This window comes from Conger conger, chromosome 14, assembly GCF_963514075.1.
Source record: "Conger conger chromosome 14, fConCon1.1, whole genome shotgun sequence".
NCBI classification, from domain to species: domain Eukaryota; kingdom Metazoa; phylum Chordata; class Actinopteri; order Anguilliformes; family Congridae; genus Conger; species Conger conger.
Window position 1 is genome coordinate 34,143,722 of NC_083773.1, and position 56,352 is coordinate 34,200,073.

The 56,352-nt window shown below is 44.0% G+C and overlaps 2 protein-coding genes and 1 pseudogene across 2 annotated transcripts; 2 read left to right on the forward strand and 1 right to left on the reverse strand.

Moving 5' to 3' along the window:
* Positions 1-24,674: 24,674 nt before the first annotated feature.
* mafbb (v-maf avian musculoaponeurotic fibrosarcoma oncogene homolog Bb) lies at positions 24,675-27,791 on the reverse strand. The gene has a single exon (XM_061219612.1). The coding sequence runs from the start codon at positions 27,529-27,531 to the stop codon at positions 26,548-26,550; it is 984 nt and encodes a 327-aa protein (XP_061075596.1). The 5' UTR covers positions 27,532-27,791; the 3' UTR covers positions 24,675-26,547.
* Positions 27,792-29,823: 2,032 nt separating this feature from the next.
* On the forward strand, positions 29,824-35,440 carry LOC133110769 (spermatogenesis-associated protein 2-like; annotated as a pseudogene).
* Positions 35,441-43,604: 8,164 nt separating this feature from the next.
* LOC133110545 (B-type lectin plumieribetin-like) lies at positions 43,605-45,347 on the forward strand. The gene is made up of 3 exons (XM_061220735.1): positions 43,605-43,641; positions 43,927-44,020; positions 44,950-45,347. Exons 2-3 carry the CDS (start codon positions 43,931-43,933, stop codon positions 45,193-45,195), a joined length of 336 nt encoding a protein of 111 aa, XP_061076719.1. The 5' UTR covers positions 43,605-43,641; positions 43,927-43,930; the 3' UTR covers positions 45,196-45,347.
* Positions 45,348-56,352: the final 11,005 nt, after the last annotated feature.

Below are 56,352 nucleotides of genomic sequence, written 5' to 3' on the forward strand. Positions count from 1 at the left end.
GCAGAAGCTACACTTGAGCATTGGAAATGCTCTCACTCTTTAGAAAATGCAGAACCCTGAATACTGGTAAAATTTGTTGTTTCTTTTGCAATAATGGATTTTACTGTGTTTACATACTCTGTACGTGTGTGTGTGTGTCTGTGTGCACGTGTCTGTATGTGTGTGTTGTGAGTTTGTGAAAGGGGGTCAAAAAGTGTAAGTCATAGGGACATGACCCATTAATACAGCTGTGTTCACAAATCAGCTCTCATGCAAAAACCATTAAACAAGAAGGGAAGTTTTTTCTGAAGTGCACAATTATTATTGCAGTGTTTTTTTTTGTTTTTTTTTTGCCTGCACCGCTGCCAATATGGGCTTGGCAGAGCTGTCCAAAGCCACATCTAACCAAGACTCCAATGCTCTCTCCATTCGCCTGCGGAGAGCTCAGCCAAGTCATAATCTAAAGAACTGCAATTCATTAGCCCTGAAAATGTGGAGAAAGCATTTAACTCTTTCCTGGATTACTTATTCAGGTTTTCACAATGCTACCTAATGTGTGCTGACTGCAGTTGGGAGTCAGTAAATTCTGCAAATGAATTGTACCTAATTGTACCAAAAAGCACCTAATTGAAATTTTATCAAGGTTTTTGCTTAAGTCCCACGACTTGTTTCACCTCCAGAAAAAAATCCTGTCTGTGGCCATATGCAAAAACTTCCCTTGCACATTTTCTGCATTCAGATACTGCCCACACCATGTCTTCTTTCAGGAAATGATCTTTGCACCCTCATACATGTTAACAAAGTGTCTACAGGAAATCGATGAGGCCTGCGCCTTATGAATATGCGTTGCTGTGGAGACACGTTTCATCCACTTGAGTGAGGCTCTTCTGGGAATTTAAGCTGTGATATCACAAACAGTGAGTACAGTGCTGCACTCTGATTGGCTCACCCCGGCACTGCCAGGTTGCCTAACTGCAAAAAAAGACCAAACTAATGAACCACCACAAATCAGAACCTTGTGTTAAATGTACACCGCTCCCTGCAATCTGTGTATGTGTATCTGTGCGTGTGTGAGCTTGTGTGATGTGTTTGTGTTCGCATGTGTGTATGTGTGCTTGGGCTTCTGAAACATGCATGTCTATGTGTATGCTGTGTGTGTCAGCAGCTGTGTGACTTATTCACAGTGTACTGTACTTCTGGCCAGTCAGTGCCAAGAGACCTGATCCCCGGCACCTCTGAGAAAAGGCCTGTATCTGATAGGTGATTTGATATGGGGCACTCAGAGTCCACCAGATACAGAGACTGCAGACTGCCGTATAATACAAACACAACCTTTCAATATCACACATTTTAGAAACTATTAAGAGGCCTTGTAAGCACAAGTGCCTTGTAATCTAGGGTGTATACTGGTTTAAATTTCAAAACAGCTGTACACACCAGTGTTGTTTCACTTCTATCAGACAACAGTAAAATATTTTTGTTAAGGATACCTGGTTCAGTCTACAAGTGTAGCATGGGGCTAATTAAATGATTTAGAGCAGAAGTTGCCATTAAATACCAAATCAGATCAGCCCTGATATTTTAGACTGAGAAGGGGCCTATGTAGGTTCAGCATTTTGCATACACAGAGAGGAGAACCTATGTATGGAATTGTAGCAGTCATAGAGAATGTATCCACTTGTATTTGCCTTGGAAGGCTAGATGTAGCTGTAGGCTTCATGTGAAAGGCCTCCTGCTCTTTTCTGGAAGGAAAATTATTTCTAAATCTGTTCACACACAGCCAAGGCCAGCACGCTGTTTAGAAGAAAAACATAGCTATATGCAAATAATACACTGTTATCCGAAACCACTATGCCAAAATGTGCATTTGGTAGTAGATTTCCCCCTAGTGGCTGGGGTAGAGAAGGTTATTGTCAGAAGGTTGCAACTTTCTGGGGAACCTCAATTCTACCCTTGACAAACTCGATCAAATAAGCTATTTACATTACCTGGGATTGGTGTGTCTTAACTGACTTTGTTGAGATTAGTGGTTTAGAGATAGAGAGAGGGAGCGATGGAGAGAGAGAGAGAGAGAGAGAGAGAGAGAGAGAGAGCACGTCTCTGCATGTATATGTGTGCATTTATTTCTCCCTATTACACTGGGGCTTGTCTGAGTTAGCTGGATAACTGCACTGAGCAAAACCCGGATGCCCCAAATCTGGAACATGGATTGAAGTAAAGAAGAGCTCATACGGGTTATGGCAGTTATCCAAACACAACCTTTCAATATCACACATTTTAGGAACTATTAAGAGGCCTTGTAAGCACAAGTGCCTTGTAATCTACTCAGTGCAGTTATCCAGCTAATTCAGGAATCCTGCTTCATGGAACAATATAAGTCACTCTGGGTAAGAGAGGTAGCGATCCTCTTTACCCAGCCTCCCTCATTGTCATTTCATTGGGAAGGTAAGGTCAAATACATTTGCACATACATATCTCAACATATACATATGTCTCTTTTCCTTTCCTTTCTTCTTCCTCTTCCTCTTCCACCTCTTTCTTCTTTCGCCATTGTTTGGATCCATTGTTTCAAAGCATAGGGACTGACCTGTGTTCATTTTTTATTCATTCTGAGGTTATGATTAGTGTGTTTTTCATTTTTGTCATTTTTATTCTTTTGTTTTTGCACCAAGAGAATTGCAAGTGTATTGTACCACCTGTGCTTCAAGAAGTTTGTGTAGAGACTTCAAGGTTTCAACAGATCTGCAATGTGTGTGAAAACAGGCGTCTTTCTTGGTGAAATTATTTTTGCTTGTTTTCTTATTAGTTCTGGTAAAGCAATGGGTCAAGTAGACTTAATATAAAAAATCATATTTACTTCAAGTTACTTACAATTTCACATTGAATAATTAACCATTATTAAAGTGTGAATATGACTCACCACTTCCACTAAAAAAAGATTATAATAATTCATTGAGCATTTGCTAAATGAGATTTGCCACAGACACTTAGTATATCTTTCACTTAGTATAGTCTTTAATTTCTTTATATTCTCTTCGTGAGCTTGCGTGGAATGAAGCAGAAGAGGTGATGGGTCAGATCCCATTTGTCAGGATCATATGACCACTCTTCTGGGATAGGAAGGCTGATTCAATGTGGAAACGGCTTCATTTATGTAGAAACTTACTGACAGGGAAATGACATCAGGGTCGACATGATTTCATTTCTTTCCAAATGAAAGTTTAAACGCAGAAACAGAAACAGAAACAGTGTACCCTCAGTGGCTGTTCCCTTCTCATTGTGTCACTTGGGTTCACTTGGTTCCTGGGTGTGTTGAACTGTCCCTGAACAAGACACGCTAGGACTGTCCTATGGGGTCCTCATCACACTTGACCCTGTGTTCGATCTGCACTTCGTTGTACGTCGCTCTGAATAAGTGCGTCTGCTAAATGCCTGTAATATAATGTAAAAGACACCTGACTCCCAAATGCTCCTGGCAAGTTGGTTGGCTGAATTAATGGGTGAATAAAAGCATCAATTTACAGCGCTTTGGATGAAGGCGCTATATAAATGCTGACCATTTTGAAATAACTTTTGAGCTGGTAGTCAGCAGTAATTTATCATGGCTCGAGGCTGGGACACTGACAGTCATGGCTTCACTCCTTTTCCCTTCCACTATGCACCCCAGGCACTGAAACTAACCTGACTGCACCTGCTGGGAGTTCCTCTCCTTAGCCTCTGGTGCTTTACCCTTCGCCCTCTGGTCTTCGGCATTAGCTATTACCTGCTAGCTATTACCCCTTAGCCTTTTGACCTTCTTCCTTAGCCTTTAGCCCTTAGCCCTTAGCCCTGAACATACACTATAACTATAAGTATTACTATTTCACATAGTCATATATAAACAATGCTGTTTGATATGTTACACAGCGTAGTGACTATAGTAACTTCAGTAATGATGTTACACTGGCTTGGTGAAAGATGGCATACCTATGCTTAATAACTGTCACTCTTGGTCAGCAATTCTGCACATAGTGATCCGTTATATAAAGATCTGTAATTCCCTTCATCCAAAAACAAACAGACCTGGGACCAGTGAGCGGAGCCTTTGAATAGCAGACGGGCCTCAGCCTTGAGTGGTTAAACACTCAGTCTGCACAAGTCCGAACGCAGCGCATGCCACTCAGGTCAGGAATCAGGAAGAACAGCCCTGCAGTGACTCTGCTTTCTCTTCAGCTTGTACAGCGTCTCTCAAATAAAATATTTTCACAATAGAATAATAAAGTTTAACCTTTAACCTTTAAGCTTTTTTTTTTGCCCTGTGGAATACATGTCCAGAGCTGCATTTTAAACACTGTCATGATGAGTCTGTACCAAGCTCCTGGTCTAATCCTGTTTAACCCAATTTTTCTGTAATGAATTTCCATAAAATGTATATGCAGATATATAGGGTCTTTATTAAATTCTGCAATAGCTATACAGAGATACAGGTGTCGAAATGGCATTTTGGATTTGTACAAGTTTCCTGTAAAACATTCCTGAAATATTGAATTCTGGGTCTTCTCGACTGAATTCACCCATTCAGTGTAATCTCTGGGTTGACAGTTAATTATTGATCTATCAGCACTTGTGCCAGTTTCTTAATTAAGAAGAGACACACAGAGACCCCCTAAAGTATTTAAATGATTACAGTAATTATCCATAAAGCAATAAGATTCTGCTTAACACCTGCTTAATCACCTCTAACCTGAGGACAGGGCTGCATGCTTTTATTGTGTTTGTAGATGGGCAAGGCCCTTTCTTGAAAGGAGATGCCAAATCCAACCTCTCTTTTTAAATGGCACAGTGATGAGATTACCTCTGTGCTCTGTTCACACCTATAGTATGCCTGTGATGAGGTCTACAGTATGACTGTGATTGGTTGTGTTTTTTTATTTCACGTGATATCTCAAACATTTCAATTCCTGCATGTCCGTGCGGCTCACCCTCAGAGGCTGGGAAAGTACGCTTTACCCTCACAGGCAAATTAAAATTAATGAGTTTCATCTTCTTCAATTTTACCACATTGCTCAGCTGTTCAGAAACATGTCCACTGGAAAGCTTCACTGTAATTTATAGTCTTCTTTTTTTAGTAACCTCAGATGCACAATGTTAAAAACATGGAAACTATATCAATCACACAGGTGCCCTATATGATGACAAAGCAAACTTTAATAATCAAATATTCCTGAATTAAAGGGAAAGGATATACCGTGACGTAACACAAATGTAATAACAAAAGGGTGAGTTTAAAAGAGATTTAATGTCTTCATAACTGAGATTATTACCCCATGTATAATGCTCTGGGGTATATTTTTTGTTTTTCAAACTTTCATGCCAAGGATCTGTGAGTCAGAGGCTTCCTCAGGTGGAGCAGTTTAAAAGGGTCTGTCAGCCTGCTGGTGTTTGGAGGTAGAGAACACATGCATTACCCAACATAAACTGTGACGCCAAGTTTCACCCAGGACACATGTCATACCCAACACAAACTGTGAAACCAAGTTACCAAGTTTCACCCAGGACACATGTCATACCCAACACAAACTGTGAAACCAAGTTGCCATGTTTCACCCAGGACACGTCATACCCAACACAAACTGTGAAACCAAGTTTCACCCAGGACACATGTCATACCCAACACAAACTGTGAAACCAAGTTTCACCCAGGACACATGTCATACCCAACACAAACTGTGAAACCAAGTTTCACCCAGGACACATGTCATATCCAACACAAACTGTGAAACCAAGTTTCACCCAGGACACATGTCATACCCAACACAAACTGTGAAACCAAGTTTCACCCAGGACACATGTCATACCCAACACAAACTGTGAAACCAAGTTTCACCCAGGACACATGTCATACCCAACACAAACTGTGAAACCAAGTTTCACCCAGGACACATGTCATACCCAACACAAACTGTGAAACCAAGTTTCACCCAGGACACATGTCATACCCAACACAAACTGTGAAACCAAGTTGCCATGTTTCACCCAGGACACGTCATACCCAACACAAACTGTGAAACCAAGTTTCACCCAGGACACATGTCATACCCAACACAAACTGTGAAACCAAGTTTCACCCAGGACACATGTCATACCCAACACAAACTGTGAAATCAAGTTTCACCCAGGACACATGTCATATCCAACACAAACTGTGAAACCAAGTTTCACCCAGGACACATGTCATACCCAACACAAACTGTGAAACCAAGTTGCCATGTTTCACCCAGGACACATGTCATACCCAACACAAACTGTGAAACCAAGTTTCACCCAGGACACATGTCATACCCAACACAAACTGTGAAACCAAGTTTCACCCAGGACACATGTCATACCCAACACAAACTGTGAAACCAAGTTTCACCCAGGACACATGTCATATCCAACACAAACTGTGAAACCAAGTTTCACCCAGGACACATGTCATACCCAACACAAACTGTGAAACCAAGTTTCACCCAGGACACATGTCATACCCAACACGAACTGTGAAACCAAGTTTCACCCAGGACACATGTCATACCCAACACAAACTGTGAAACCAAGTTTCACCCAGGACACATGTCATACCCAACACAAACTGTGAAACCAAGTTGCCATGTTTCACCCAGGACACATGTCATACCCAACACAAACTGTGAAACCAAGTTTCACCCAGGACACATGTCATACCCAACACAAACTTTAAAACCAAGTTTCACCCAGGACACATGTCATACCCAACACAAACTGTGAAACCAAGTTTCACCCAGGACACATGTCATATCCAACACAAACTGTGAAAACAAGTTTCACCCAGGACACATGTCATACCCAACACAAACTGTGAAAACAAGTTTCACCCAGGACACATGTCATACCCAACACAAACTGTGAAACCAAGTTTCACCCAGGACACATGTCATACCCAACACAAACTGTGAAACCAAGTTTCACACAGGACACATGTCATACCCAACACAAACTATGAAACCAAGTTTCATCCAGGACACATCATGCCCAACACAAACTGTGAAACTGAGTTTCACCCAGGACACATGGTATGGCCCAACACAAACTGTGAAACCAAGCTTCACCCAGGACACATGGCATGGCCCAACACAAACTGTGAAACCAAGCTTCACCCAGGACACGTCATCCCTAACACAAACTGTGAAACCAAGCTTTACCCAGGACACATGGCATGGCCCAACACAAACTGTGAAACCAAGCTTCACCCAGGACACATCATCCCTAACACAAACTGTGAAACCAAGCTTCACCCAGGACACGTCATCCCTAACACAAACTGTGAAACAAAGCTTCACCCAGGACACATGGCATGGCCCAACACAAACTGTGAAACCAAGCTTCACCCAGGACACGTCATCCCTAACACAAACTGTGAAACCAAGCTTCACCCAGGACACATGGCATGGCCCAGCACAAACTGTGAAACCAAGCTTCACCCAGGACTGTTCACCGTCACATCCATTCCAGTTAAATCATTAATCAAATGATAATCAAACCCCCAATTATGTAAAGCAAAAACAGTGAAACAGTGGGAGGAACCTGGCTATAGAGGGAGAGCCCATCCTCCACTGGCCAGCAGCATACATTTGATGTAATAACATAGCTGGAATAGAAGTCCAAATGATGGGAGGTGTTAGCCCTTTGGCTGAACATGCCCAGACATCCCCTATAATACAGCCAGTGTAAGAGTACAGCGTAATTTCTAACAGCCAGGGCCATTTTCAAATAAACAGGAAACGTATAATAGTGTGCACTCATCCCTATGGACTCCAGTGTCTGTAAATGTGAGATTAACTGTAAGGTCCACTCCCTGCTCAAAAGGAGGACCATAGCTTCAGCCTCTCTGCAATTACTTCTGGGATACAGGAGCTGACAATTTGAGTCTCGTTAGTCACTCAGCTCCAAGACTGATATTACATGATCAGCAGTGTCACAATTTACACTCAAAAAAGAGTGTAAATGACATATAAGAATGAAAATGTTTTATGAGCCACAGTTATGAGGCCTTGCTAATGTGTGCAATTTATTTATGGAAATGAAAAATTAAACCATGACAAAATGACCCAAAAACAATACAATAAATATACATTTTAGAAATGTGTGACTTTCTCTACAGGAGAAGTTTCCTTCTGACACCCTTCTCTGGTCGGTACTTATACAGTTTTATTTTTGGATGAAGGGAATTACAGATCTTTATATAACGGATCACTCTGTGCAGAATTGCTGACCAAGAGTGACAGTTATTAAGCATATTCTTCAGGGAGTACTTGTGAAAATTGGCAAATGGTAATTTCAATGAACAAGAGTAAACAAACGGGAGCTACAGCACAGCAATGAGCTGCTGCAAGGAGCAGGCGATTCTTCAGCCGAAATCTTCTTCATTTGATTCCATAGCATCCAAAAATGGTATCATTTGCATGCCGATCACGGTGGATTTTTAGTTCTGGGTTTGGAGCTTTGGTGCATTATGGCTTCAGGGTTAGAGTGATACAATATTATGTTCTGAGCTACAGTATGCTCTAGTCTTACAGCTGCGTTATGTGATGTGTTCAGATCTGTATAGCATGGGGACAAATCCGCTGCTGTGCCTCTGTGTGTTTATGAGATCTGGAATTAACACTGCCTTCTCATTCGACAGACCGAGGGAAGCATCCAAGCAGCACAATCAAAGGGGACGAGCAGCAGAGGAGTCTCAGGTCGGCCACAGTCACTAGACCTTTCGGTTGTAAAATAACATAATAGTGGACATAATTTTCCAGTTTGAGGGTTATTTTACATTTGACACTAATTATATCACAACTCTTTTACATTACATTACATTATTGGCATTTGGCAGACGCTCTTATCCAGAGCGACGTACAACAAAGTGCATACCCATAACCAGGGCTAAGTGCGCTGAAAGACCCTAGAGGGAAGTACAATTTCAATTGCTACCCGTACAACAAAGATAAGGACCAGGGCCTATTTTTTTTTATTTATTTTTTTTATCAACAAATAAACAAACAACAAAGCAAAAGTGACAAAACTTAACTATCCAAATACTGCTTACCTAGCCAACTAAAAATAACGAAACACTACGTAAATCACAAAGACAACAATTAAGGATCACAGGGAGGTAGGGAGGGATGGGGAGAGGTGCTGCTTGAAGAGGTGCGTCTTCAGTTTGCGCTTGAAGGTGGGGAGAGATTGTACAGTTCTGACCTCAACGGGGAGTTCGTTCCACCACCGTGGAGCCAGAACAGACAGTAGTCGTGAGCGTGAGGTGGAGGTTCGGAGAGGGGGAGGTGCCAAGCGGCCTGTGGAGGCTGAACGAAGAGGTGTAGGTTCTGATGATTTTTTGTAGGTAAGCTGGGGAAGACCCCTTAACTGCTTGGAAGGCGAGCACCAATGTTTTGAATTTGATGCGAGCCATGACAGGCAGCCAGTGGAGGGAAGTAAGCAGGGGGGTGACGTGTGAGTATTTGGGAAGGTTGAAGACCAGACGAGCTGCTGCATTCTGGATAAGTTGGAGGGGTCTGATGGCGGACGCTGGGAGGCCAGCCAAGAGGGAATTGCAGTAGTCCAGGCGGGACAGAACCATCGCTTGGACCAGGAGCTGGGTCAAGTAGGGGGTGAAAAAGGGGCGGATTCTCCGTATGTTGTATAGGAAGAACCTGCATGACCGGGTCACCGCCGCAATGTTCTCGGAAAGGGACAGTCTGCTGTCCATCACCACGCCGAGGTTCCTTGCACTGGGTGATGGCGTGAGTGTGGTATCCCTGAGGGAAATGGAGAGATCCAGGTGGGGAGAGGTATTAGCAGAGATGAATATCATTTCAGTCTTGCCTGGGTTGAGCTTTAGATAGCGGTTATCCATCCAGCTCTGGATGTCACTCAGGCAAGCAGAGATACGGGCAGAAACCTGTGTATCAGATGGTGGGAATGAGATGAGTGGGAATGAGTTGAACTCTTTACTTGGAAAATGAGACCAACATGCAAGGGCTGTTCCTTTTTTGGATTCATGCGAATACTGACAGGCGCATCTTCTCTTTTGACACATTTCCCTTTTTCTAGGAAATATATTTGAAAGAGAAACTAAATTCTTCAGTATCATATCAGGGTCAATGTGCTGGGAAAATGCGCATGGAACTTAAAAAGATCAATCTTAAAAATACTCAGTGTAAAACTGGAACAAAACAGTTCCTCTTGACACATTACACAAGCCAGTTGTTTTTAATTGCTTTTATGTACTATTCATACATGAAGCTAAGTAAGTAAAGTTCCTTGTTCAAGGGTACAATGGCTGTACCCTGCCTGGGATTTGAACCTGCTGCTAAACAGTAATGCCAAGACTGACAACCATATATACTTCAACTTATTTTTTAGACTTATTGGTCTTCTGCTGCTGTAGCCTATCCACTTATAGGTTCGACAAGTTCAGAGACACTCTTCTGCATACCATTGTTGTAATGTGTGGTTATTTGTGTTACTGTCACCTTCCTGTCAGCTTTGACCTGCCTGGCCCTTCTCCACTGACCTCTCACATTAAAAATGCATTTCTGCCTGCAGAACTGCTGCTCACTGGATGTTTTTTCTCTGCAAACTCGAGAGACTGTTGTGCATGACAATCCCAGGAGATCAGCAGTTTCTGAGACATTCAAACCACCTTGTCTTGCACCAACAATCATTCCATGGTCAAAGTCACTTGGATCACATTTCTTCCCCATTCTGACATTTGGTCTGAAAAACAGCTGAACCTCTTGACCATTTCTGCATGCTTTTATGCATTTAATTTCTGCCACATGATTGGCTGATTAAATATTTGTGTTAACAAGATGGTGTACAGGTCTACCTAATAAAGTGCTCACTGAGCGTACAGTATATGTTACATGTCAGTTTCTTTAATCATTCGGGATTGCTATTTTTCCCTTTTCCCATTACTCTTTACCCTTACTCTTACCCTTATGCACAAGGTTTACTAGCTGCTGAATTTCAAACTCAACACCCCTTAACATCCTTTTTTAATCTATATTTTACCTGTTTTTTTTTTTTCCATTTTTCCCAGTCCGAATTTAACAGAACTTATTGATCTCCCACCAGCAACCCCTCCCACCGACATCAGTTGATGGCCGACATGTGACTCCACACTTTTCACTAGGAACGAACGTGTTTACAATGTGAACCACTCGGAGGCCAACACATTTGTATTGAACACAGCCATGCATTGTGCATTGAATACAGAAAGGAACTGAGGCATTGTGCTCAAGTACAGAAAGGCATGTCTAACCTCCGTGTGAATTCCATCTGTGTGATTTATTTTCCGGGGGACCAAGCTCTCTGTGCTCATAACAGCTTAATGCTGCTGGACACTGTCCTCTGAGGGGCTGGGCTACATGTGCTGTGGGGACGGGCTACTCCTGCTAGTGTCTTTGGAGAGAATGAGAGAGAGAGAGAGAGAGAGAGAGAGAGCGCAGGAAAGAGAGTGAGAGCAGGAGGGAGGAAGAGAAAGAGCAGGGGAAACTGAGTCAACATCCTGGCAAATTCCAGTGTGCACAGATGGAGCCGCTCGCTGGGACACACCACAAGGAATGAATAAAGATCAACTGTACCACAGAGGGAGAAAATAGAGACAGAGCGGGAGGGCAGGAGTGAGAAAGAGAAACATTTAACATCTATTTGGCAATAAAAAGAAAAATATACCCGCAAACCTGCTATCTTAGCAAGACCAAACAACAAACAAGAACCAGAAGAAAAAATGTAAATGGGGAAAGATCTAACCGAGACAAATAATCAGAGAAAGAGAGAGAGAGAGAGAGACAGAGAGAGAGAGAGAGAGAGAGAGAGAGGGAGAGAGAGAGAGAGAAACAGAGACAGACTGATCAATGATGCTCCTTCACTGAACTAAAAGACAAACAAGAAGTGCCTGTTAGTTGCAATTCTCCACAGAGAAGTCTATGTTGCAGGTCCCCATAGCTCTTTGGCTTGAGAGTTTATACAGATGGTAATATTACCATATTATTACCATATTATTATTATTATGGTGGTGTGGTCTACCTTTGTCTCTGGAAAGGTTGCATATTCAGGTCTTTAGGACATAAAAAAATGGATTAAAACAGAGTGGAGTGGACATGTTTTGGTTGTGTTTTTGGTTTTGTTTGCTTGTGGGGCCTTCAAATGACCCCGACTCTGTGATCATCTCTTCTTGCCTGTCTCTGTGATTGTCTGCCCTACCTCTGTCATCATCTATGATTAGCCAGGTTGTTGGAAACTGGGCCAGAGGCAGTGAAGATGGAGTCAATGAAGAGAGGGAAGAAACAGTGCAGTCACCCTCAGAGTCTTTTTTTTCTGTTATGAACTAATGCACGTCGAGCATTAAAAATAAGAGAAAGGTAAAGGATTTAGCAAGTGATGCAAAAATAAGAGTTCAAACACACTCTCTATAAACTTGGTAAAAAGGGTCTGAGCATGTTCTGACAGAGCTGCATACAATACTACTGATAGAAGGTTTCTGATTACTATTGTAAGGCATTGAGGTTTAGTGGACTGAGGGTTTGCTTGAATTTCTGTAATTGCTTCAGTCAGAGAAATTAAGACATGCATATAAATTCAAACAGCCACTAACTTTAATTCTGACAACATAAAAGAAGGTTGCTAAAGAGCAGGCTCTAAACTAGCTACCGTTACTCCATTTTCAAAACCAGCCTGTCTCTCCTTCTTCCTCTACCCAACAGGCTTCACTTTACCTTCCGGGTCAATCAGAATAGGCAAAGGTAACATATTCAATATTACGTTATCAAAAGAAAGGATCTTCACAAATGTACAGATGTAGCATGAAAAGAAAAACTAAAATTATACTCACACCATGAATGCCAATATCAAGCAACAACACTGTATGATTTCCTTGAATGGACTATGTGTGGTTGTCTCCCTGTCAAACTACTGGAGCTATGAAAGTGATCATAGGCTCTCTAACGTGGTCAGTCTGACTCTGCTAGGTCCTCATTGTTCTGAGCGCAGAGCTGATAGGCACCCTTTCATTACAGCATTTCTAGTGCTACTTTTGTCTTTGATCATGTCAGCCTTTGCTGAATTACTGACTTCACTCTTGCAGCACAATTCCCACAGGTCATTGCATGCTGTACGTGCATTGTACAGCTGCCCCAGATGTACATGTTTACTGCAGATGGATCCAACTCAAATCAATTTACTGTGTCTGAACTGGAAAGTCTTCAACCTTCTGTGATTTTCTTAATTTTGCTTTATTAAATCAGGTAGATTTGCTGAGAACTTTGAAAATTTGGGAAATCAAAGAAGGGATTGTGTCCAATGACATAAAGGGGAACACCCCTATTCAAAAAGTGCCATCATTGAATCTGTAACTGATCTGATGGGTGGCCCTTCTATCACAACAACAACCCTTTCATCATTATCTTAGTTTTCCCAGGATCCACGATTATACATCCCACTCCACTTCAGCTGAGTTGTAGTGAGAGCATTCAGATGAAATGACTGCCAGGCCTTTGCTACATATGATGGTGGTTGAGGTAGAACATTTAACTCCAGCAGGACTGGATTCCCCACAGGTAGACACCTCACCAATAACATCAAACTCACCAGGCATGTCTAACAGTGCAGCCTGCCTCAGCACATCTCCACTGGACCTGCTCTGCCAGCCCATGTGTGGCTTATCCAGACTTCTCTGAAAGGACACCAGGCCAAGTTGTTCTATTTCCACATTCAGGTCCTGAACATCTGCCTCTGCCTGGTCTAGCCTATGGGCACTGGTGATTGGCTGATCACAAGAAAACAGGGCTACGATTTGTCAGGCCAGTGGGTGTGCTTTGTTGCAGGGAAGGGCAGTGTTTATCATTGAGCCGGTACAGTAGGGTGAGCTTCTGTTATCAAATGTTAGATTATCGCCTGAGAACAGTCTTTTATGCTCATGAAGGCCAATGGGTTCAATTGTTTGCATTTTAGTAAAGACATTTTTTGGCAGCCCAAACATCAAGCATACAGTGACCAGTGATCTCCTCTATAAAACCCAAGTTGTGTTCCTGTCGTCCCAGTTGTAAAAAAGTGGGAGGCCTGGCAGCAGGCACCAGCAGCGGTTGGATAGGTGCTTGCTTGCTGCGAGGTGTCGGTGAGATTACCCAAATGGAATCTGAACTCGTTGGCACTGCCAAAGGCCATTTTGCAGAACTCTGGAGTCCTGACAGCTGGCTCTGAGGGCTTAAATATGCTTGAAGATGTGGGACCTGGAAACGCATGATCACTTTTTCTGTTGTTACTAAGTTGACAGCGTGGGGATAATTCAGTTGAATTTATCTCAGTAGGGATGAAGCCAAATGGAAACCACTGTAATTTTAAAATGGATCCTTTGAGACAGAATTATAAAGACCGTGCTCGCATCTAAATAATGACCCAAACTGTCCCTGGCTGAATACTATGTGGAATACTGAGTGACGTCACTATTCCTGATAAAACAATTTGGGAAACCTAGTCTTGGCAGCTGTTTTGTAAAGGGACCTGTTTGTATCACCCTAAGGTAAAATTTTCTGTGACTTTTCCACAACTGTTTTGGAACAATGCATTCTCAATAGGTTCCAAAAGGAATACTCGTCATAATGTTATCTCCCACTAGTATGTCCCCTAATGTTCCCGAAATGTTCCTGGCTAGTTAGGCATGTCATGAGAGGCTCTGGCCAGGTGTGCTATTGATGTGGGTCAGCCCCCCTCCAGGGACTCTCTGCCTGGAATGTGCCTCCAAAGTCCACTGGCTGTAATCTGGATGAACTTTAAGACAGAATGAAGGAATCATAAAAACTTTGTGGTTTTCTTATCAAAACCTGACGGTAGGCGATCAAACGTACTGTTCCTGTATTGCCCATGATAGCACTGTGTTGTCTCTAGCTCAGAGAAAAAGGAATGAAAAGCTGTGCTTTTAGAACAAGCTAACCACAGTCCAGAAGCTATGACCCTTACCCAAGAATATCCAAGATAAAACATAACACGTCCAGGATATTGGATAATATTCCAGTTGTCATTTACTCATGAGAAAAACATGGAAAAATATATATTAAAAAAAAACGTTTTCCTAAATGTCTAAATGCAAGTGCTGGAATGGCACATCCATTGAACATTGAGAGTTTTCTCCAGTAAAACCAAAACACATGATTATTTACTGACTCATTAGCACACTCCTCTTCTTCATTCCTTAAGTAAAAATGTACCATAGTGTTGAATGGACAGACGTCAGGCCTTCATTTGGCCTAGGACCCACAGTCAGTACAGCAGGGAGTCAAGTTTGGACTGGAAGGATCTCAGGGCCTCAAAATGTGGGGAAATCCTTGCCTGCATTTAGAAGGTCTTTGGGTGACAGAAAGATTTACATTTAAGCTGTCTCCACCTGCGCCCTCTGGCTCTGTTGGCAAATGTGAATGGCTCCTCCTGTCTGTTCAGATAAAGGCATGCGCATTGGTAGCGCTGATGAGTCACTGATGAAACAGCTGATTGGCTCTCAGGTATTGGCTGATTCCTGCAGGGCAAGTGGTGGGGAAAGACAAAATGAAAACAGCAGCTCTCAGAATCACCACAGGGAGGCACATCAAAAACCTCCTCAAAACCACATGTAATTAACTTTTGCTCTTTAATGCAGATGTGCGCAGTATTTGGAATATTATCACAATCAGATAACATGATGCAACGCTACAAATATGCAAATTATGCTATTTTTATTTTCCAAAAATGTTCACATCTCGTCTGTTTCAAAAACAGATCATCCAACACCCACTATACAGATCTCTGAACACCCACTCCACAGATCACCCAGCACCCACTCCACAGACCGTTCAAATGCCTGCTCCATGCATCATCCAAACCCCTCGCTCCACAGCACCTATACTCTCCTCTGGCCTGGGGACCACTGCCATTGTGCTGGTACAGAGTGAAAAATGATTAACTGATGAAAAAGCGGCCACCAGTCACACTAATTCAGGCAGATGTGGATGCCAGCAGTAGTTAATCTCTTCCTGCATATTACATTACATTACATTAATGGCATTTGGCAGATGCTCTTATCCAGAGCGATGTACAGTTGATTAGACTAAGCAGGAGACAATCGTCCCCTGGAGCAATGCAGGGTTAAGGGTCTAGCCCAAGGGCCCTATGGCTGCGCAGATCTTATTGTGGCTACACCGGGGATCGAACCACCGACCTGGCGGGTCCCAGTCATGTACCTTAACCGCTATGCAGACAGGCAGACATTGGCTCAGGTGGTTGGCAGTTGGAGGGTTGCCGGTTCGATTCCCGCCCTGGGTGTGTCGAAGTGTCCCTTCGCAAGACACCTAACCCTTAAAATGCTCCTGACGAGCTGGTCGGTGTCTTACATGGCTACCAATTGCCGTTGGTGTGTGAGTGCGTGTATGAATGGGTGAATGAGAAGCATCAATTGTAAAGTGCTTTGGATAAAGGCGCTATATAAATGCCAACCATTTACCATTTACTACGCTACAGGCCGCCCATGTGGTCCTGCTCTGGGTAAATATGAGTTGAACATCAGTTTGCTCTGAGACAGTCGGGAGCTCAGCCTCAGCTCTCCTAATCTGCCAGAGGTCCTCAAAAATTGGTCCAGCAGACCTGCATACCTGTAGCATCATTTTCATCATTTTCCAGTTAAAACAATTGATCGCGCAGGAAACTCACTTCACCCGGAACCTTGGGTCTGAATTGGTGGTAACTTCATGGTGAAAACCAAAACCAGAAGTAGACAATTTCTCTGGGACCAGCGCTCTATGTTTTAAGAGACTGTGTATGGGACGGCCTGTAGCATAGTGGTTAAGGTACATGACTGGGACCCGCAAGGTTGGTGGTTCGATCCCCGGTGTAGCCACAATAATATTTGCACAGCCATTAACCCTGCATTGCTCCAGGGGAGGATTGTCTCCTGCTTAGTCTCATCAACTGTACGTCGCTCTGGATAAGAGTGTCTGCCAAATGCCAATAATGTAATGTAATGTATGGTCAATTACAAGTTCTATCAGAGACCATACAAGTACTCTGGTCTGATTTCATAAGCCTCGTGTGAGGTTAGTAGGCTGGACGATTGACGACTGGTTCATACACCCTCACCAATTCTGCCACACATGCACCCACCCCTGCCTCCCCCCCAGCACTGCCTCCCCCCCACGCCCTCTTGATTGCAACACCATCCAGCTGCCCCAGTAGTATCAGAGCCACCAAACCACTGCAATAGTCACCACCTATGTCATCAAAACTCTAGCACCAACTCCCACACTCTCAACTGCTCAACACCCCCCCCACCCCCACCTCAATAGAAAACAAGCGTTCTCTCCTAACCCTGACCCCCCACCCCACTCCCTCCCCTCCGTAAGATTTGCAGAAGGTCAGTTGACCAGACCAGCACATGGGAACTGAAAGAGGAAGTAGCTTTGGACTGGTGTGCAAGCACTGATAGGAAAAGGAAACAAACAGTTCCAGCTGCTCCTGCCCTGCCAGGGGCAGTTTACCAGCCCAAAGGTGAATACACTCACCGAGCACTTTATTAAGAACATTTTCACTTTATTACACCTACTTATTCATGCGATTATCTAATCAGCCAATTGCGTGGCAACAGTGAAATCTATACAATCATGTGGATATGAGTCAGGAGCTTCCGATAATGTTCACATCAACCATCAGAATGGGGGAAAAAAGTGACTTTGACCGTGGAATGATTGTTGGTGAGACTGACTGGTTTGAGTATGTTGGTTGGTAGTAATACAATATGTTGAGTATTGTTGGTTTGAGTATCTCAGAAACTGCCAATCTCCTGTGAACTTAAATCCAGTGAGCAGCAATTCTGCAGACAGAAAATATTGTAAACAAAGTTTAAAATAATGTAAACAAAAAATACATGGTATCCCTGAAAATATTAAATAAAGAGATTATCACAAAAAGAAATGTCAGTTAGTTAAGTCTCACCATTCTTTCCACACAATTCTGTGGTAGGGGCCCCATTCAGAAGCCAAGAGTGACCCTTAATTGATGAGTCAAAAAGCATGGTTTTCTTTCTTTCGACAGAAAAGAGAAAGAGGAAAACCGAGAGTTTTGATTCTGCAATTCTTCCATCTCATTGTCAGGCTTGCAGAATGAGTCAAGCCCAAAAAAGAGGAAGTTATAAAAATAGATAAGAAATAAAGAAACAACTAAGATTCTGTCTTTACTACAATCTCATGTCCTCCCTCCAAGCACAAAAAAGTGGTCCTGGACTGTATATAGGATATCCATCACATCACTGAGCTGTACTCAGCATGGACCACACATTTCCACAGTGCAACATCAGACATCCTATCTAAGCCTATTAATGATAATATATACAGTACTGTGCAAAAGTTTTAGGCAGGTGTAGAAAAATGCTGTAAAATATGAATGCTTTAAAAAATAGAAATGTTAATAGTTTATTTTTATCAATTAACAAAATGCAAGAACAGAAGAAGTGAATAAACAGAAGAAAAATCAATTGATGAATTGATGCTGGTTTGAAGGCAAAGGGTGGTCACACCAAATATTGATTTGATTTAGATTTTTCTTCTGTTCACTCACTTTGCATTTTGTTAATTGATCAAAATAAACGTTTAAAGCACTATTACTTTACGGCATTTTTTCACACCTACCTAAAACTTTTGCACAGTACATTACATTACATTACATTACATTACATGGCATTTAGCAGACGCTCTTATCCAGAGCGACGTACAATGAAGTGCAAATCAAACACAAGTATGAGTGCTAAGAGGACCTGAGAGGACAGTACAGTTCCGAGTCCTAGTGTAAACACAGATAATCAGAACCCTTGAAGAGTACAATCAACTTTCAAACTAGCATACCACAGTTGGCAGCTAGAATACCTTAAATACAACAATACAACAGCCAATAAAAAACAACAATATCTATACAATCTATACATAAGTGCCATTACAGTCTAAGGCTAATCATGGTGGTGAGTTAGGGAGGGAAAGGTGTAGCCTGAAGAGATGAGTCTTCAGTCTGCGCTTGAAGGAGGTCAGAGACTCTGCCGTTCTGACATCCACCGCCGTGGGACCAGGACAGACAGCAGTCTTGAGCGTGAAGTGCAGGTGTGGCGAGGGGGAGGTGCCAGATGGCACGAAGTGGCAGAACGGAGGGGTCTTGTTGGTGTATAGGTCTTGATAAGGGATTGAATATATACAGGGGCTGATCCCTTAACTGCCTGTTATGCGAGCACCAAAGTTTTAAATTTGATGCGTTGCTGAGCAGGGGGGTGACATGTGAATGTCTGGGAACATTGAATACCAGACGGGCTGCAGCATTCTGGATCAGTTGTAGGGGTCTGATGGCAGATGCTGGAAGGCCAGCCAGCAGAGAATTGCAATAGTCCAGGCGGGACAGGACCATTGCTTGAACAAAGACTGTATATAATAACTTTATACAGTGGACTCCAGAATTATTGGCATCCTTGATAAATCTGCACAAAAGGTGCTGTAAACTAAAAAGTAATACAGTTGTTGACATACACTTTATATAAGGTACTGCACCAAATCTTTCAAATAAAAAATGTATTTCCCCAAAAAACAGGTTCCACAATTTTTGGCACCCCTAGGTTTAATACTTTGTGCAAACACACCTGGCAAAGGTGACAGCAGCTCCCCTCTTCAGTTCAGATCACAGGTTTTTTAAGTCTATGGTCACTGCAGAACATGGTTGTTGTTACTGATTTTGATGTATGCTATGAGTCATTGTCCTGCTGGACAATCTACCAATGATCAAGACTCTACCAATACTTCCTGGTACTTTGCTGAATTAATTGTGCCATTGATCTTCAATAGTGCCCCTGGATCACAAAACATCTCCAAAACTAAAATGACCCACCACCATATTTGACAGTCGGTATGAGGTGCTTTTCCTTGCATGCATTCCATTTTGCTGCCAAACATGTTGATGGTGTGTATGACCCCAAGACACAACCTATCCCTGCAATTCTTAAACCGTGATCCTTGGGTTACTTATGGCCTCCCTCACCATCTTCCTTATCCTCCGTGGGGATAATATGCACTCGCATTCCTGGCGAGTTCTATATGTTTTACGCCTTTTCTTATTGCCCATACAGTGCTACATTTAACCGTTTATGTTTCTGTACCCATTACTCGACTTGTGATGGTGAATTACCACCTGTGTCTTCTAAATTGACAGCTGTTTGGCTTTTCTCCATGCTGATGGCTCCTGTGGTTTTCAGAAAATAAAATATTGAAATGTATGTCTACAAACGGACCCCTACCTACTGTTCCTAATTGTGCCATCTTTTCATATCACTAGAATTTCTGTTCGCGGAAAAATATGCAGCTGTGAATCAGTATGGAACAGGATCATTATGACGTCATCAAGAGCTGGACAGGAAACCATGCAGCAATGAAACAGGAAATCATGCAGTTATGATTCACTGGCCTTCCTCTGACAAAGCCCTGTGCTCTGTGAGGCAACACAGGGGACTCAAACTCACAACCTTAAATGTTGAAAATTAAATGTGTTTATAAGGGGTTTTTATCCAGGTCCTGAAAAACACCAATGTTAAAATGATGAATGTTGCATATTAACCCTTGTCCTAAGGGTCAAAAATTACCAGCCACTATGTTTAAAAGCAGAGAAAACCCCCTAAATTATCTTTTTCAACTTGAAATTTGATGACAAAGTTTGTGATGAGTGACAGGTTGTTGCACTCCTGCAAAATAAAATTAAAATTCAATTAAGCTGCTTTATTTTAGGGGTTTTGTGAAGGCAGGTCATTTTTTACACAAGGGGAGTATACAGAATGCTAAGACTACACAAGGGTTAAATAAATACCATAATCTATCATGAGAATTTACTGGATTAATTCCATGTGTACATACTGTCTGTTCCCAAAAGGTAAATGTAGATCTGCTCTGTCCTTGTCAGGGCAAGCTGACAGCACACGCACAGCTGATTTATCCAATATATCTCTTTGCACCTGGAACATTTCCAGCCTGAGAGATTTTACACATGACAGAGCAAACAAATGTATATGCAAACAGGGTGTGTGTGCATGCGTGTGTGTGCTTGTGTGTGTGTGTTATGCATGTGTCTGTGTGTGCATGCTATACATGTGGCTGCATTTGTATGAATGTACATTAATGTGTCTGCATGCATGTGAGTTTATGATATATGTGTATGTGGAGGTTGGTACATGCATGGGTATGTGTGTTAGTATGATCCTGTGTGCTTGTATATTTGTATGTGTGTGTGAGCAAACAAGGAACAACTTTATTTATTAATGCCCTCAAATTTCCTTTGCATTTATTGGATTATGTCTCTCACTCATAACTTTCAGCATTGAATTTGAGCAACACACACACAAAGTGATGTATTATTGCTTATGTAGCACATTACAGTTAATAATCAAATGTGATCGATATTGAAGGGATAGATTTTATCGTGATAGTGTTTATTTGCTTTCCCTGATTGCGGGAGTTGACAGGGTTTCCCATGCCAACTTCAGAAGAGCTTTGGTCATAATTCCATATGATAGAGATGGATAAATTCTCAAGGTGTGCTGCCGCTCCCTCCAGCTTTCAGTACTGCTTGCTGTGGCTGATCCTTCCCCAAATCTTCCTCTCTTATCTTATGTCTTCCTCATTCTTTTTTGCATTTTCAGTATCATGGTGCAGCTAAAACCAGAGAGAGAGAGAGAGAGAGAGAGGGAGGGAGGGTGGGTGGAATTTATTCCAGCTGGTTACCGTTCACTGACACATTGTCATTTCTCAGAATCATGCACTGTCCCGTCCCCCATTTCCCCACCTCAACGTTACTGTCACCGTCTCCCAGCAACAGACTACAACCTGCAGTAAAATATACACTAAAACAAGGAGGAAGCTCTCTTCAAATGAATCTTTGAAAAGGCCTCCAAATGGGCCTGAATATTTACTGCTAACAGGGCAGTTTTCTGCATTAGTGTGTGAGTACAGAAGAGCAAATTTGAGCCAGATACAAGCGAGACAGCTGAAGTCTGCAGAAGAACTGTGGGAAGTTCCCCAATAGGTTTGGTATACCAGCTGATTCTCTTGTAAAAACTGCAGGACAGTGTACCGAAGAGAATTTTAAAGGTGAAGGGTGGTCACAACACAAATTGATTTGTTTTAGTTTTTAACTGTTCACTGTTCTTTATAGTAAGTATTTTGATGTTTAAAACTAAAAAGAGAGGCACCTCATACCCACGGTGACACATGGTGCTGGGTCAATGATGTTTTGGGGCTGTTTTAATTCCAAAGGTTCAGGGGCACTGGTTTAGAAAATGATATAATGAATTCCACCAGGGAATTTTGGCTGAAAATCTGATTGCCTCTACGACAAGGCTGAGACTTGGCTGTAGGTGGAAAGACTGTAGCAAGACAATGACCCAAAGCATACCGCTAAAAATCCACACAGAAATGGTTATGTGACAACAAAATCTATGTTCTGCAATGGCCATCTCAGGCACCGGGCCTCAATCCAATCGAAAACTTGTGGGCTGAACTGAAGAAGGCAGCTGATAAGCGCAAACCCAAGAATGTGAAGGATCTTGCAAGGATCTCCATCCTTAAAAACAGGCACCGTACATCTGGCTACCGAATCACCCGTCCTACGTCGATTGACAACCCAACCCCTTGCGTTCCCTACCAAAATTTATTCTCCAGTTTGCCACTGCAAATGAGAATTGAGTTCCTAGTTACCTAAAAATGATAAAATAAAGAAAAAATTATATTTTTTTATTTGCAGATTTACCTGAAGTGTCAAACTAAAATAACATATTTGTGAGAATAACCCCAAACAGTGAGTGTGGGAATGAGTTAGACATGCGATCTGGCGTATAGGCATGGTACTACAGTGGCTAGCTATAAGAAACAGGGGGTCATCCTGGACAAGCAGCTGGACTTCAAGCAGCACTTTGCAGCAATATCAGGTAGATTCAACCATATCTGACCACATATTCCACACAGCTATGTACTTACCCAGGCCGTGGTAATCTCCCGGCTACATTACGCCAACTCTCTGCCCGCAAGTCTACCAGGCTGCCCCATCCAGCCACTACACTTCATAAAGTATGTGATTGCCAGTCTCGTCTTCAACCACTGCTTCAGCAGGTCGACTTGTACTTCCTGCCACCCGCGTAGTGGTTCTCACTTGTCCTGACCACAGAGCTTCTCCACCCTAGCTCCCCAGTGATGGAATGAGCTCCCCATTCCTCTAAGAGCTCATTCACATGCGGTTTTCCCACACATCTCTTCAGACAGTACCTTAACATAACATAACAGAAGGTAATGGTGAGAACAGGCCATTCAGCCCAGCAATGCTCGCCTGTTCCTACCCCTAAGTGTACCTACTGCCTAAATTGCCTAAAAGATTAATAGAATCTAACACTGTATCAAGCCTGGTCTTGAAAACCCCCAGTGTTTCTGCCTCCACTACATGCACTGGCAAGCTATTCCACACATTGACCACTTGCTGTGTGAAAAAATACTTCCTAATATCTGTACGGAATTTCTCCTTTGCCAATTTCCATTTGTGTCCTCTCATTCTACTAACCGAACTCAACCTGAAGAATCCCCTATAATTCACTTTGTTAATCTCTTTAATTAAAAAGCCTCAATTAAATCCCCCCCTAACCTTGACCAGCTCTAACACTGAAGTTCTTTTTGCCCTGTCTTATTGGACTTCATCTAGCACAATTGCGTTGAATTTGTATCCATCTTGGTTTTATATTTTTTAACCATATTCTGTTGTATCCTGCCTTGCTTATAGTGTGACACACAGTGCCTACTGCCTATATTTACCTCGTAAAAAAGATATGATGTTCGTGGCTGTAGACAACTGATCTTTAATTGTGAATAGTACCTTATCTGACCTGAGTTCTGTAGTTCTTACTATGAATGTCGGTATGCACTTTTGTACTTCAATCAGATAAAAGCATCTGCTAAATAAATATAATGAACTGCATATCAGAGGTGTTTTCTGAGCTGACCAGTACCAACTGCTCAGCGAACACCATCCCACTGTGAGGACAGGACACACACTATGACTTGCCTGTGTGACACACAAACATAAAATAGCTCACTTATATGTTGTGAAGAGGACCAAGGCTTTCCAAAAACCTATAGGGCCTGTTGTCCCAAATGTTGAAAAGAAAATTGAAACTGAGAATTTTACACTGCCATAATTATGCCCCTAATTAATTATAGAGGCCTTTGCCCGTAGGTTTAAGGAGAAAGTCAGCGATAAATTATGCACATATGAATGTTTCAGAAACTAAATAATACAGCTTGGCCTGTATTAGAAAGCGTTAAGGATAGGGAGACTTTCCCTCTGAAATAAAGCTTGTCCCGAGGCAAAACAGTCGTGGGCGTGGCTCTGCGAAGTCATCAAAACTTTAACTTACTTTAAAACTGCGTTGCTGTCTAGATGCTTCCGCAGCCAAAGTCTTTGTCAGCATATGACTGTCACGTGTGCGATGGTGGGGGCAGGGGACTCGTGAGCCTCTCACTGGTGGGAGATTGAGTATTCAATTGTTCAAAGCTTGGGTAATTTTCCAGGCAGACACGGTGATGCCAATGAAAGAACAGCAAAACACAGACAGGTCCTCAGACAAATGACATTTCAATTACTTTAATATGCAAAATATGAAATTACCCCCCTCCCCCTTCAAAAAAGCAATTAAACATAAGATGCAACAGAAACCAGTCTGAATGACATTAAATCATCACAAAGCCAAGTAGCCCCTTTCCCATTCATATAAAACAAAAATTGTTTCCCTTTTAAAATAAATCTAATTAAAAATAACCACCGCAGCTGCAGCTCAGATCTGATTTCAACACAGTTGAATCAGCGACAAACCAGTAATGGGTAATTGCGCAACTCGTCAATACTCTGAAAGTTTTTATTTAAAACATTTAAAAAATAAGTCTACATGTCTGGCCAGCAGAACCAGAACCACCGAATAATAAAACAAATAGAATTATCATAAAATATAAAAGTAAGCCTACGTCATGTATATTTTTTATCAGACTTTTCAAATTCTGAATCCTTTCTAACTGACCAGCAGAAAAAAAGAGAGCAACGATCATACTTGTACATAGAAAGGAGTAGCATAGTCTGTGTGTAAATAAACTTCAGCCAAGGGAGCGCTGTACACCATTCGTTACGAACCGCTTCTGACACCTAGCCTATAGGCTCGCATTACTGATAATTCTCCAAGCGAGACGTCCTTGAAATTTGAAGTCTAGATACTGACTTATATAACAAAAGATGCGTTACGCAATAAATGTCCTTACAGTCAGAAAGGTTTTCACTGGTATAGACCGCCCCGCGTCTACCCACTGTGCCATGAGAAGTTTAAATTAAAATGTATCTAAAACAAAACTTGTATACGAAACAGCTTTTAGCCTAGCAGCTGTTTTGAGAGAGAAAAACGCAGTCCAGTCTATGGAGCGTAATGTAGACTAGGCTATGCCTTACAATCAAGTGGCTACAGCATACCTAAACATATAAAGCTGCATTTGATGTTTTAGCTCCGCATTAGGGTGCTATATAATTTTTGATATTAATATGCCTAACATTTCGTCTAATACAGACTTTGCCTAATTTGGTGCAATAAAAATATCCACAAACAAACGTAAACAAGATATGGTTGGCCGCACTAAACTACCCAAGTGCACGTAGCCTAATGTACAGATTATTAATTCGTATAGGCCAAGACGTTAAGACACCAACAGAACTCATTTTGAAAGAATAGACCTTGGCTTGTAGCCTACAGAAAGAAAAAACGTCTACTCAATTTAAAAGATTTAGGCCTAATTTTCTGCGTCATACATTTTCAAGCTAGGCTACACAGCTATAGGCTACTGCATGAACAAAGATTAAAATATAATTCTATAACCCCGACACAATAGGATCTGAGATAAACCTGCGTGCATGCGTTCCAGATAAATGAGATAACTAATACAAAATAGGCCTACATTTTTATCATACATGTCCAGCATGCATAATTAGTATTTTAATGCAATTTAAAGTTCTGGCCTATAAACTTAACGAGATTCTCCACAAAATGCCCAAATCCATCCAGCCATTTGCAAGCAAGGCACATGGGCAGAGTTTGTAGCATTAGGAGTTTCGAGTGTGGCTGATGGTTTTCGTAAGTGTTGATCACGCTGTATTCTGCGACCAGTTTGAAAAATTTTAGTAACATCATGCCCGGCTTCCAACGGCTCACATTGCGAATGTCCAGGTTCATATGAATTAAGTGGCCAATGATAAAAATAAACATTCTTAGTTCACCAGGCAAAAATAACCTAAGAATACGCCACCTTTAATGGCAGGGCCGATAGGCTATCAGTTACCAGATGAATTGAGATATTAAAATATAGCCTATGCAATTATTCATTTTAAACGATTCACAGATATTACAATTAACGTTATCATCGGCCATAAACGTTATTCTTCTCATTTTCTTTCGGATATACGTGTTCAGACAAAGAACTCGGGTGAGGACGGGTCATCACTTGTGGACCCGGCCTCGCGAAACCCGTTCACACCGGTCAGTTTCTCGCACTTGAGTTTGTAGGCGTCTCTCTCATGGGCCAGCCGGGTGAGCTCCTGCTTGAGCTGCTCCACCTGAGTTGCGAGGCGGGTCTTCTCGTGCTCCAGCACATTCTTCTGTCGCACCCGCTTGAAGCGGCAAGACTGCGCATATCCCCGGTTCTTCAAGGTCCGGCGCTTCTGCTTCAGACGGGCAACATCATCTTTGGTGTATCCACGCAGTTGCCGATTGAGCTCCCGCACGGTCATGGACACCAGCTGGTCGTCCGAGAAGCGTTCATCCATGCTGTCAGTGACCCCGCCGTGGTGGTCCTGATGGTGGTGGAACTGATGGAGCGGCTGGTGCGGCTCGGGTGAACTTGGAGAAGGGCTGTTCGGGCTCTGGTTGAGGTGAGGGTTAATCAGGCCTGTGTGACCCGACAGGCCGTCTGTGTGGCCGGGAATCCCCAGGTGGTGTTGTGGGGCATGGCCGTGGAGATTGTTTAATGCCCTGTAGCCCTCGAAATCCGCTCGATGAAGTTGCTGTTGAGGGTGGGAAGGCGGTAGCTGCCCGTGGGCCCCGGCGCTAAACAAAGCTTCCACTGCGTCTTCTGGTGTGAAGCCCAACATTAGCGCATCGATATGCTGGTGATAGCCGCCTCCGTTCATCCAGTACAGCTCTTCCAGCTGCGTAGGCTGATCCGTCGGACTTATGCTCGGTGAGGAAGGTATCGAACTACAGGGTGTGCTGGCCGGGGTGGAGGACAGAGAGCCCGTGGACGAAAGTCCGTTGCATTCTCGCACAGAAGAGCGCTCGAGCCCGGCAAGAGACTCCTTCTTCACGTCGAACTTCATTAAGTCAAAGTTGTCAACGCAGCCCAGTCCCAACTGACTGTTCTGCAGCCCCAGGCCCACGTTGAGTTCCGCCGTCATGTTTCTTTTTTACTAAATAAAATATTTCACGTTGGAATCCTCCGAAATATTTCAATATTCAAGCAGTACAATAACCGAAGAGACCGAAACACGTCAATTGAAGTAGCTTAGCGTCGGCAGTGTGCCGTTAACAGATCAAAATAAAGGACAGCAAACGGAGGCTGCAGGAGAGAAAAAGTGCTGACGTGACTTTTCGCTCACAAAGCAACTTGCCAGCTCTGTGCAGCAGAGGTTCTGGGCTGCATTCCTCACCCCTTGTATCTGGTAACTGCGTCATATATGAATGCTCCGCTGTATCGTTATAAGCCCTCTGCCTGATGTAACAGGAGGGACGAACAGTCTCTCTCCAATGGGAAGAGTGCAAGCCAGTTGATTAGCATAACTACCGGGGAAATAGGAGTCGATTGAGTTATGACAGCCCGAGACCATTACTGAAGCATTCAATTCAGTTCCTGAAAAAGCAACTTAAACGCAGGCGCACGATTAGGTCCCTCAGCAAAATTAGAACATGAATCCGTCGTAATTAAGTTGCTTACTTTTACACGCCTAAGTATAGGCTACTATTGGTGAGCAGTATACAAAAATAACGAGTTTTTTTCCATAATAGCTGCTGCTACAGTCATAACATTGCTGACTACAGGCTAATGTAACATTCTTTTACGATTCGGACTGTGGAGCATAAAGTAGCAAGATTCCAGAACCATATGGTATGATCTAGCGCATTGGACGCATTTCTAAAACCCTTTAAGCGAAAAGAATGGCTGAAGAAGTAGCCACATTATAAATAACACTCGTTGTACTTGCACAGCATTTATATACAAACACTTTATTGTCATACCTAGTGCAATATTTTTGTTTTCACGGAGCTTAAAAAACAATAATAGCCGAAATACTAAAACCCGTATGACTCGTTTACTTGGAAATTAGAAATATCTTTAACCCTAAAAGCATCTTAAAACTATACCAACACTACCCTCAAGTGGCTACTGTCGTAATCGCGTGCAAGCGGAAAATGATTTTGGCAGTTGCGTATTGCTAACATCCAAGTAAACTGATATTACACTTTCGTATTAATGGGGATATGTCGTGCGGGGTTTGTTTGCGAAATGCCTTGGATATTCTTATATTCTTAATCCACCAGAATGCAATTGTATTTTTTCTGCTACAAAAACAATTAGGTCTGTCTTTTTCATAGATTCCTTTTAAACGTATTTTGTAAATTACACCCAAATGCTAATGAAATTTGCCAGATCATGTCTATGATCAATTAGATGTATAAATTAGTACATTTTCGTGATGTGATTCTTGTAATTTCACTATTTTCCCGCTGTTTAGCAAATCCTGTGATGAACATCCCTACGTTGACACTAATTTCACTGTAGTGAATTTCACAAACAATTTCCACAAGACGCTTCACAGAGAACCCAGGCTAAACCAATCAATTAATGTTGATGAAATTAGCCGCCACAAAAGTCCTGAGGTGGCGGCTCAGACAGTGGGTGCGGTCAGGCGGTAATGGTTAGGAGCAACAAGTGGCAATGGAAGGGAGGGGCGGGAGCAGTCAGTATCAAAGGGGAGGCCGGACAGCAGCGTTGGGGCAGTTCTGATGACAGCACTCGGGATCAATAGCACAATCTCCACCCGCAGTATGGAGAGGGAACAATTGAGATGGTTGTTAGGGAGGACAGCAATAGGAGGTCACAGTGACACAATTGGGGTTTTTCAAAAGTGGCCCTGCCAGGAGTAATCTACACTCACTGACCACTTTATTAGGTAGACCTGTACACCAGCATGTTAATGGAAATATCTAAACAGCCAATCATGGGGCAGCAACTCAATGCATAAAAGCATGCAGACATGGACATGGGTTTTCAGACCAAAAATCAGAATGGGAAAGACTGGAATGACTGTCGGTGCTAGATGGGGTGTTTTGAGTATCTCAGACACTATTGATCTCCTGGGAGTTTCATGCACAACAGTCCCTGGAGTTTACAGAGAATGATGAAAAAGACAAAAAAGCAGTGTATTTTTCACAACCAGTTTATGGCAATGAAATGTAGGCATATACGTTTTGTTTGTGGTCCAGCTTCAAGCAGGTTGACAGGTTTTCCAGTAGCCTACATAACGCACAGATATTAGGTGTTTTAATTTTGAACGATTGTAATCGCTCTGATAATTTGTGAGACTCTTCATATAGCCGAATAACTTGTAACCATTTAATGTTGAAAAAATAAACAGAAACTTTCGGTAGATTTAATTATTTTTTAGATTTTTTATATTGTCTATGGGGTAAACAGATCAAGTGTCAAGTATCCATGTGCGCACAAACCACGCACGCGTGCGTATTGCGAGGAACAGAATCCAGCTGCAGAATGTACGGTGAGAGACTAGCTAGTGGCATGTGTTTTTTTATGGCGTCAAATATTTGTTCTACACCTGTCTGACTTCCATAACATTATGACACAAACTTGAGTTGTGAGCAGTTTTTTCTCTACAGCTATTAAGTTATTTAGCTTTTCTGCCGCCAGTTCTACTGGTGACTAGCGGCCCGAGTCACTAACAAGCTAATGTTAGCTAGCTAGCTAGCGTTAGTATAGCTAGCACAGTCTGGTGTGCTAACGTTAACTAACGTGTCGTGGTATTCCTCCCTCATTCGCTGCGATCTAGAAATATATTATCTAGCTGCACAGTGGCATAAAAGCAAATGATATTAGCTATGCTAAAGAAAACATTTCCGCGTAACTTAATGCTGAAGCAGTATTTAACATTTTCTGGCTAGCTAGAACGTTGGCTATCTGAACTAGCCATCTAGCTATAACGTTCGTTAGCCAGGAACGGGTTACATTGGCGAACCGTAGCTACCTATTCTAGACCAGCTAACAGTTAGCTGTTTGGCTCACCCATCATTTATTGTAGACTCTTTTGGTAATTTGCAATGCATCTGCGGTAACTTGGTTAACTGTTGTCAATGCGACATTTAGTTATGTGTCACAGAGTCAGTGTCTCGTTTGCTAGCGTTAAACTTGGCCTCATACGACGAGGGTTGTTGATGTCTTGAATGGGGGTTCAGGGGGTGTGTAGCTACAGTTAGCCTGCTCCTGTTGAAGGCGCCTGCTGCTCTACCGCTACATAGATTACACAATATCACACTAACAAGTTAACGAGCTTGCAAGCGACAAAACGGATTGGTGCATCCTAACCCCTTAAATGCAAGGTGTACCCTGTCCTGAACATACAAATGATTGTCCCTCCTTCCTGTCTTGTCTTGCAGTTGGTGTCACTATGGAAATCATTTGCTGAGCAGGGGCGACCAACCAGCTATAACCAGAGCTCTCTGCATTCAATTGAGCGGTCTTGGCACTTGTAGAACCATAACCGTCCCACCTGTAAGGTTCACAAGCTTACTCTCCCATCCTCCCCTTGCATGCTCATCCAAAGTAAAATCCGACTGAGATAGGCAGAGATACAGTGGTGCCTCCTATTGGACAGGAAAGGACAATTCCAAGCCCTGAATGCAAAACCCAAGAGGTGGGAAGGTTGTGGATGTTAGCTTCAGCCTTTGGGCGTGGTTTTGCCCCCCCCCCAAAAAGGCCCTGTGAGCCAGGCAGAGCAGGAGATGGGCGGTGGGCCCTGGTGAGCGCTAGCACGGGGCCAGGCTGCTGTTGCTAATGGAGGCCAAGATGGCGCGCGACCGCGAGGACCTGTTCAGGAGGTACGCGCGTGCCCTGGAACGGCGGCTGGAGGATGGGGGTGGCGGTGACCAGCCGGCGGGAGAGGCGGAGCTGGAGGCAGGGCTGCTGGAAGAGGCAGCGGCCCTCCTGGGGGCCTACCGGGCAGATTCCAGCCAGCGGTTCAGGCTTGTGCGGTTCTATGAAGTGGCAGAGAATGCCCTGAGGGCCCCCAGGGGCCCTGGCCTACGCGGGCTGGAGAGAGCCTTCGCCACGCTGGAGACCGTCTGCGCGAACCTGCTCCTCTTTCCCTGGAAGAAGGAGTTCCGCTGCATAAAGGTACGACGTATCCTTCCCCCCCAACGACTGCACATTTGTGTCTATTTATTTATTTATTCATTTCCAATTACTTCTTTATTTTTTGCCCTCTGGCTTTGTAGTTTTCTAGAAGGTAAATAAAATTGGTGTTACTTGGCGTAGAAGCCATTAAATATAGTGTGTAGCTAGGATCAGCAACTCACGGTCCTCGAGGGAGAACTGCTGATTTTTCACCCTTCCTTTACCTGGGAGTCAGGTGTGTAAACAGTTTGGCCCATCAGAAACAATAATTATGATTTGGATTTCAGGGCCAGAAAAAATGTTGCATATTCAATTCAAGTCAGTGTACCAATTCAAGTAGTTGGAAGGGTGGAAAGTTTTGTGGTTAAAATGAAACCTTCTGTGCTTCAAAAGGCATAATAGTCCTATGTATGTAAAATGAAATGTGGTGATACTGCACACATGCCTTTGCATGTTTTGGTGACTTCAAAGAGAACCTTGAATGGCTTTACAAAATGTGATATTAGACATAGGGAACCTGAGTAAATACAGAACCCTTTCTCATTCTTTCTCATCCCTGTAGACGTTTACAGGCCCGTACGTGTACTACCTGCAGGGGGCGCTGTGTGAGGCTGACCTGCGCTCTCTGCTGCTCCTCATGGGCTACTCCAGGGAGCAGGGCCTGCAGTTCCAGGCGCGCGAGCAGCTGGGGGAGCCAGAGCACCTGCGGCAGCTGGCCTTCGAGCTGTTCCTGGCCCGGGCCGAGTGCCAGCTGCTGGCGGAGGCGGTGGCTGTGGTGGGGGCGGGCGGGGCCACGGAGGCGGAGGCTGTGGAGGCGCGGCGGGCGGGGCGCGAGGGGGCGGGGCCCGGGCTCTCTCTGCGGCCGGCGGAGAGGGGGCGGGGCTGTCTGCGACGGGGGGGGCGCGGGGGCGCGGCCGTCCCGCTCGGTGGACGTCACGGACGGGGCGGGGAGCTGGCAGCCGCCCCCGTCCCGCCCCGTCCTGAGGGCCTCGCTCAGCCTGCGCAAAGAGCCGCTCCGCGCCGACGGCCCGGAGGACCCGGACGACGACACCCTCCACCCTGCCCCCGGCCCCGCTCTTTTCTCCGCCCCCGCTTCTGCTCCTACCCCGTCGGCCGAGGCCTGCCCCTACCCCCTCTCCTCTCTGGATGACGTGGACCTCTACACCGAGTGTGGGGTCTACCGCTGCCCCCTGCTCCGCCCGCCCAGCCGGGAGCCCAGGGACAGCTGGGGGCCGAAGCCCCTCAGCACCACCCAGTGCCAGGGGTGTGGGCGGGGCTTCCCCGGCCTGGCTTCCTGCCCCAGGTGTCACTTGATTCTGTGCTCATCCTGCCATGCCCAGGATCCGTCGCCGTGCTGCGGCTGCCCCTCCCCCTCCCCCCGCCCCCTGGACAGCTACCTGCCAGCCAAGGAGAAGCGGCAGCTGTCCGTCTACTCCAGCAGCCACAGCCACGCCCTCTCTCTTAGCAACAGCCACTCTCTTAGCAACAGTCACAGTGGCGTCCTCTCCCATTCGCCGTTGCCAGAGAAGCCGATGACAGTGTCCAAGCTCTATCCCAGCAAGCCTCCGGTTACCCCGGGAAGCAACGGAGGGGGTGGGTCGCGGTGCGGTTTCTGCAACAAGCCGGCGGCCTCGCACACCTGCGTGAGCTGCAGCAAGGTGTCCTGCGACGCCTGCACGGGGCGCTACGCCCGGGACACCTGCAGCCGCAAGAACGCGCAGCACACCTTCGTCTCCAACCACCAGCTCAGCTACAAAACCGGCACTACTGCCCACACTCTCTACCGCTGAAACGCCCTCCGTCACGCTCAGCGCCAGTCATGCACTGCGTCGCAATCTCCCCTCGTGGCTGTTACAGATAACTGTTACACCCCCTGTGTCATGCCCTATTTCGCCATCACGCCCGTTTACTGTAAGGGTGTATGACATGCTGCCAGCCTGCCTGTTTGCTGTTGTATGGTAATCGCTGGGAACCATCGCAGGCCAATGGGGCACACATGACACCCTCCTCTCTCTGTAGTGGAGTCCTAGTGCTAGTCCTAGTCTCTTCTGATTGGATGTGACTCTCTAGCCCAGGGGTGTCAAACTGAATTCCCAGGCAGCTGCAGTGTCTGCAGGTTTTTGTGGTTTCCTTTTAATCAGCTGACAATTAAGTCAATCAGTGACTTGAATGAACCACGGGTGCTGAGAATAACCCGAAAACCAGCAGGCACTGTGGCTCTCCGGGACTGGAGTTTGACACCTGTGCTCTAGCCCATCCAACCTGAAGCCTACTCCCTTAAAACAAAAATTGGGAGAAGATTAAACAAAAATTTGGTTTATACACTCACTGAGCACTTTCTTAGGTATACCTGAACACCCAAGCATGCAGACGTGGTCAAGAGGTTCAGCTGTTTTCCAGAACATGTCAGAATGGGGAAGAAATGTGATCTAAGTGACTTTGACTGTGGAATGATTGTTGGTGCCAGAGAATGGTGTGATAAGCAAAAAACATCCATGGAGCAGCAGTTCTGCAAATAACCCCACATTACAACAGTGGTATGCAGAAGAGCATCTCTGAACACACGATAGGTCAAACCTCTTAAGTGGATAGGCTACAGCATCAGAAGACCAATAAATCTAAAAAAAGACGTCTAATACATACCTTATGAAGTGCTCACAGTGTATATTCTGGTGCAGAACAAATGGGTATGAACTCTGCAGTCAGGTTTCTTTTAACGAGGTAGCAACTTTACTGGGTTTTATTGGCTTTGTCTCAAATGGCCTGCTTAGTTACTCTATCCCTATTCCTTCTTACACCATGTAGAATATGTCGTATAAGGAGTGAGTGTATGCTCACATTAGTAGCCAACTAGACGGTTTGCTAAAATGTTTGTAACACCATCATCACAGGCTAGTTAGCGACGCGTTTTTCCCAACATATTGCAGTGTACATGAACAATACCAATGCAACTGTCTTCCCTTCTAGAACAACACTAATTTTGTTCTTTGTTTTACTATTTAGATATAGTGGTTACAGATGGAAAGTTATTCCTGAAGTGAGAGATTATGAGTTCTTTTTTCAGAACGCATTTGCAGTGCATTCGGGGATACTTCTTGACTAGTTGATATGGAACTAATGGGCCATTTGAGAGAGATCCTTGCTCTAACCTAGTGTATAAAAATGCATACTGTGGTTGCTTTATAACCCTGTAGTTAATAAAAACGCTTTATGTTCTTCCTTGGGCAAATTCACTTGAGAGTACTGCTATTTATTGTAATCGTTTAAAATGTACAGTTTTATGAAAAATAACTAAATTTATTCTGGAATAAAGTGATGATGTGTTGAAAACTTGAAGTTTTGAAATGGCAGGACCCTTCCACAGGTCAGTGTAGAACTGGCTTTGTAAGCCTCTGGAAGTCACGCTTAATGTATTAGGTGTTCGCTGCATAAAATCGCTGTCAATCACAAGCACTTGTCCAAGAACCGGTTGGTCAGGTGATGTTTTGTGTTTTATTGTATTTGAAGATGGGATTTTACAATACCTGAGTGGTTATCCCTTCTAAAGCGTTGCATGTGATTATGACAGTTTTATAAAGATGCTATGACATGATGAATTGCTATATGAAGGTTTCAGGATAGTACACTTTGTGAAAGGCCCATAGTGTCTGCATGCCTCCACCCTTCTGATCTCATGCCAAGCTACGCCTTTCTAATGCTCTCTACTGTCCACCACTGTATGTGTGAGTGTGTGTGTGCCTGCATGCGGGTGTAAATGTGTGTGTGAGGATGGGAGGGGGGTCACTGGGACACTATGGCTCTCCAGGGGGAGCTCCTATAGGCCAGCTGTCTGCTGTAACCAACCTGCAGTGCTGTACCGTGGATTGAAATACTGCAATAAAATCTTAGTGTGTTCAAAACAACACTTAATTATTTACTCATTCCTCATCCACTTGTTCAAGTTTTGTCTTGCAAGAAGACATTAGATAAAGAGATGTTGAGTAAATATGTCTGAACTATGTTACGTAGCATATCCTCTTTTTTTTTTTCTTCTTCTTTAAAATATAGGGCTCCAGACTAACTTTTTCAACTGGTGGCGCTGGCTCCACTAACTTTTTCAACTGGTGGCACAATCAAAGAATTTGGTGGCACAACATTTTGCTGTGGCATTGCACATTAAGCTATTTTACTACATTTTGCATCATCATGCACAGTAGACCTACATTCAGATATAAAGATAACCCTTTTACCGACCTGATTGTGTGACTGTCTGGATCTTTTTTTCTTTGGCATCCAGAACTTTCTGTGCGTTTCAGTCTGTCCCAGCTGTAAATGAGCTGCACTGTGTCCCAGGCAGACTGTCCTTCAGTTTACGCCAAGGAAGCCTTACAGACACATTGCATTCAAATGTATTCCTTTAGCTGATACTGAAATGACACAGAGGTGTAGGGTTAAAACCAACAGTATCATGATAAAATCATGAAGGCACGTGCAAGAGGGAGATTGGGAATTCGATGTGCTTTAGTTGCCAAAATATATTTGGGGGTATAGTGTTAAATATATTACAGTCTTACATGTAGCAGCCTATACGGGCGACCTGGAGCGTAGTGGTAAAGGTACCTGACTGGGACCCACAAGGTCGGAGGTTCGATCCCCAGTGTAGCCACAATAAGATCCGCACTGCCGTTGGGCCTTTGAACAAGGCCCTTAACTCTGCATTGCTCCAGGGGAGGATTGTCTCCTGCTTAGTCTAAAATCAACTGTAAGTCGCTTAGGATAAAAAGCATCTGCCAAATGATATGTAATGTGTAGCATAAGTCTAATGATATTCCATACAGGATACATGCTGCGAGTATAATATTTAAGGAAGAGTAATTTGACATTGCCATTATGCTGCTGTGTGGAAGAGTGATGACAGTAATAGAAATATGAAAAGCTAAAATGATAATCCTTTATGTTCCTCCTGATAGCATGATCGACTGTTTGCTGTCACCCTTTACCCTCCATGCACCGTCTTATCTCATCCACCATTCCTCATTTTTACAATGCCTCTGCAGCTGAAACAGGTTATTCCTCTGAGTCAGCCTCACTCAACACTACTGCTCTTCATTTAGGCACAAGGCATTTCATAACTGCCAGATATAACCCTGTATTGTTATGGTACATACAGAGATATAAATACAGTGAGGTCTGTAAGTATTTGGGCAGTGGTACAATGTCTGTCCTTTTTCTAAAACAAACACCAATAAAATATCAAAATTATTTTTATTTTTCAAAACTGATATAAACATTTCAACACATGCTGTTGGTCTTCAAGGTGTTCTCTACAAATACTATATACACTAGACTAGAGAATTATAACTATCAAAATGAAAAAAGAAAACATTTTGGCTGCATCCGCATCCACATCACATCACCAATGTTTTCCCTGGCCCAGCAGCGGTAGGTATCTCTTGGCATGACAAATCTTTCTATAAGAATGTCAGCACGTCTCCTCCATTGCCTATAGAAGGGGCAAAAGTTTGTCAGTCATTTACTCTGACTCTCACTGCAGCATTGGCATCCATTGTTCGCCAATACAGGGGAGCATATGTACCTTTGGCCTTTTTTTGTGTGTGTGTAAGTTGTGATTGCTCATTGAAAATGTATGCGATAATGTAGGCCAATTGCTCATTTCTGTTTAGCATTTTGAATAGTAGTGCTTTCCATGTGAATACAAGAAATGACATTTATGAGAATTGTGCAAAAAGTGTGATTTAGAATTGTGATCTGAGTGGAAACCGAATGTGCTTATATTTTTTGCAAAAATTGTATAGGGGTTTGATACATGAGTGTAAGGTTTTGGTTATTGTGTTTCAAGTCCTGGTGTTGGTGTGTAAACATTTGAAAAAAACAGTAATTCTTTGCTTCCTACCAGACGCAACCAGATTTTCTGCGAAGATGTTCTGGTACTTTGTTTAATTCATTGTACCATTGATCTTAAATTGTTTGCCTGGACCACTGGCAGCAAACCATCTCCAAAACATCAATAATTGACTGTAGGTGTGAGTGTAAAACATGTCGATAGTGTGTATGGCCAAAACATTACATTTTGGTCTCATCTGACCATGGCATTCTTTCAGTCATACAGTTGTGTTCAAATAAATACCGAACTAAAGTGAATAATGTGCACCTTTTTTTTATAGCTCAGCGCCAGTCATGCACTGCATCGCAATCTCCCCTCGTGGCTGTCACAGATAACGATCACACCCCCTGTGTCATGCCCTGTTTCGCCATCACGCCCGTTTACTGTATACCTTTGCATACCACTGTTGTAATGTGTGGTTATTTGCATGACTGTCACCTTCCTTCCTGCCAGCTTTGACCAGTCTCTGCCCAGGCAGACTGTCCTTCAGTTTACGCCAAGGAAGCCTTACAGACACATTGCATTCAAATGTATTCCTTTAGCTGATACTGAAATGACACAGAGGTGTAGGGTTAAAACCAACAGTATCATGATAAAATCATGAAGGCACGTGCAAGAGGGAGATTGGGAATTCGATGTGCTTTAGTTGCCAAAATATATTTGGGGGTATAGTGTTAAATATATTACAGTCTTACATGTAGCAGCCTATACGGGCGGCCTGTAGCATAGTGGTAAAGGTACCTGACTGGGACCCACAAGGTCAGAGGCTCGATCCCCAGTGTAGCCACAATAAGATCCGCACAGCCGTTGGGCCCTTGAGCAAGGCCCTTAACCCTGCATTGCTCCAGGGGAGGATTGTCTCCTGCTTAGTCTAAAATCAACTGTAAGTCGCTTAGGATAAAAAGCATCTGCCAAATGATATGTAATGTTGTCGTGAGCCACGGACCCCTTGCCGAGCTCAGACCTCACATTCCCACGAGCAGTACCCCACGAGGAGGTGTGTCGGGGACACACTCTCTTTTCCTTTAAGGACTCCGAACGTCCTGGAGCCCTGGTAAGTTCTACTGAACTTCCAGCCCAGTCTCAAAGTGAAGGGTGATGCAAATCTGGTATACGATTTCCTGTATTCACTGTATTCCTCTAAAATAACCTTTATCACATATGATTATAGTAAGATATACTTTATTATAATCAATCAAAAGAATAGAGTTATACAGCTGACAGGTTATACATCATCTTTCAGTTTGCTAATCACATGCAAGTTCCATATACCCCTTTAGCTCTTTCTAATTTACCTTTCCACCAAGATGTTAAATTCAAGGTACACCCCTCAAATACCCATCATCCTCTTTGGCCTTTACCTTATCTTATGGTTCCCCCTTCACGGAGATAAAAGCTACTGAACTTCCATTGATACAATGGGTACGAACACCCCTAAAGTCTACTACTTATTTATATCGTATATAGTATCTTTCGAAAAAATAAAAGACATAAAAATGAAAGGAAACTTATAACTTTTAAATCACCTAATAATGCTACCTTCTATAGTATCTTACTGAAAAAGAAAAGACATAAAAATGAAAGGAAACTTATAACGTCGAACTTCTATGTACTACTTTTCCTACTTTTACAAGTAATATAGATTATAATTACTACCCATGCCCTAAATATAGCCATCTCGTTTTCCACGGGATTTGATCCCTCCTCCTTGCTGTTGATGAGCTCTTTGAACAGCTGCATTGGTTTGGGAATCTGGGGCAGGATCAGGACCCAGACTTTCGAAAGACGTGACTTTGCACTTCGTACTTCTCCTGCCTGTTGTATGGGATGTGCACTGGTATGTCTTCGAACACGTCGGGGGGTTTGCAGTGCAGCCGCAGCATATGCCTCTCCTCACTGACACTGAGGTTAGGGGGGGGAGGCTTCTGGTTCTTGCATGGGTCCAACAGGAAGGTGTTCTGTGGCGTGGAGGAACCCCCCGTCCCGTCTGTTGGCCTCCAGGTGCAGTTCACGGCTCCAAGCATGTCGTAAAAGCCCTTTAACTCTTTCACCAGCTTTTCTGTATGATGAGGGATGTGCATGAACACCTCTTCGACATCAGTCCCGCTGCCACAACTCTGAGTCCGCACCGCGTACGTCACTCCTCTCTCCATATCCATATCCTGGAGTGGCGCGCAGAGGGAGTGCGCTACTCCAGCTTGACTACAGCTGTCCTGCGTTGCTCTCTCTTCAACAGCCCATAGATATCTTGTGAAGCAAAATTCTAAGATGCTATCCTAAGGTCTAAAAACGTATTCCTTATATATCCTTAACTTGTATAAAAGTGTCCCTTTTCTTTGATAAGAAATGTCCCCAGTATACTGAGTGGAAAGACATTCATCTCTTATGCAACTTTTTTAATGACCATATTCATCACTTTTGTTTGTCTCACTGTCATTTTCTCATACCTCAAAGGAAATTTCCCCAATACTTTATCTCATGTGCCCCTCCGGTTGGTAGTTTCCACCACCTCATGCAAGCCCGAAGTTAGTGCCTGCCACCATCTCAATACACTCTTCAGGTGCCCTTTTTTGTGGCGCCTTAAGGGATCTACAATGGACATCCAGCTAATAGCTGAGTGTAATTCATCATTTAACTCCTCCACTGTTAGTCCTTTGAATCTATCCGATAAATTATTTGTGCTATAATCAGGAAGGCCCTTAAAGCCTCTTAATCTTCTTTCGGTATTGACATCCCTTCCGTTTTCCTTATCTCTCCTACATTTTTCCATCTCCTCATACTCTTTGATCTCCCAATCATCTTCATTGTTTTCCTCATCTTTTTGCTTTAGCCAGGCATTGTGCTCCTCCCCTGTAGGAGCAAGCCCACATGTGTCAACTAAGTATGTTATCACATCTACCGTTTCTTTGAAAGCCAGACTCCCTGGGTCACCAATTACCCGTTCAGCATGTTGAGTATCTTCCACGGTCATGCTAGAACACATTCTACACATGGCCTCAGTCAGACCTTTAGCCTTGCTCTCTAAAACCCTAAATCTAAGTCCTCTGACTTCAGACTCCTCAGTGTCCATAAACGGTTGTACATTTATCCTGTACCATATACTTCTCCTCTTACGGGAGCTTTTACTCCTACCCCATTGGCGTGTGCGAGGGGTTAACAATGCATTCCTGCCTAACCCATCTTCTGTCAATCTCTCATCAGGCGGGCCTAGGGCCGGGTCCTCGACAATGTGTAGCATAAGTCTAATGATATTATATATTATATATATATATACAGGATACATGCTGCGAGTATAATATTTAAGGAAGAGTAATTTATCATTGCCATTATGCTGCTGTGTGGCAGAGTAATATTATAATAGAATAGAAAGTGCACCTTTTTTTTAATAGGAAGCAACGAAAGGGAATATTGATCTGTTCAAAGAAAATGGCAGTGTCAACATTTTTTCTAGATTTAACTTCACTTTAAATTACTGAACTGATATTTAGTTACATAACCTTGTAACATTGAGTCAACCAACTTCTGGCACCTAGAACAGGTATTTCAGCCCAGGATGCACAAATTACATTCCACAATTCCTGTGAATTTTTAGGTTTTGCTTCAGAAACCGCATTTTTAATGTCACCCCACAAGTTTTCTATAGGGTTGAGGTCGAGGGATTGAGCTGGCCTCTCCATTACCTCTTTTTTGTCTGGAACCAAGATCGCTTACAAATGTGTAGTAAATGTGTTTGCGGTCCTTGGCTTGTTGAAACACCCATTTCAGGGGCATTTCCTCTTCAGCATATGGCAACATAATCTCTTCAAGTATTTTGATGTATTCAAACTGATCTATGATCCCTGGTATACGAACCAAACACCGTAGTATGAAAAACATCCCCATACCATGATTTCTGCACCACTACTGTCTTCTTAGTGTACTGTGACTTGAATTCAGTACCCGGGGGTCGTCTGACGTACCACGAGACCCAAAAAGAACAGTTTTACTCTCATCCATCTGCAGAATGTTATGCCATTTCTCTTTGGGCCAATCAATGTGTTCCTTAGCAAATTTAACCGATTCTGCACATGCCCTTTTTTCAACAATGGTGCTTTACAGGGGCTTCTTGGTGATAGCTTAGCTTCGATCAAACGTCTTCTGACGGTAACAGCACTTACAGGTAATTATAGATTATCTTTGATCTTTCTGGAGCTGATGAATGGCAGAATCTTTTCCATTCTGACTATTCTTCAATCTGTTTTAACAGTAGTTGCTCATTTTCTTCCGCTTGTTTCGGGTTTTTCTTGCCATTTTAAAGCATTAATTTGCTGCACTTCTTTATACGTTTTCTCCTCTCCAATCAACTTTTTAATAAAATGACGTTGTTGCTCCGAACAATGTTTGGAATGGCCCATTTAATTAGCAGTTCAGAAGGAAATATATTTGATAACAATGTGTGAAACACTTGCTTCCCTTCTTCCTTAATAAAGGACAATTAGTGACACCTGTTCTTTCACAGAATGAATTCATTCTCGAATGAAACTCCACACTGCTATTATTTTGAACACGCCCCTTTCAATGAATGAGTCAATTACTCAGAACAAGCAGTATGCATGTCATAACAGTTGGGTCTGTTGTTTTTCTATTATACTACTACGTCTACAAGTAAAGTATTTGCCATGCAGAAATATCACTACTACTAATAGCAATGGTTCATCAGGTTACTGATGTTGTACTGCTATTTTCTTGAACACAACTGTAAGTGCAATGAGGTTTGGCAAACTCAAGATGCTTAGTTTTGTTTATTGTGCTCAGTAAGAGTTGTGCCACCCTTCCAAAGAGTTGGCTGGTATGGAGGTGTTATTTTGTGTTTATTTTTCAGACTTGGTAACCCCAAGACCCAGCCAATCTCTTCAATTCTTAAACTGCGATCCTTAGGATAATATGCACTTGTGTCCTCTTCCTGGCAAGCTTGCAACCATTCCATATGTTGTACTCCTTCCAGTGGTAAGTGGTATGTTTAATGGTGGTATTGTTTATGTATCTTTTTTGTACCCATTACCTGTCTTGTGATGGCCAATTAACATCTGGGTCTTCTGAATTGGCAGTTATTTGGCTTTTCCCATGCTGATGGTTGACAAAGGTATTTGGAATTTGGGTAGACAAGCAGAATTCCTGCGTTCAAAGTACCTGTCACTATGTTGTCCTGCTGATCATATAAGGTTTGTTATGGTTCTGGTAGGCATTCGGCTAGGTTTTCCAGACATTACCTTTTTGTGCCGCTAGAGCTTCCCTTAGGGAAGTAAGGAGCTTTAGGTTGAGTTAATGTGGACCCAGGAGTACTGAGACCCGCTGGTAATTAAGATCGGTTCAGATTCCCTATAGTTTTGATGAAGCGTAAAGGGTGGCTAATATGTCCTCTATCCGTAGGTGGATATTATTCTTGGTGCCATTATTTGTCTTTCCAGTCGATTGCGGTCTCCCAGTTTGGCAGCCGTCTAAACGTTTACTTTGGTATAGCGAGGTATTTCATTTTGTCACTTTTGAAATGCATGGCTTTCGTGGTAGTGTCGTCTTTGTCGGTCATTGGATATACAGCACTAAGTCGCTATTTGCAACTGGTGGCGGATGGTCTAGGTAGGTTATGTTCACATGAACCTCATACCCAGGGGGCTTATGCTTTTTGTTTCCTTAGTGCTGATCTGTTGTGTTACTCTCTGGTTAATGACACGTGTTTTGGATTGTTCGCCCCCCTCTCGTCTGAGAGCTTTGCAAATCTCTGTTAGCCCAGGGCTCTATGTGGGAGGCCCTCGGGCCTGCTCGTGTATCTGCTTGAATAAATGTGTTTTTGTTAGTGCGTTGAGTCCACCCAGTAGTTGACGTATTCGTAAGTCTCCTGCTTAGTCAGATGAGCCGAGTTCTGGTGCGTCTGGTGAAACTCTGAGGTTGCTGGCTTTTCCGTAAAGCCAAGTCGTGTACAAGTCCCTTTATTGTTCCTCTGGGGCATGCCCCCCCCCCCCCAGAAAAAACTCAGTGGTTATCTGACATCTTGTGAGTAACTTGTCTCTCAACCTTGTCGCGTTTTGACCTCCGATCCCGCTCCCTTACAAGGTTGTGCAGTTTAGCCCTTCCTCCAGGTCTCCTCCTTCTTTCTCTGTCTATAAAATCAGTTGATCCTTCTTGCATTGCACAGTCCTGTTCAAACTTCTTCTATTTGACCAGCTGCACCATCCACCCTCTGTGAGTATCACCCGTAATGCTTTTGTTCTCTTCAGCACTATCTCTTGTCTTTTGATTGCTTTCTGTGAATTCATCTTTTGACAAGTATTTCAACATAACATTCTGCATCTTCATTGTCTAGGAAAATATTTAGAGAAGAATTTGAAATAATAGTACTTACAGTATCTTCTGTCCAAGTTCATTTTCAGCATCAACTGTACAGCATTTGTAAAACATCTTGACGACGCAATAAATAAATTTCTCCAAACAAACAAGCAAAATAAGAAGACAATTCTGTCTTTTCAGAACTATGAGCAGAAACTACTTGTCCAAGAATGATGAGCTCCGCAAGGGAGATTATTTAATCTCTAATAACCAAGAGTTCAAAGCTGTGTTCCAGGTAAGTAACCGGTAAAAGAAGTAAGAACAAGGTAAAAGAAAGGCACATGGTGATTAACACTTGAAATAACAACATACAGTATGACATTATTGTATTTAATTATTTTTTGACAAAAACAATATATTCAGACAGCCATAGAAAGGATTTAGTAAATATGAATTGTCCTCCCACAAAGTATGCCAGGTATTCAATTACTCTTATCAACAGCTTTTTAAGAAAAAAAAATGTCCACAATTGTTTTGTATACTTTTATGAAGATTTATTGACATATTGTCAATATAAATGATTGATTTATATACAGTGCCCTCCATAATGTTTGGGATTCTTTACCAAGATAACAATATATCAACAAAAGGGCACATTGTCAGATTTTAATGGGCATTTTCTATATTATGGAGGGCACAGTAACTTTGAGTCAATAATTTATATAATCACCACACACCAAGGGCGATTGATATGTTGTTATCTTGGTAAAGAAGACAACTAGCTGTACTGGAGTGCATCTACCCCAAATTGGTGGTGAACACTGTTGCAATGGAATTAATTTGTATTTATGATTACGCATTCTAAATTGCACACATTAAAAAAGGTAGAAATACATAACATTTGCATGTCATTAAATAGTATTTCACTACTCATATTTCTCTGCATTTCAACTGTGATTCTGAATATTCTATTATATTATATTCTTGTGAACTTTGAACCTAACACGTCCAAAGCCTTCACTGAAATTCTGTACTTTTTGTGCTAATTTATGGGAGTGATTTGGGACATTCCATGATTAAAATGTAAATGTTTTATGATTAAAATGTAAATGTTTTTTGATGACAGGGTTTGGAATAAAAGCTTTTGAAAAATAACGAGAGGACATGTCGTTGGCAAACTGTGCACTTTATATGTTCTACACCTCAAACAATCTGTCTCCACAGGAGGATGGCAACTTTGTCATCTACGGCTGGAAGCCCATCTGGGCTTCTAACACAGTCTCACAGGAGGCCCACCGTTTGTGTATGCAGCACGACTGCAACTTTGTCATGTACGACAGGAACGACAGTGCCACTTGGCACACTAACACCTACAGATCCGGCACCAACGTATGCCGTGTCCGCTTACAGGATGATGGGACTCTGGTGGTGGACGTGGATAACAAGGAGGTCTGGACCTCTGCAAAATGAGTGCAGTCCCTCACTTCATCTTTCACTAGGGATACGCATCATGCAACTCAGGATGTGTCATTGTGTATCCATCTTTGACAAATGTGTACCCTATATTTTGTAGACATTTTCCAAAGTATGTGTCCAGTAAAACACCTTTCAAAACAGCAAAACGTTTTTTGTATATTATTGCAGGGTTGCTGAAGGAAATGGGCAGAGTTAACCAGGAAGTCCAAACAAGCAAAGGTGCAAGTACACAAACAAAAACCAAAAACAAAAGTCCAAAAACCAGACAGAGATCAAAACCATAAAATCCAAAAACAGAACAGAGCAGAGCAGAACTAAACAGATCATAACAGGGCACAGGGCACAGGTACGGGGAAGCTAGAACAGGGAACAGAATAACAGAAAGACAAACTAGCAACAAGAAACTGAAAACAACAGGTTTACATACACTACTGATTGACAGACAGCGAGACATAGGTGAGAGAAATGGCAGAAATGACAGGAAGGAAGTCCATATAAGGAGTGGGGAGGCGAAGATACGAAATGGGACACAGTTGAAAGAAATGAAGGTGAATGGAGCAGGAAATAGACTATGGAAACCGCAGAGGTAACAAAAGGCAAAAACGCTGGGGAAAACATAACAGAAAAACACAGAACCTCACAGATTGATTGTCGCAGTGTGACGAGGAGGTGTAGAGAGCCAAGCGCGACTAAGGGTGATCCTAAGTGAGTGAACACACCCAAAATAAACGTACAACCTAGTGTAAAATACTAGGAAAATACAGAAAATAAAACGCCAGGAGTCACAGCTCCGGAAAACTTAGAAATAAAAGTACATACCCGGGACACCGTCCCGTACCCACGGACTCACACAAGCCGAAAAATGAAAGTAAACCAAGAAACTCAATCCCAAGGAAGGTGTTCCGTAAGGCACACTGCCAGAGAGCAGAACCCCTTCCTTACCTATATTAATCGTTTTTTTGCGAATAGAAATAGGCTCAGAAAGAACCAATACCCAGCACAATACCTGACTCAAATACCAGAGTCTACCGTGTGCTATACCTGCTTGGATGACAGAGCGTAAGTGTACACCGAAGCAAAGACCGATGGAAAATGAGAGCTTTAAATACTCTCCAGAGGTAGGTACCTGGCTGGCACTAATGACTACCAGGTGAAGGTAATAAAGCACTCCCCTGGTGGCCACAGCCGGTACTCCCTCCCAACCCTGACAGGACCCCCCTACTAAGGGGCGGCCCCAGACGCACCTTCAGCCCCCCGCCTGCGGAACTCGTGAATGAGCTCCGGGTCCAAAATTTCCCTAGAGGGGACCCAGCAACGCTCCTCAGGACTATAGCCCTCCCAGTCCACGAGGTATTGTTTGCCCCTGCCCATGCGGCGCTCAGCAAAGATGCGATACACCGTATAGGCTGGCCCCCTGTCAACTAATCGTGGAGGCGGCGGAGGGGTCTCCGCCGGGGCCAGCATGCTAGTGAGTACCGGTTTCAGGCAACCGGAAGGTGGCGTGAATCCTCATGGACCGGGGTAGTTGGAGTTTCACCGTCACTGGGTTGATCTTCTTAATAATTTTGAACGGACCCACATAGCGGGGAGCGAGCTTACGGGACTCAACCCGTAATGGTAGATCTCGAGTGGATAGCCACACTCTCTGCCCTACCCTGTAGGAGGGAGCTGACCGGCGCCGCCTGTCGGCCAGCCTCTTCTGGGTGGCCGTAGCGCGTAAGAGTGCAGCCCGTACTTTGCTCCAGGTGCTACGACACCGCCGAACAAAGGCCTCCGCGGAGGGCACCTCAGCCCCCCTCTCCAGCTCCGGGAACAGTGGTGGCGCATACCCAAATTGAGCCTTAAAGGGCGAGAGCCCAGTGGAGGCGTTGCGCAGAGTGTTGTGTGCATACTCGGCCCACGCGAGCTGACGACTCCAGGACATGGGGTTGGCCGCGGCTAAGCACCGGAGTGTGTTTTCGAGCGTCTGGTTCGTGTGTTCCGTCTGCCCATTGGTCTCGGGGTGAAAGCCCAATGAGAGGCTCACCGTGGCCCCTAGCAAGGAGCAGAACGCACGCCAGAACCGAGACGCGAACTGGGGACTGCGGTCAGACACCACGTCCTGGGGTACACCATGTAGTCTAAAAACGTGATCCACCAACCGTGCGGTCTCACCTGCTGACGGTAATTTGGGTAGTGCCATAAAATGAGCTGCCTTTGAAAACCGGTCGACCACCACCAAGATCACTGTGTTGCCGTGAACACAGTGAACGGATGCTCCGCCCCCTCCAACCAGTGACGCCACTCCTCCAGAGCTAATTTAACTCCTAGCAGTTCCTTGTCTCCCATGTCTCTCGGCCGGGGACAGTGACCGAAAGAAAAATGCACAGGGATGTACTTTTTGATCTAGGGGGGACAGTTGAGACAAAACAGCACCTACTCCCAGCTCAGAGGCATCAACCTCCACAATAAACGGCAGCGAGGGGTTGGGGTTTATTAAGATAGGTTCTATGCAGAACCTTCTTTTTAACTCCATGAACGCCGCCTCTGCCTGGGGATTCCACCCAAAGCGCGCTGAAGCAGTCTTCTTGGTCAGCGCAGTGATGGGCGTGACCACCGTGCTAAAATTTCTAATGAACCGGGGGTAAAAATTTGCGAATCCTAAGAACCTCTGCACCTGTTTTATAGATGCAGGAGTAGGCCAATCCCTGACGGCCGCTACTTTCGCGGGGTCCATCTCAACTTTTCCCCGCGACACAATAAATCCGAGGAACGAAACAGTATCTGCGTGAAAAACACATTTCTCCGCCTTGACAAACAGGCGGGCTCCTAACAGACGCGTGAGGACTAGGTTAACGTGCCGAATGTGTTCAGAGAGATTGTTGGAGAATATTAAAATATCATCCAGATATACGAACACAAATTTCTCCAACATCTCCCTGAGCACATCATTCGCCTGAAATACTGCAGGGGCATTAGTGAGACCAAATGGCATGACCCGATATACATAATGCCCGGTGTGAGTATTAAATGCAGTTTTCCATTCATCGCCCTCACGTATGCGAACAAGATTGTACGCATTACGGAGGTCGAGTTTGGTAAACACGGACGCTGACTGCAGGCGCTCAAATGCGGAGTTCATCAGCGGCAGGGGGTATCTATTCTTGATTCGCATTTAGACCCCTATAATCAATGCAGGGTCTAAGACTCCCGTCCTTCTTTTTCACAAAAAAGAATCCTGCCCCTGCCGGTGACGTAGATGGTGTAATAAACCCGTTAGCCAAAGCGTCGCGAATATATTCATTCATGGTCTCGCTCTCCGGCGCCGACAACGAATATAGCGACCCCCTAGGCGGAGTGGTACCAGGGAATAGCTCAATGGCGCAGTCATATGAGCGGTGCAGAGGTAACGTAGTGGCCCGTTGTTTACTAAATACCTCCGCTACCTCCCTATATTCCCTGGGTACGTTAGAGGGAAGAGGAAATGTAATGGCCCCTATCATCCGACCCTCATCCCCACTGTCTGAAACGCATCTTTCGGGGTCCCGGTCAGTGACGTCACTGCTGTCCTCCTCGTCCATGGGCGGGTACCAATCGCAGGTAGAATCCCATTCCAGACTCTCCGCCTGCTCCGCCGTGTCCTGAGGACTAATCTGAGAGCTGGGGAACCCCCTAGCCTCCCCTTCGTCTACCTCGGAGCCTATGTCAGTCTCTACAGGGGGACCTGCGGGGGTGTGCGTCTGTTCTGAGTGGTTGGTGCAATACGGACCCCACCGGGACACCGGATGACTCCGGTTTCCTCAGTTTATTTGGGGTTGGTGTTTAGCTAACCACCCGTGACCTAAGACGATCGGGTATGCTGGAGACTCCCCCCGAAACGGAATCCGCATAACCACCCGCTCAGTCATCTGACGAACAACCCCGGACCCCAGCGGACGCCCATCAAGCATCATGATGGCCTGGGGCTGTGGCAGGGCCCGGACCGGCAGTCTCTGCTGTTGAACCCACTGACGGTCAATGAAATTATCAACCGCCCCGGAATCAATAAAAGCGTCTGCCCTAGCCCCACCTCCCCTCCACATTAGGTGGACGGGAAGAAACGTGCGAAAGCTAATGCCTCTAGCCAGTCCCACTAGTGACTTTCGCTCCCCTAGTGGGTCTGCTCTTTTACTCTCAGAGCGGGGCAGTCCCTAACTAAATGCCCGGGTCTTCTGCAAAAGAAGCACAACCCTTCTTTCCAGGGACGCCTCTTAGGACGCGTCAGGTTAGCCCCGTCTAGCTGCATCGGCTCCTCCCCCGTATGTGTGCCTTGACGGCCCTCCGTACTGACAGCCCTGCCCGGAGAAGGCGGAATCAGCCAATTGGACCCGCCCCTTCTGCCCGCTCTTTCCCTCTCTCGTTCCCAAACCCGGTTATCTATGCGGATAGCCACCGATATCAGGGAGCCTAAACTCCCCGATGACTCCATGGTGGCCAGAGCATCCCTGACCGGGTCTGATAACGCGCTCGAGAACAGTGTGATGAGCGGTTCGTCCGCCCACCCAGTCTCCCCTGCTAGGGCCTGGAACTCCACAGAGAACTCGGCAACACTCCAAGTACCCTGTTTGATCCAAGTTAATCGAGAAGCCGCCTCCCTGCCAGTGACATCATGGTCGAACACTCGCGTCATTTCTTGCATGAGGAGCTGCGAGTTGTTCATAAGGGGAGCCTGCCCTCGGACCAGTGGTTCCGCCCAGGTCAGAGCTGTCCCAGTCAGCAGGGATGAAATAAAAGCGACTCGCGAATCCTCCATAGCGAAACGTGAGGGTTGGGACTTAAAAAAAATTAGGCACTGAGCTAGAAACCCCCTACATTTCCCCGCCTCTCCTCCATACCGTAGGGGAAGCTGTAGCTTGGGCTCCCTAACCACTGGTGTAATAAATTGGTGAGTGACTGTTTGGGGAGGGATGGGCGGTGGAGAGGTGTCAGTGGCTGTAGCTTGTGCTTGGGACAAACGAAACTCACTCGCTAGTTGCCGGAATGTCTCAGCGAGCCCTCACAACACATTCTGCTGCTGATCTAACCTGGACAGGATTTCGTCCTGGCGCTGAAATACTAGGGTCTGTCTCTCGGCAGCGGCAGTCTGTTGCACCCGCAACACCTGCAACTCCTGCTCCTGCCTGACCAGAGTAGCCTGCTGGGCGGCTACGACCGCCTCCAGCGGAGAATCCCCTATCGCACTAGTCGCTGGTCTCTCCATGTAGGCTTCGGTGTTCTGTGACGAGGAGGTGTAGAGAGCCAAGCGCGACTAAGGGTGATCCTAAGTGAGCGAACACACAGAAGTGTTCGCCACCCAGACCCCGGGGAAATAGCAGAGACCGGGGTACAATAGGAGATAGCTCCGCACAAATAAGAGCCCCAAATAACGGCTCAAAAAATAAAGCTACCCATTAAAACCAGGGCGAAGAAATAACAACAAAAAACAGAGTGCGTAAATGTGAGCACTCAACCCTCGAACCGGAGGGAAACCCAAAATAAATTTTGGGTTTTATGGGGTGATGATAAAATAGAGTTATTACACGAGAAAATGCACAACAATTGCTGGAACTATTAATAAACATGAACAAAAACTATAAAATATCACAGGTATTCAGCTATATTTAAGTCTCAAAAATGGGGAAATAATATTGGGTCTGGTTGAAATCTCATTACATTACATTATTGACATTTGGCAGACGCTCTTATCCAGAGTGACATACAGTTGATTAGACTAAGCAGGAGACAATCCTCCCCTGGTGCAATGCAGGGTTAAGGGCCTTGCTCAAGGGCTCAGGCTACAGGCTACCTCAGAGCCCATAACGATTGGGAGCCTTTCCACTGGCATGTATGAAAACCAGAGTATGGAACATTCCCAACTGACTCATCCGTCTCATGTTCCATCATGACTGGATCTCTTGAAAGCATTTCCACGTCCTCTAATGACACTCTCTCACATCCTCATGCTATGAATATTTAAAGTGGGAATCTGTAGATTAGCAGGATAACAGCTTTACAACACACCACCATCAACAAATCCCCGAGCAGCAGGCACCACTCCCAAATCTTCCTGTTTCCTTTCCATTTCCACCCGATTAGGAGAATCCCTTCCTGGCTGCACTGGGCTGGTCTTTATTATTTATTAGATAGATAGAGAGTTCATAAATCATATAATGTTTTACTAGACACTCATAGCGCTTATAGTGATGAGGGGGAAACTCGCCTCAATCACCACCAATGTGTAGCACCCACCTGGGTGATGCACGGCTGCCATATTGCACCAGAACGCTCAACACACACCAGCTGAGGTGGAGAGTTGCTACTGTTTTTGCCAATTGAATCTGGGGATGATAAGGTGGCAGGTTTGGGAATTTAACAGGACACCGGGGACCCCCCTACTATTTGAGAAGAGTGTCATGTGTTCATTAATGACCACAGTAAGACAGGACCTCGGTTTAACATGTCATCCTAAAGACAGCGTCTGCTATAGCACAGTGCCCCCATCATTGCACGGGGCACTGGGGATAATTTGACCAGTGGGAAGATCGCCCCCTATGGACAACACCACTTCCAGCAGCAACTTGGTTTTTCTCAGGAGGTCTCCCATTCACAGACACACATCTGACAGATAGGGATCCTTGCAGAGCTGGAGGAGTGGTAATCCAGCCAGTGAGCAGCAATGGCAACACTGAGGAGCTTTGTCACTCTGCTGCTTCCCTGCTAATATAATGCTATTATCTAATCAGCCAATTGTGTGGCAGCAGTGTAATGCATGCAATCATATAGATACGGGTTAGGAGCTTCAGTTAATGTTCACATCAACCATCACAATGTGGAAAAAATGTGATCAAAGTGACTTTGACTGTAGAATGATTGTTGGTGGCAGACAGGGTGGTTTCAGTATCACAGAAACTCTGATCTCCTGGGATGTTCATTCACACTACTCTCAAGAGTTTGCAAAGAATAGTGCAATGAGAGACGTCAGAAGAGAATGGGCAGACTGATCAAAGCTGAAAGTAGGTTATTGTACAAGCTCTGATCAAAGCAGAGACGTCTCAGGAGTCTTCCAGAAATGTAACCAATCAGCAGACAAAGCATTCAAATTTGACATAACATAGCAGCTCCAGCTGTGGGAAACTGAAGTATTGTATATGACAGCATGATCATGCATACAGTATTGCTCCATTTCAGTTCAGTAGTAACAACACAGAAATAAATGACTGGTGGATGAAAACAGGAACAAAAGAAAGTGACAATACAACATAGTAGCCAAACCGATAAGAAGAAAGAATGATAGGTGGGGAAGACGTTTCAGTTCCCCTTTGTGTCTCTGATAGTGTGATTGCAATTTGTGCTGCCAAATGAAAAACAATGTAGCTCTTGTTGGAAATATTAAGTTGAAATGTAATAAATCATATACCTGTACGATAATATATATATATATGTACAATATATGTTTTATTGTTGTATTGATTAAGACACATTCACTGTTTGTTATACTGGATCTTATTTCCACTGTTTGTATGCACTTAAGAAAAAGAGCACTCGAGGCCCCCCTGGTGCTGAGATGGTCCCTTGGGGGAGCAGGGTTTTTGAGGAGTTGGCCGCAGGCACTCATGGAGTAAACAAACTTATTCCACAATGCTGGCCCGGTCGGCGCCAAACAATCAGAACTGAACTATCCTTATCGAGAATTGTGAGATCGCTGTGGCGCGGTGAAAAGAGACACCTGTTGGGAGGAAGTAAGCCTGTTTGGAAACTGCATAAAAGCCTGTCTGTAACTGAACAGATATTGGGTCACTCTGCAGAGACACCACGGCTTTATGATCGCTTTTAGAGAATAAAGTCTGATATTCTGGAAGATTCTGCCTCATCCTCCTTATTGAAAATCTTAAATAAATTCTACACAAAGTCTGGAAATCGATTGATTGTAAAACCACGACACTCCGCCAGATATCTCCATGTTGGGCCTGCTTACTGAAGCCCTGTGCGGCCTGCAGGCGATGGAGGGGAAGCTGCTCTCAGGTCTCCACATCAGGAAGAACTGCTGGTGAAAGTCCCAGGGTCTGTCTCTCTGTTTCTACATACATTTGTTTTTGCGTGTCCCAAAACAGATCCTTGTGAACAGACCAGCATGCAAGAGCAGGGAGACTCATATGGACATGGGATGGATAAAGAAATGTACACGAATGCCATACAAACGAATTATAGCACAAGAAAAATACTGGACTGTGAGAGAACAGATGGTTACAACTTCAAGATGACTTTCTACCAGCCTGGTAATCTAATAAAAAAAAGAATCAATTAAGTAAATTATAATATAAGAAAGGCATTTCCACCACAGTCAGCAGACCTGAACCCTGGCTTATCAATGCCAAAGGAACACTGAGTACAAGAATAGTTCAACTTCAATAAATACCTACACACTTTTATGTCAGAAAAGTAGTCCTACCAGTACCACCTAACCTCACACCTGCCTAGTTTCAGCAGTTTGACATGAGAAGGGCATTTACTCTAGGAAACACTTTTACTCTGACTATATACTAGGACTGAGAATTACTGCCCATGGAAACTTTCCTTCAGCAGCGAATGCATTAAAAGAAAAAGTACAATACGCATGGTTTGAAATTAAAAGGAATTTCCAAGCCATCAAAACTCAAATTAAATTAAAATGTGGTTGATCATGCCATTTTGCTACATGGGTGTGAGATATGGGGTCTAACTCAGTAAACTTCAGTGCACAAAATGGTAACAATCAATTTCATTTTTTTCCCCTTGTAGCCTTTAGCTTTTGAATCTTAGCTCCATTGAAAGAGACCCACACTGTTTCAATGTGATTTCCCTGTACAAAGATTGGACTAAAACAAACATTTTATTGCTACACCCTGCTGAACAAACGGCTCAAACTAGGTTTTGAAACAGCTGGTAGCCGATTGATTACTGTACCTACCAGCTCAGACAAACTGCCCACACTAGCTGGTTGATCAGCTCATACCCAGCTAGATCAGATATTACCAGCTTGTATGAATAAAGGTTAATAAATTAATGAATAATCTGTACAGGTCTCCCTTGAAGCAGTCTACAGCCCCGGTAATCTACCTGAAGCACTGTCTTCCACAGACCTGCTGCCATAGTACCCAGCCGTTATGTACAGCACGGAGGACCCAGACGCAGACCAACGAATAATCCAAAATCGTAGTTTATTAGTCCGTAATCCTAGCCAGGAGATCCAATACAAACACAAAAACAGAAGGCAAAAGAATGGTCGAAAAAACAGGCAAGAAGGTCAAAAATCCAGAAAATCAAAAGGCGAAAGTACAAAAAGGCGTAGGCAAAAATCGTAGTCAGTAAACAAAGCAGAATATCAAAAACCAGAAAGGCAAACAAAACAAGAGGGTAAGGCAGGATCAGAAATCAAAGGCGACAGGGTGTCTTTCGCAAGAATTAGGTTTACGCAGAATTTGTCACCAAAACTGATCAACGTTCTGACAAAGAACAACGCAGAGACTGAGGTTTAAATACATGAGGGAAGGTGACAATCTAGGCGGGGCTGGGAAAAAGGTGGGCTAAACAAATAGACAACAGGTGGGGAAACATAATAGGGTAATAACATAATAACGGGAGGGAGACGAAAACGCGGGCTGGATGCACGTAACAAAACATGTAAAATATACGGTTCCGGATTAGGGAGTAGATATTTGCATAGATTGAAGACGTAGCGATAGTCAGAGAAAGGTGCGAACACTTCGCTGAAACTAACCGAGTAATTAGGGATAGCATAGGGAGGCGGAGTTATAGAATAGTAAGAGATTGCGTTAGTGAATTAGTTACGTGAATATTTCTAAACTACCCAATAAAAGTGATTGTTAGTTAGTTAGTTAGACAGACAGTACGTGTATTAATCGGATTCGTACTGTACAATACCTAGATTTGTAGTAGTTAGTAAGAATAGTGCTTTACAACATTTAACTACCAAGAAAAAGCAGGAAGTAAGAATCGCGAGTTTTAGAAGGAATGTTTGAAAACCCGAAAACTACCGTGAACACCCGAATAGTGGGACACGCAGACAGGGGAGTGACTGGACTGGTAAACATTCAGACATAACAGGGGATGACAAATGAGAACTGTAATGGAAAACAATAACCAAGAATGAAAAATGAATAAATAACAAGAATAAACATAAATACACACAGGACAGATACAGAAACATTACACCAGCCCTGTTTGAGCAATGCTGTCAGGCCTGTGCCCTGCAAGTACCACTTCGCCCCGGGAGGCAAGACTCTAGAAGTGCTCACAGGGTGATAAATGAGCCTGATATATAGGACTTATCTTGGGCCTGATCATCAGAGTGCCAGAGAGCTTCTGAATGGAAGTGAAGGAAAGAAATATGGTGTGCCTGTGTCACAGAAAGAAACACAAAATGACCATCTTCACTGCACTTTTCTATTTTCAAAGTATATTTGAAGTTTCATTCATTCTCCCAACCCGCTTATCCTGAACAGGGTCGCAGGGGGGCTGGAGCCTATCCCAGCATACATTGGGCAAAAGGTAGGAATACACCCTGGACAGGTCGCCAGTCCATTGCAGGGCACACACACCATTCACTCACACACTCATACCTACAGGCAATTTAGACTCTCCAATCAGCCTAACCTGCATGTCTTTGGACTGTGGGAGGAAACTGCAGTACCCGGAGGAAACCCACGCAAACACGGGGAGAACATGCAAACTCCACACAGAGAGGCCCCGGCTGACGGGGATTCGAACCCAGGACCTCCTTGCTGTGAGGCGGCAGTGCTACCCACTGCACCATCCGTGCCCCCTATTTTAAGTTTTAGCAGCACTAAAATATAGAGACATTTTAACACTGTAACTTGCCTCTCTCTAGTGGACACTTTTGGTCTCTCACATCATAGTATAGTAAGCCAACATGAGAAACAAGCATTGTGACATTGCACTGCATACAATTTCCCATTTATAAACTGAAATAATACATTGAATGGGTAAATATGTTTTTCAATGAGAGGGGTTACTGGTAGTCTCCATGTACTCCTTTTTGTATGTAGTATGTATGTAGTAACACAATTTATAAGGTGCTGAACAATGCTTATAGATTAATCTAGAAGAAACAGTTGCACACACACATCCATGTGC

Coding starts and splice junctions, on each gene's coding strand:
- mafbb (XM_061219612.1), bottom strand. CDS start 27,531: ATGACGGCGGAACTCAACGTGGGCCTGGGGCTGCAGAACAGTCAGTTG.
- LOC133110545 (XM_061220735.1), top strand. CDS start 43,931: ATGAGCAGAAACTACTTGTCCAAGAATGATGAGCTCCGCAAGGGAGAT. Junction 44,021..44,949: donor AGTTCAAAGCTGTGTTCCAG/GTAAGTAACCGG, acceptor CTGTCTCCACAG/GAGGATGGCAACTTTGTCAT.